This window comes from Lutjanus erythropterus, chromosome 13 (assembly GCF_056507025.1).
Source record: "Lutjanus erythropterus isolate fLutEry1 chromosome 13, fLutEry1.hap2, whole genome shotgun sequence".
NCBI classification, from domain to species: domain Eukaryota; kingdom Metazoa; phylum Chordata; class Actinopteri; order Lutjaniformes; family Lutjanidae; genus Lutjanus; species Lutjanus erythropterus.
In genome coordinates, this window is record NC_139329.1 from 20,949,569 (window position 1) to 21,021,657 (window position 72,089).

General features: G+C 38.7%; 1 protein-coding gene across 2 annotated transcripts; it reads left to right on the top strand.

Annotated features, from left to right (window-relative positions):
- Positions 1 to 17,693: 17,693 nt before the first annotated feature.
- Positions 17,694 to 50,536, top strand: kitlga (kit ligand a). 2 transcript variants are annotated; one of them, XM_084734011.1, is made up of 10 exons: positions 17,694 to 17,997; positions 42,619 to 42,729; positions 44,039 to 44,095; positions 44,543 to 44,695; positions 45,348 to 45,528; positions 47,092 to 47,145; positions 48,865 to 48,962; positions 49,163 to 49,272; positions 50,105 to 50,169; positions 50,269 to 50,536. In XM_084734011.1, exons 1-9 carry the CDS (start codon positions 17,983 to 17,985, stop codon positions 50,133 to 50,135), a joined length of 810 nt encoding a protein of 269 aa, XP_084590137.1. In that variant the 5' UTR covers positions 17,694 to 17,982; the 3' UTR covers positions 50,136 to 50,169; positions 50,269 to 50,536. The 2 variants fall into 2 exon arrangements, with proteins under 2 accessions (XP_084590137.1, XP_084590138.1); XM_084734012.1 differs by lacking the exon at positions 47,092 to 47,145.
- The last annotated feature ends 21,553 nt before the right edge of the window (positions 50,537 to 72,089 follow it).

The window sequence follows — 72,089 nt, forward strand, 5'->3', positions numbered from 1 at the left end:
TCCAGCACAGACTATAGGCTGTTTTTGTTTCAAATAATACTGTACATGTAGAAAAGTGATTACATTTTTTGAATTGTTGTCACTGTAAAGGATTTAATATTTTTTTCTTTTTTTCATAATAATAATTTTAAAAAATTGTCTCTCTCGCCTCTCTTTCCACTTTTGGAAGCCAGATTTATCTTAAATATAAGATATAACAATGCACTGCAAACCAAACTATGCTCCTCACTCACGATTCACTGCTAACAAACACTGTGCGTTGGCATAGTTGGCACGGTGTTGGCATATACAGCCAAAATAGGAAAATAAAAAGAAACCATTAGTTTTGTACATTATAAATAATAAACTAATTTATGATGGTGGGTTACTAATATAATATTGAAGATTAGATTCAATATCACCCCTCCTAGAGGTGAGAAAGTCACTGAGCATAACAAAGGGCAGCTGAAGTATGACAGATTCTGGAAAACACACTCCAGGGACCAAGACAGGAATAATAATAATTCAATAATACTGGCTTTACCAATAGATAGTATTTTTCATTCACCTGTCCACATCAGCTTTTCCAAAACCATTCCATGTATTCAAAACCCTCAGAAGTGCTTCTCTAACCTCCCTCGAGGTAGGGAGGTCAAACCAGTTTTGATTTCAGCCCTGAGCCAGAACTATTTAACAGCCACTTTGTCACACAATCTAGTAATGTAGTTAATTGATTCAAGCATCAAACTGGTTCATCGGGCTGCTTCCAGTAATGAGTCATTTTCATCCTGCCAAACCGAACCTGAGAAAGTCACTGCAGTCTGACTGGCTGTAGAGCTCAGTGGCTGTGAAGATTATTTTTATGGGTTTGAACAAGTGGTGTAGCACAACAAAACACTTCTGCATCATTATGTTCTAAAAGTTGTTGTAAGTACAAATAATTTAAGTGTTTAATGGTTTTGTTCGCCACTGTTACTGTGCCAACAGTCTGAGTGGTTACAGATGTGTGTTCAGCCAAAGTACGCAAGTGTAATGGCAGTAGATAGGTAATTGCCACACAATCTGTACTGTATTGTAGAGTCCTGCACTGGGGCAGATACCTGCAAAATGTTGCAAAACTGGTCAAACAAACAAACAAACACACAAACAAATATTTATCTAAATGTGCATGCATGACATGGGTAATGAAAACGGGCAGAAGTCGACGCTAAAGCATCGATTCTGATGCCTCCGCCTGCAACAGTTTCATACAACTGTGACTTTTTGTGTTCCCTACACCTGACTGAAACCACTGATTCATTATAAATCCTATTTGCAAGTGTCCCAGGAGTTTGAGAATTATGGCTCTATTGATACAGTATACAGTTAATGAGAAAAGATTGTTAGAGTTATTAAAAGAAGAGTTATTACTTTTATTACCTAATAGTATCCAACATAGTTATTCAAAAATATACCAAAGTCAAATATAAAAAAGCTTTAAAATTGACCAAGTTATTGGCATAAGTGTGTTTTTAGAGACAGGTCTGTCAGGCAGCCATTTTGCGGCCATCTCGAAAGCGTTGGTCTCCAAAATTTAATCAGTTCATGTACTTATTATAGAATCTTAGCACACAAGATTTGGTGCAAATCTGTTATCGCGCAAACAAAAATCTGTGACGGGTGGATGGAAGGACGGACGCACGGACGCACAGACTCACGTACGGCCGGACAACCGGAGAACAGTATGCCTCCAGCGCGGCACCTTCGGTGGGCGGAGGCATAAAAACACATTACAGGCAATCAGAAGCAACATCACTAATCAGACAGTGACATGGGCTAGCTGATAACTAAACTGGACATAAAAGCAAAAGCCAGTAGAGAATACTAAATTGTGGATAATTTATCAATATATCATCCAAGGCCAAGTCGAATGTTTGGGAAAATTTGGAGTTTGTAAAAAGTGCCAAAAAGTATTAGCTTTTTATAGCTATAAGGAGGAAACACATTGATAGCTGCAGGAGCGCAGGTGCTGCGCCGATTGACATCACCAGGCCAGCACATGCGTATGGAAAAGATGTATATGTGTGTTTAATAACAAATTTGATTCGGGAGTTCAGTTCTGGGTGGGTCCAGATTTGACTTGGAGATGATTGCAGGTAACAGGTTGGTTCTTTTACTCTGCTTTGCGGGTGCAGGACTTTGGTATGTTGTCTCAGGCACATTAGCACCAAACTAGTCTATCTGGCCACTTAGAGTAATAAGCCATTTTCAATTTGGGGAGTTGGACATGTACCAAAGTGCTCCAGCTAACCCTCTGGGGGACAATTATAGGTTTAACACACACACTGATGCTGCAGCTGCCCTGAAGGTAGTGCAGTTTATTTTTGAACAGTTAATCCTGCTGCTTGTCTAGTGTTGGCCACACTGGCAGCTCTCCTTCCTGTTGACAAGAGAAAGTATGTCATAATCTTGCATAATTATAGACAGTTTGGCATCAATCTTTCTTTTTTAGCTTTACTTTCACATGTTCTGTATAATATTGTCAGTAATGCATAAAATGTTTACAATCAAATGTCCCACTTGAAGACGAATGAATTCATCTGTAGGCAGAACTTTAACCACTGCTGGTGACTGTGTCTTAACAGACTCAAACAATTATGCAAACAATTGCTGCTAAATCAAATGCTAAGTCACCATGTAATGGGTTTGGATAATACTTTCAATGTACACAAACCACAAGCAAACCAGGTATACAGCAAATATCCACTCAATCTACTTGGCTATATAAACATGCAGGTGTATTAAGATCACAAAAATAATAGGATCAGTTTGCAGTCTAAGTCCTACTTGGCTAACCCTTCTAACAGAATCTGTGGCTGCTTACAATATAGCCCTGTCTGGCCGGTGTGTCTCTTCTTGGCACACATCCTGAGTCTGAGAAGAAAATACTAGGGCTTTGGGTGAACCTCAAACAGGAACATCTTAGGTCACAGCAAAATTAGTAGTGCTGGTGTCCCTGTAAATGAGGTGTAATGATACCCCAAAGGCAGTCTGGGGTGGCGTGTGAAGGCCTTCGCAAATCATATTCCATATCTCATGCTAAAATGTTGAACATTAAAATGAAGGAAGGAAACTTTATGTAGAGGCTTTGTTTGCCTGAAGCAGCATTGTCTATACTGTGTGTATCATATAGCCAACTGCTGTTGAGGATTAGATGAATCCTAATTGGGACTTAGAGTTTGTGAAACCTTTCCTGTGACACAGCTAGAGGGCTGCACTTCATGAGTTGGACTTTACCTGGGATTAAAATGTGCACATTTTTCACATGAAAGAGTATATAAAACACACACACAACTCATGAAGGCAGAACTCCACTGTGAAATTAAGGTTGGTCATGAAACTGGTTGTAAAACTACAAAACAAGATAGACCACATGTTGACATATGAGACAGACGGTGTTGGCAGATATCATCCTGCTAAAGTTACCACAGAAAAGTCAGTGCAGTCTGACTGGCAGCAGTTTTGTAGTTGTCGTGAACAAGCGCTTCACCAAGTCGGTGGCACATCAAAACATGAAGCACTTCAGCATCATTATGTTCCTAAAATTGGTTGGGAGGGCAAATAATTATGTATTTGTTTACTACTGTTACTGTGTCAACATACTGAGTGATTACAGATGGGTATTAAGTAAAAGTATTTCAGTTTAATGGCTCATTTGTATGTGGACACTATATACATACTGAGTTTACAAAAATATAAATATCTGTACTATGTAATGTAACTCAATACAGCTGTCACGGCAACTCTTCTATGGAGTCATAGGAGTGCCACAAAAAGAATAAAATATGTAAAAGAATAAGAAAGTAAATGTGGAAATATTTTATTAAATGATTATTTAAAGGAGAAGTGTGTGATTTCCAGTGGCATCTAATGTTCAAACCTTAGATTGCAACTAAGAGGATTTACCCTGACACCGCCCCTCTCTCACCAAGAGTACGGTGGCCGTCAGTGGACAAAATGGTGAGCGAAAGCTATCTCACAACAAACTACAATTATGTGTGTAGGATGAATTACCTGTCCAGCAGAAAACAGGCAACCTCGGTGTCACTGTGAAAATGTTTGTCCTCCATCAGCGATTTCCATCGTGTAAACGCTATGCCGATGTTGATTCATGTTTTTGCCGTTTCCTGTCATGCTTGCGTTTACTTTCTTCGCGTCTCCGCTTCTTGGATGACGGGGATTCACTGTCCGCTGCTTTTTGTTCTGGTACAGTGTATGTATGATCCTCCATTTGTCAAAACTGTGCCAGTCAAGGTTCACAACGCTAAATGGTCTGCCAGCAATCACCCACGTCTATCCTCCCCGTCTACTTCCGTGTTTACGCTGTGGCGTCTACGTAAGGTTGCCATGGGTTTCCCAAGACTCACTGTTAGTGCAGTTTGTCTGCTCTGCGCTGCTGTAGACGGTGCAGGATGATGATCTCCGTAAGGCGACCCGACCGTATGTAACTATAAATGGCTATTTCTAAAGTAACTGGAACATATAGATTATGAGTTTACGTTGATTGATAATAATAAATAACATACTTATATATAATATATCTAATTTATGTACATAAATTCCTGTAATTATTACACATTGGTCCTTTAAAGATAAGACTGTATTCAGTTTGGTCTACCTAACATACTGAATGTCCAGGTTTTTGAGACCCCCTGTGGTGCAGACCAAACAACTGGACTGTTCCACTTGAAAAAGTGGACAAATTTTACAAAGTTATTTATTTATTGTTCTGTACCATAGTTTATTATACCACAACAGTTAACATGGTCAAAATATGTGAAACTGGACTTGTCCTGGTATATATAATATTGGAGCTTTTTATGATATAATGACTGCCAAACTTGAAATGTTCAAGCTCTATCCTTTCCTGTCTGTCCTCTGCCAGATAAACTGTTAAGCAATCCAAGCCTTAGGGTGCACTCAGACCAGATTTTGCCTGGCAAAATTCACTTGTGTTGCAGGAGATAGCAGAACATGCCAACAACATTATTTATTTAAGTAGTAAGTTTTACAGCTATTAACCTCTGTCACTGTTCTGGCAGTCAGCGCACCAAGTAGCACTCTCCTTCTCCGCTGATTGGATCATTTCGCTGTGCAGTTATACAGGGATATAAATGATCTGTGTTTCCTCAATCAGTTGGACTTCTTGCCTTGTTTGACCTTTTGGTTTTGATTTTCTGTTCTGACTTCCACCATCTGGGTAAACTGCTTTGATCCACATTTTAGACCTTCTACTGTAGATTTTGTACTGACAGATTTAATGTTTAATAGTTTCCCCACAGCCATCACAAATAATGGTATTATTCAACACTGCCTCTCCTGGCCAGTTGTGACAGAAGCCACACTGACAATGGCTACAACTCATAATAAATTAAATATAATTTCTGTCAAACACAAAACTCTTATGCTAACCATGCTAAACATATTCCAACAAATTATGCATTTTATCACTGACTGTCAGGATACTTCGGTAATACATGCAGTATACACTTTACAAGCTGACATGCTGGCAGGCTGGGGACTCGGGAATGCATTCAGTGATCCAACGGGGATGCTCACTTAGCATCCAAAGAATCTTGCTTAATCCTACAGATGTGTCTTGTCAGGAACTGGCTATGATCTTACACATTAATATTGTCTGTCTAGGGCTCTTACTGTGGGGATGAGGAAGTGAGAGAGGTGACAGGGTCATGTTCCGGATGCAGGGACAGACTTAATGCACTACAAAACATGAGACAGAGATAAGAAGACACCACTCTGGATGTTGAACAGAGCAGGAATTTCACAGGGGTTGTGACGGTCATGGCTGCCGTGCCCTGTCAGTATGGCTGCCCCACAACGGCTTGCGCCGTCCCGGCTGATTTTGCCATTTCCTCCTGTGGTTCTTTCCTGTCAATATCTGTTTTAGACGTCAGTGTCTATTGTTGAGATTCTAAATTCTTACTGAGCAACATCAAGCTGCACACATATTCAGTGCTGGGTTAGATTTTAAAGCCTAGTAATTGCTGGAAACCTGGGCTATTTATGATGATAGTTGACACAAATCTAACATCAGCCAACCAGGAGACTTTGGCTAGAGAATTCTTTGTTTTTTAACTGTGGATTTGCATTCACATATGAGTAGCATTAATTTCTGAGGACAAACAACCATTGCTCTAATGCACAACATGCAAGGCAGCCATATTGCGAATGCCTAGTTAAAAGAAAGTATATTTCTGGTCTTACAGCCTTTACTTACCAACTGTGACAAGAATACACCTCATGTAATTGTCACAGTTTGCATTCTGCCCTCCCTGCTCTTTTCCACTCTACTCACCTCTGCCTCACTCCACCTGATCACTCCACTCACCTGGCTCCACAGCTGCAGCTCATCAGTCAGTCAGCCCAGTATATAAGCCTCTCAAGTTCACTCACTCTTTGCCAGATTGTTCCCTGCCCACATGCAAGACTTTCTAGCGTTCATTACCTGCCTGATCTCCTGTTACTGACTCTGCCTGCATTGTTTGTCTCCTGGTAAACGCACCAGCCTTCTGTGCCTGACCACGAGTTCTGCCTCATTGTCTCTGGTTTCTGTATGCCTGTGGCTGCGCTGCATTTCCTCGCTATGACACTTCAGCATGAGTGCCTCCATCTGCTTACCTGTTGTCTGCTGCTGCTCAGAGACTGTTTGGGAGATGCCACATGCGTTCTTGTGTGTGCGTTCTCCTATCTGTTGGCTCCTTGACCCTTTGCCTGGCTTCGACTCATGTCCTGTGCGTCCCTCATTGGCTTGTCTGCCGGGTCTGTCAACTCACCTGGTTCCGACTCCTCCACCTGGCTTCGACCTCACCCTCTGTCCTGCTTCCGGGTTTGGCTCGACTCACTTCCCAAGCTTAGTGACTGTGTGCGGGCTTCAGGCTCGAAGAACAAACCGTTGCCTGTTTTGTTGAAATTCCTGTTTATTCACTCCTGCAATAAAGGTCATTACCAAATGTCTGTGTGTGCTGCTAGTGGGTCTACACATACCATTACACAATTGATTGCGCTGTGGCAAAAAGATATAATCAACATCAAGTGATGATGACCTGTTTCTCCTTTTAGTTAACAAAAAGACATGGATACAGACGACGTTGAGGAAAGAATTTGATCTGGACCACTTGATTTGGATCAGATTTATCCTGATGTGCCAATGCTGCAAAGCTGTGACTGAGTGAATTTCTAACAAGAGATGGACAGCTGAGGTGAACAAGTCTGATAAATTAGCAAACAACTAAGATGAGAAGCCATGGTCAGACTGGCCATTGGGAGCACCGGTGAGAAAGCTGTGCCATTGGCAAATACTATGCACCTGACCACATCCTTCTATATCAGTTCAGCTGGTGAGTCGAGGTTTTGCAATCGGAGCTGTAAAGATAGAAGGCAATAGGGATAAGATAAGCAAGACTTTGGTTTGGGTGACTTTTGTTGAAACACCTTTAACTTTTCATACAGTCGATGCAGTCATCGATGGCACTCTTTCACTGTAAGAACAAAAAAATTGAGAAAACCCAAAGTTTCAATACAACTTCAATAGATTTTTGAGATTGAGCCAAATAAACTCTTGGGTTTAAAATTAGTCATACCAACTAATTTTTTGTTGAGACAATTTACTTTGCTTTTTTAGATAAACTTGAATCTTTGAGTTTTAGAAACTCCCCCAGTAAACTCACTGAAGTTAATGTGAAGAATGGTTAATAATTTAAATTTTCAGTTGCAACCATTTCATTTTCAGGCACCTAAATAATGAACAGTGTGAACTTTATCTGAATGACAGTTTTAGGGGGATTTCTGAAAATACATAGGTTCAATTTTATCTAAAGAAGAAGCGTAAATTATCTCAACAAAATATTCTAGGTCAGCAAAACTCTTTTCCAAACTTAAAAGTTTGAGTATGATTTAAAAAAAAAACTGAAAAAAATCTAATGACAGCACTTGCCTTGAAAGAGTTTTTTTTTGTTTGTTTTTTTACAGTGTTGTGAACCAACCAATCACTGCCTGGACTGGGTGGGACATTAACAAAAAGGTCGAAGTAAACTTTCAAAATGACTTGGTACTTAAGATTAACACATTAGAAAGAATCGAATAAAAAAAATCTTCCTCAACCTTGAAGTTACTTATTAATCTCATTACGTCTCGTTTTATTTGATGACCTTGCTGCTTCGGCATTTTGCCCTAAAAGAATTGACAACACCAAACACTGAGTAGCCTTACATGATGAAATTTCCTGCCATATAAAGTTTAAATTTCTAAAACATACAGTCTTCTGAACAGCTGTGATCTGTTATCAATCAATACTTCAATTTGTGGATATAATCGAAGGTGCTGAAAACTGGTCAGACTACTTTTAAATCTTCTTTTTTGAAACACTTTGGGATTTTTTTTTCATCTTTTTCAGTGTCAAACCTTTTAAAATACAAATCAGCATGCTTCAAAAAATTGAAAGTCAATGATCTATGCTACTATCCAGCAGCAGCATTATATATTGCAACCAAACATAAAACTTTAAGGGGTGTCACTTGAAAGAGATTTACTGTAATGCAAGTGTAGTCAGTGTTAAGGGCCAACTGAAGCATGCTATTAAAGCTGACATTTTAAATGTTGTTTTTTCAAGCATTCAATATGAAGGAATGTGCACACCTCGAGGGCCCATATATTACTGACAACTGTAGACATTAACATTGCCTCAATAGTATATTTGATGACAGACTGATGAAGGCAATGGTGAAGAAAAGAAATGAAGTGTACAGTACATACAGTACTTTTACAATAGCATTATTAAAGTGTGATGAATCAGTATTTTCAACATCATCAACATCTTTGTTGGGACACTGTGGCCTGGTGGTCTAAAAAAAAATTTGGTTGTTGCTTATCATCCTATCTTTCCCCACAATTGCTGTTTACCTCTTAACTACATACTTTCAAAACCAAAATTGCCTAAAGCCATTTTCAAAACAAGAAACCATTGAATCATACAGCTGCTAGTATAAGAAACTTTTTGCCGTTTTGAGCTCATTGTTTTAGTTTTAACAGCATATTTATGGTATGTTTCAGTTTTTACACTCATCATCCTCATATCCATCTATTGTCAAGGTGACGCTTTATGTCCTACCAATGGTTACACCAGAGAAATCTGTCATTTATTTTATTTATATTAAGGTAACAGTGTATTTCCTACCAGCTGCCTGTTGTTATAATTTCTGGGGAAACACAGAATACGTCAGGTATGCCAGTGGGAGAGGAAGGAAGTTGGCAAAAGTGACTAAACGTGATGTGAATGAATTTTAATACAATACTGTGTCCAGGAACAGGATTTCTGCAGGATTACTGAGTCATGTCAGATTGACTTTCATCCGCAATGGTTGTTTTTTTGTTTGTTTTTTAACAATGAAAATAACTTCCACAATCCCACACTACTTCAGATGTAATCATACTACGTCTTTTGTTATTGTTTTAATGTGAGAGAGACCCCTAGCAGCAGAACTTACATATTGTGCATTTTTAATTTTACACTACTGTGTCTTCATCAGAGTCAAATTGGACAAATACATGAGGATAACAACATATAGTCAACTTGTTCAAATTGTCATTAGATAATTGGTTGAACAGGGTTTCGAATCTACTGGATAGTAATGAACACAGATGAGCCCTTTAGCCTAAATCAAGAACTGAATTTGTCATGTTTCCTCTAATATGTCACACTTGATGTTTGCTTGTACCTGAACTTTTATCTTTGTAACTTTAAGAAAAATCTGTGTTTTGTTGTTGTCTTTGTTTTTGACATGTCAGCATTTTCACATTAATAAAGGACTGAATTAGTCATGTTTTTACCTGCATTTATTGTAATTTTAGCTTTGTAATTCTAAAGGTTATACATACGCATATGCGGGGGAGTGGCCATCACCTGCCAAGGCAAACAACACACTGTGTCTCCGCCCTCTCATAGTTCAACAAAGTTTAACTTAACTCGAAGAAAGGATGCAAATTTGTGGCCACTACCCCTAATTTGCACATGTGTGTTTTTGTGTTTTTCACATGACATTCGGGTTATGTCACTTGGACGCTGACTATGGCAACTTCCTCCCTTGGATTCATTATCCAGCAGATTTGAAACCCTCTTCAACCAATTACCCAAAGACAGTTTGTACACCTAACCATATGCAGTTTGCCTCATGTCTTTGTCCACTTTTACTCTGATGAAAACTCTTAATGCTGTTTGAAAAGTGAAAGACTGTGGTCTCAGGAGGTGTAATGTTGCTCTGTGTCTGCTAGATGTGTGAGTATGTTACTGTTATAATCCCTGATAATATGTCTGCTGTGTGTTTGCTTGTTTTAGAGTTTGTTCTAGCCCCTTGTGACCAAAAATCAATTAATGCAGCTTTAATGTGGCTACAGTGGCCAGATTATCCAGACATTCCACAGGAGTTTTGAATTGTAAATCCATGTTATCCTGCTTCTTGGAAGACTGGATTCAATTAATTGATAAATTTCTGTGGAGGCGTAGTATTTTACAGACAGATTTGCAAAACAAGCACATTATGTAATTATGTTTCTCAAACAGTGGCTCTCGTACTTGAGAGGTAGGTGGGTTATGTTTCTCAGTGTAGGTGGTGGTCATTCCATGAAGAGCTACATCTTTGATTGTTAATCCTATTATTTCTCTGCAATCAATCCAAGGCTTTATGCAAATTCTTCACCCACACAGAGGCTTTTGAAAGCTGAGCATGAAATACGTGCAGATCATCTGCACTCAAACAATCACCACACGCTCTCTCTCTCTCTCTCTCTCTCTCTCTCTCTCTCTCTCTCTCACACTCACACACACACACACACACACACACACACACACACACACACACACACACACACACCTCATTCTTCTCTGATGAGACCTTTGACAAGTGGGTGTTGACAGGACTTTGCTAGAAGCACTTTCATGTTATAGATTCATTAGACTCAAAATGTGTTTCTCCCTAAAGGCAGTGAGTGCACCTCTGCCAAATGCTTCTATTAGAAATTTTATCATTAGAGGCTCCTTCTCAGGCACAGCAAATACAAAGTGCTTCATAAAGTCTCGACATAATGGCAGAAGAGACTCCCAGCATTATTATTTTAATGTAGGCTTGTGTTTTTTTGGTTATGTACAAAACGGATCATATTAAATGTATCTGTTATATACTAAGTAAATCAATAGTTTGCATGCGTAACACACTGTAGAATGGACTGCTTGTATTTTTTAAAAAAACAATGGTAAAATAGCAGCAATAGCCGCTAGGACTGTGTTAAAAGTGCTGTTGAAAAACAGCCTAAGAATTAGAAGCACAGATGACATTATCTGTATCTGTAATTGCTCAGCCAATAAAACAACCTGTCTCTGTATCTGTAATTGGATAAAATGCTAGAAGTGGGTATGGTTTATATCAGAAGCCATTTTCCTGACAAATGTTTTTTTTTCTAACTTAATATTCATTGGCAATGCAAAATCTGTGCCTACAAAGCAGCAAAATGGTTTAATATTGGCAATTAAATATGTCAACATCCTCATACTGTACTTGGTTGATTAAGGTAGATGTTAGTTTTTTATTTATGCCAAGGTAATTACAGAGATGACGTTTTCCAAATAATAGGAGAAATATCTGTTTCTGTCACATTATTTGTGCTTTCCTGAAAGACGAATTTGGTGTATCCCTACAAAGAACAAAGCAACAATACAGGATTTAAACAGTGAACATCGTATCACTCCAATACTTGTATTCAGAGAGGTTTTAAGGCAGCATTAATGTGGAGAGATCAACATCGTCATCACCATCAATAAGGCAAGGTCCTCAGCTTGGCTCTGGTCTAGAACTTTTGCTATAAGCCACACACTTTTTGGACTGAACCATTCATCTAGTCTTCTTTTGATTTTGAGAATAAGTCAGTTGAAGTTGTTGGTCAGTAAAAGTAAATTCTGGATCATTTTAGGCTATCAAAGAGCAAAACTTTTGCACAATTGTAGATCGACAAGTGCCTGTAAGACCATGGGCCATATCTTACACCCAATGCAAAGCCGTTGTGCCACTGGTGCAAGTGTTTTCGCTATCTTACACCAGCACAAGTGCCATTTTTGCCATGTCTGCAAGATAGCAAATGCACTTGTGCCTAGTCTGTCCGGCTGTGAGCAGGAGGTCTAAACATGAAGGCAAAATGAAGGCATGGTCCGGCACGTTTGCTATCTTGTGCTTGGTGCATTGGAGTAAAAACCACATGCACTGAAGCGCAAAGTCTGTGGTCTTTCAACATGAGATAGCACCTGGTGTGTGTGAAAAAGGTATGTGTGCTTCTGTCAGAGCTGGTTGGATATATCCGTGCACAATTTTGCGCACTTCAAACTTCAGAAACTCTTTGTTTCATAGCAGGACAGAGGAGCAAGGATGGGAGGAGGAGATGAGATTTATGTGGGAGAGGAGAAGAAGGAGGAGCATGGACAGCCATTAACTGCTCCTCCACCTGGTTCAGGTGGGCCAGCGTAGCCGAGAAGCCTCACGGCTAGACTGGATCAGTTTGCCTCCCCTCTCTACCGCACCATCTCTCTCCCCAGCTCCTCAGCCAGCAGAGCTGCATAATAATGATGATGATAATAATTAATTATAAAATATAACACAATTTCAAGGTGCTTAAAACATAATCAGTTACACATCTGCATGACACTTGCGGTTCATTTATTGTATTGGTTTTTTGCAGGCGTTAAAATAAACTATTTCAACATGAAGCTGTCTCCATATATTGGGTGCTCTCGCGCTTTCACTTCTTGAACCAGGAGCTCTGTCTCCTCTGTCTCCAAACCTCAAACCTCAAAATCTTTAATCTGGGGCAGGGCAAAATACCACTCGCGTTCCTGGCACGAGACGGCAAAGGTGGATTTGGACACACTGTGAATAAATTAAATCCATTGGGCCTTGCACTTCCCACTTGCGGTTTAGATCAGCGTACGATAGGGCCCCATATGTCAATAATACAAAACAAAAAGACACACTGTCTTCTTCAGTTGCAATCTAAGATAATACAAGATGATCCTTTAATAATCCCACAATGGGGAAACTATTTTGTTAAGAACAATCTGACATGGGTGAGAAAAACTCTTGTATCCCTTGTAAAGGGATAGTTCACCCAACAATGAGAATTCAGTCATTATCTACTCACCCTCATGCCAACTGAGGGTCCTGTTTGTTCATCCACAAAACACTGCTGGAGTGTCACAGGAAAACAGCGTGAAGTGAATGTTTCTCACTGGTTATAAAATGGTCTCAATTTATTGATTTACTGATGCCTCTTTATGACCTACATTAGCAAAAAAGACCACACAGAAGAATATTGGCTATTTCTATATAGTTATTCTTAATGGACTCTCAGTGAAATCAGATAAACAAGTCTGTGTTTATATTTTCCCAGCAAAAGTTGCAGTGAGTTCATTAGCAAGTTAAAAAGAAGCAGGATGATATTTTAATTTGTAATATTTTATGATATAATTTTATTTTTGATGTTATATTTTGTGGCTATTGTGGTTGAAACACTACTGCTTGAATAAAATTTGGTACATTTTCATCCACTTCTTACCATAAGTGTTTTCTATTTTGCATTAAAGAAAAGTGAAAATCAACAAAGATAAAAAAAAAAAAGAAAAAGAAAAATGTTATGGTGAGGTTAGAAAGGTGAGTTTGTAGATCCAGAATGAAAGGTTTACTGGAAAACATTTTTCTTACGTCCTCCATTTAACTTTCACTGCATTACAAAAGTGTCATGTACTCTGAGTATTGGAAAAAAAGTTGCCATTAAACATAAATTCTTGTTGCAAGCTAGTTGCATAAAAATGTACTTTTTATGAGACAACATAGATAAAACAAAAAGCTGAGTATCTGAGTAATCGTAGAAAAAGAAGACAGACAGAGGCAAAATGTTTACATCATGTTTGCATGGGACCTTTGACATCTGTCACATTTATGTTTTAACTAATGAGGCTTCCCAGACTGCATGTCTGTGGACCTGACTCCAAACCTTTTAAAGCAGTCTGTACACAGCTTATTGGCAGAATAAGACCATTAGCACATGCTGTTTACTTTTACAGTTTGCCACTTAAGATTGTTCAAACTTTTCTAACAGCCTTTATTGCAATATTTCGGTGTATTCTTCTCTGTCAATAGATGTCACCTGTCAGGATGTAAGTCTCATTAAAATCAAAGGATGCTGATGGTGTTATATAATGTGCTCAACAATTAAAAAAGGTTTGAAAAATATTTGACCCTTTGCTTTTGGTGATCGCTTAGCAAGCTTTGTTAGCAACATTTCCATCCAAAAGCACTTAGAACAAGAGCTTGCATGCAGATAAGCTTCAGATATGCGCTGTTTCATTTCAAGTTTTGATGACGATCCAACCAGATCCCATGAAACTGTAAATTGCTTTTGTTCTTTTACTTGTCCCAAAAATGGGGAAAGTACCTTTTGCAACAATGCCAAGTGGAAATATGTTGAAATGAACATGTGACTGTGATTATGTCGCCCAAATATAAATCAGTGGTAAATGTACAAACCCAAATTCGAAAAAGAGAATGCCAGGATTTGCAAAAACTTTTCAGCCTATATTCAATTGAATACAGTACAAAGAAAGATATTTAATGTTCAGACTGATTAACTAAATTGTTTTTTGCAAATATGCACTCATCCTGTATTTGGTGATTGCAACATGTTCCAAAGAAGTTTGGACAGGCGCATGTTTACCACTGTGATACATCATCTTTTCTTTTAACAACACTCAGTAAGCATTTGGCAACTGAGGACACTAATTGTTGAGCATTTGAAAGTAAAATTCTTTCTCATTTTTGCTTGATATACAACTTTAGGTTGTATAATAATCCTTGTTTTTCTGGATCCCTATAAAAACACAGACAGACTCTACAGGTGCTCCAGCTGGCATGTGGCTGATCTGTTAAAGATGGTCTGACAGCTGTGTCCCATCCCGTGCACACTTTGCAGGTCTACAGGTTTTTTTTTTAAGCTTTATAATTATAGTGACAATTCTTTATTCTTTATTACTGAGACAAAACTTTAGAGACACACTCATGCATGCTGCTTTAACATAAATGAAATGTGTTTTATGATTGTGGAGACACATGTGTGAACACCTCAGCCAAGCACAAGACACACATGCTGTTAACTTCAGTATTTACACTTCAGTGCAGATGGAAATTTTCACTTTGCATGGAAGAGTCTTAACTTGTATTTGTACATTTCAGCAACAAACTGTGTTTACCAAAAACAGTTTCCTAAAGTGTTCCAGAGCCCATGTAGTATCCTTTATACAATTATGTGGGTTTTTAATGTGGCTTTTAATGTGGGTTTTTAATGTGGCTTTTAATGCAGTGCCACCTGAGGGGTTAAAGGTCACGGGCATTCTGTGATGGTTTTCAGCCTTGCTCCTCACATGCAGAGATTCCCTGAATCTTTTAATGACATTATGGATTGTAGTGATGGAAGTGATGATTTCCTCTGAATGTGATAATAAAATGGCAAAAATTGTAGATTATTTAAATAATTTCAGCACAGCCACTATCAGGAAGTGTTTCTACACAAGGTAGAAAAATAAAATATATAAATATGTTATATTATTACATTACATTATCCCAACAATAGTCAAACCCAGAAAGATCTGTAATTTGTTCAAGGTAACAGTGCATTTCCTACACCTGTTAGTTGCCATATCAATAAAGACAACAACTCCCATGATCCCCCTACTACTTTCGATGTCATCCACCTATGTCTTTTGTTATTGTTTTAAAGTGAGACAGACATTTAGAAGCAGAATCTACATAGTGTGTGTTTAAAAATGCACTGTTTTCACTCCTTCCACTCAGTAGCTTTGGAATATTTTAACATCCTACAATTTCCATTGACAGTTTGATAAGAAAAATGACGTGTTACATGATACATGTTTGTGTTTGTTGCACAAATACGTGTTTGATCATCTACGATATTGGATATATTTTCTGAAAACATTTGTGTTTACTGGATTTTAATAAGACAGCTTGCTAAAATGCATACAGTACATCTATCATCCTGTATTCAAAAAGCCATTCTTATGAAAGAAACTGGCGTGCTGTACAAACGGATTGATGATTCATTGATTCATTGTAGGCTTTGATGTTTAGTTTCTCACTTTATGTAGTTCTTGGTAATGTACTTAATTTTTTTATAGCTTATTATTAAAAGCCCCAAGGCTCCATGGATGCCGTGACACACATGTTGACTCATTCAGTTACTGAGTCACTTATTCAGCATGTTACACACACACACACACACACACACACACACAAGGGGAGGCCACAGTTTCATAGCTGAAGGGTTTTTTCATGTTAAATCATTTTATGAATTGCTAGATTGTAACAGTTCAAGTGCAAAATGCAAAGTTTCAGTTTCATTCGACTGTTTCCTGCTCAGAGCCTTGGGCAAAAGACATGAAAAAGGTAAATTAAACAGCCCATTTTTTTTTTTTTTGAGGTAAAGATGAGAACACTGCAATATCCAGGGTTAGTTATGCATCTTTATTGTGTGTGTACCGAAATGTGTATACTATACTAATTTTAAAGGGACAGTTCACCCCGAAAACAAAAGTACATATTTTCCTCTTGCCTGTAGTGCTATTTATCCATTGCTGTGGTGTGAGATGCTAAGGTTTGGGATGCTAAGTTTTGCAAAATTGAAAAATTCAACATCATAGTCTCTTTCCAGAAATTATGACTTGGTTGTTGTGAGCAGTTTCATGTAGGGACTACTTTATTTCTAGTAGAAAGATGTAGTTCAGGTGGATTCTACTGCACCACAAGCCGAGTGCCATTTATCTCCACTCTATTCTAGACAAGGACATCTCCACAGCTAATTCCTCCAAAACTCACACTGAAACAGTATAGAAAAATAAATACCAATACAGGCCAGAGGAAAAATACGTATTTTTGATTTTGGGGGGAACTGTCACTTTAAGTTAAAAACAAAACCAGGAAAAGACCAAATTGTGTCTATCTGTGTATTGTTCCATGGAAAGTAACTTTGATCTGTGTATTCTTTTCATGATTTATAGACTAATTGTTCGGTCAGGTGTCATAAAACAGTGAAAAATGTCAATCAAAGCCCAAGTTGGCGTCCTCAGATGTCTTGTTTTACCAACAGCCCAGAGCTATTGAGTTTACTGTCATAAAGGAGGCAAGAACACACAAAATATTTACATTTAAGGAGCTAAGGAGCTGAAAAAGTCAACTATCAAAACTGGCAATTAGTTTAATAATAGATTTATTATCGACTAATTATGACAACTCTATTGTTTATGATAAAAGAATATAAACCGCAGCCTCAAACTTTAACTTTGGGTATTACTGGGTTAAAACTTATTTTGAATAGCGAGTTTATTGCCTATACTAAATGTTTTTACAAGTCATTTAACTGTTAAATGTCTTGTGAAAGGACTATTGAGCACGCAGCACTGTGAACGTCTCTTCTTGTGTGATGTGTTTATATTGGCAGTGGCGGTGTTGAAGTGAGGCTCTTCATACTACGGCTCGTCAGAGGGCGGCTCTTTGACTCCTCTTTACGCATCATTATAAAGGCTTAACTCCCTCCCTCTGCGCGCTGTCCCGCTCCGCTGCGAGCCCTCAGTGTCTGGATCTGTGTGTTGTAGATAGATGGGCTAGATGCCACACGCCGTTAGCCAACAGGTTGCAAAGGTTCAAAGTTTGATTTTACTTAATTTTTTGCCGTTGTTCCTCTTCCTCTTCTTGTTTTTGGGGCTTTTTTTCTCCTCTGCTTGGATACTGTTGACTTAGGCATTGGATATGTGCACACAGGATGATGACAACCCCTTTCCTCCCCGTAGAAGTAAAATAAAATAGGCTTTCACACACACTGGATTTACTCCTGTCGTTCCATATGAAGAAGTCAAAAGTAAGTGGTTGATTTTGTTTGTGTTTTTTTACTTGAAAAAATGGAGTTTGCCTTGCGGCGTGACGCAGGACAGCAGGACACGCTATTTCTGCTGCTCGCTGGTAGTCAAACTTAACCAGAAGCCTTTAAGACTGCACACATTCATAAACAAATTCTTTTGAATGTAGTTTTTATAAAGACACACAGACTGGTTTGTAATAATTAACTGGCTCCAAGCTGTCCGGTGGCGTTTCCTTCACCGCGGAGTGGCTTATTCCCGAGCTTCTTGTGCTGGCAAGGTGTTAAACTTGCTTCCTATCCTCCGCAACGCAGCGTTTTCTAAATAATGCTCCATACCTGTGCAGAGTTTACACAGCCTGTCCCACATACACGTCCTCCTTATTTCGTTGGAAGAGCAGAGCTCCTGAAGCCTCCCCGATCAATAAGTTATATTGACGGCGCCTGTCTGGCACTTCACTGCGTCCACTTCTGAGAACAGATCGCACCTTGCGTAACTGCCACTTATTAAATAATTTATTTTAACTCAGTCTGTTTGTTCAATTTATTGTATTTGTAATCGTTTATTCAGTACAGGAAGGTAGACTTACTTTACACCTTTTTTACCTGCAGAACAGGGTTGATTTCTTTATGCAGACGTGCGTGAAGCCGAAGATGTAACTCACAGTTTCTTTCAGTGAGGACATGATTTCTAAATCGAGAAGAAGTTGCTTTTCTGAACATTTTCGGAGCGTGCAATTTGATTTTTATATATATATATATATATATATATATATATATAGTCTGATACGTACGTCATAAATTATCCACCTTTCTAAGCTGACATTAACCTTAAATGTGTCGATTAACCTGGTGTAAGTCAGGTTTGATGTGATGTCAGGGTGTCAGTCCGCTTTTCTAAATATATGTCTGTTTCTAATAATGGTTCTTGGCCCGAAACTGGCATTGATCCATCTAAGGAATTGAACTGTCTTTTCATTCACCGGCTGTCAGTTCAGGCAGCCCTTCAGGTTGTCCATCCGTCCGCTTCGCAGCGAGAGCAGCCGCTCTCCGTCTGTACGAGCGCTGCAGGGCCAGCTTAGCTCTCTGACTGCGAGCCCTGACACCATAATCTATGGCCTCTGACGTTCCTTTAAAGCCACTCGGTATTCAAAAGATTAAAAAAAAAAAAAAATCACACATTTCTACATTCCAACATCAGCTGTCATTTTAATCAGTGACTTCCTGTGCAAGGTAAGATCCTCTATCTATACCAGCAGGTGATCCCCTCAAGTCAACCAATTACTACTAAAAAGAAACACATTTTTCACTGTCTTTTAAGAAATGAGTGTGAGCTATGCAAAATGTAGGCAGGTTTAACCTGCATTACATCCTCCAGGCTGTTTGACAGAACTCTGCACACACCGGGTTTGTGACTAATCTCTGCTTCACTCTGCAGCTTGGCAGATAAATGTTCCCCAAAATCTCTGTATAGGTTAAAAAAAATAAAATAAACAAAAATGAAACATATTAATATTGATATAAGAGGGTGTGTGTGTGTGCAAGAGGGAATACAAGTCTTTGAAGTTTCCTGGAGGAAGGGTGGGCATCTCTACATCCTTGCTGCCATTAATCATATTCTGAGCAGAGTTTCCTTTATGCTTTTTTAATGAAGTTTTACAGTAAGTTGTGCCGCTGTGTGCCTGGCTTCATTAACAGACACCTTTCATCTTTTATTTACTGTCCTTGCCACGGCTCCTGGTGCTTCTCGCTGTCACGTAATCGCGTGTTGGAAATATGTAGATGATGTGTGCCAATTTCTATGTTAGTTGGCTGGAATTTGTTGTAAAATGCAAAAAAGACAATTTCAAGCTTTCCTCAAGGATGAACCAGTCTATTTATTCCTCTCATATGTCCACAGGGGCTTTGAAGGTAAAAATAGTTCATTTGTAGTGAATACATTACGGTACTGTCTTTGGTTTATGTAATACTGTAAGTTATAACCATGTAGAGCTGCAGCAAATGAATCAATTATCAATTTAATCACAGACTATTTTGATAATTGATTATTTGGTCTGAATAATTTTGGAAAGGTGGAATCTTTTTTCTGAACTAACTGCACCAGAAAGACAGTTTATTGTTGAGTCTCATTTCCAGGATGTCAAATAGTGATGTTTTAGATTGGCAAAGTATCCCAAACACGCAAAATAAGGAAAGGAAGTAAGGAAATAAGAATAAGGAAATACAGGCAGAGGACACAATCTCTGCAGATACAGACATCACACACACTTCTAGTGGGTCATATAAGGGACGATATAGAGGGATAATCTTTGAATTGATACATTGTTGTTATATTTCTTTAGCTAAATAAGAAAAAAAAAGTCAAAATTCTCTGATTCCAGCTTTTAAAATGTGAATATTTTTTTAGATTTTTTTAAATTCCTTTATGACAGTAGCTGAATATCTCTGGACTATGGAGAAACTTTGACGTTTGACAACATCATTTTAGCTTTGACTGATGTTTTTTACAGTTTTCTAACATTCTATGGATCAAATTAATAATCGATTTATTGAGAAAATAATAATTGGTTTGAGCAATTTACCCATGAATGAAATAAGTTGGATGCACTTTAATTCTTCGTTCTTTGACAAGATCTGGCACATGAGGTGTACACATGAGAGAAAGAGGGAAAGCGTGTCTAGACCTTCACACCCTCACAGTGCATTTGACACCAGAGGGAAGTGCTAGTTCTCTGATGCCTACACCGTGTTGCAGTTGCCCAAGTCTTTGAAGGTTTAGAGAGAACTCTTATGTCCTCCCTGAGCAGAGTCACAGATTAAGTGAGAGCAATTTTGCATTATTTACTGCTGATCTCTGTGATGATATACGGCTTGACTAGCTGAGGTATTTGTCCAGGTTACACATTTCCATCCAGGTGGAGCATTTAAGCACCGGGATGATTTAGACGCACACAGACTAATGGTCCAGCCGGTGGAGCTGAGCTCTAACACAGGCTGTAAATCCACAGGCCAACTGCTCACATAATGTAGGCCCAATTCGCCTCTGCTTTATTGTCATGGCCTCTGACCTGCAGAGGACCGGTGTGCAACATCAGAGCCCCCTGAGTAAACTAGATCATTGTTTTTGATTGATTGTCCATGAAATATTCATTATTTCAGATTGTGAAAGATGAAGGTGGGCGCAGAGCAGAAGGGGAGGCATGAAAAGAAAAGACAGGCCGCTCTGCATCAATAGATTTATGTCACGTATGTGTTCTGGGAGGCGTACAAAAAGTAGGCGTTGTGGCGAGGACGGCGCTGATGCATCAGATGTGTACACTCACAGCTGAATGGATCGATTGAGACACGTTTGATTCTAACAAGCATGTGTAGTTAAGACCGCTAAACAAGTGTGAGGTTAATGACTTGTTTTAATAGTTTCATAATGAGCTCATGTTAACAGCAGGAAAGGAAACACAAAACACGTAATTAGAGCTACCATGTTGCATGGTGTAAGATCACTCAGAGTAGAGTGAGGATACTGTTGAATCAAGCAACGACTTCCTTTAAGTGGATCTTCTCATTTGAAATCCACATTAAAACATTATTGAATCCATGTGGCATACCTATGGATAATCATTTCTGTCGCATTTGTAAACCACAGCTCCCAGCGGTGATTTATGACACCTTATCAGTGCCGAGAGGGGTGCTCTTCTCTCACTGCTGACATATACATCAGCAGCGGCTCGCATCATAGACGAATGCTCGTTTTTCAAAGCTGCATATCAATAGAGCCTATGACTCATGTTTTAATCACAGCTCATGCCTGGCTTCACAAGTTATTCACTTTGTGTTAAATGAGATCTGTCACCAACACGTTATTGTGTGTCAGCTTAACTGCTTGAATCGTAATGTTCCCTTAACCATGTAGAAATTCCAGTTGCCTTTGTTGTTTTAAGATTATTTGGCTGCATAAAATGAAATGACAAATTGATGCCTTGGATATGAAATAAATGTCTATAAAGTGCCAAAAATTGCGAAAGATGCTTATTACAATTTCCGAGATCCCAAAGTGAGTATTAGAATTGCTTCTTTTGTCCAACAGTCCAAAAGTAAAGACACTTCACTTACTGTCATAAATGACACAGAAAAGCAGCAAAATCTCACATTTTAAGGGTCATTGCACCTCAAAGTCAAAAATACATTGTCGAGGTCTGTGGATTGTCTTGAGTGATTTTTAGAAAGAGACACTGGTTTGAAATTTTAAGTACCACAAGCCAAGTCCCGTTTAGTCCCATTATAACTGAAAAAAGACAGACATCTCTAAAGCTGATAACTCTAGGTGGATAAATAGCACTACAGGCCAATGTAAAATTATTTTATGAACTAAGAGCTGTTTGACATTTTTGCTTGAAAAATGGCTGAAATTATTTATCAGACATCAAAATAACTGGCAACTAATTTTCTTTTCTTTCTTTCTTTTGAGATTTGTTGCTATATGTTATTGTGTGTCAGCTCAACTGTTTGAATTTTATTCTTCCCTAAATGTTCCAAATATAATAATGCATAAAATGAAACAAATAGATATCTTAGATAACTTTAGGGACACTGGGAAATTCTGATGAGCAGTCTTCACAATTTTTTGACATTTTATAGGCCAAATGATTAATCATTTAATCTTGAAAACAATTAGAGCACAAAGTGACATCGTCAAATTGTTTCTTTTGTCCAACCAGCAGTCCAAAGCCCAAAGACCCTTCGCCTACTATCATACATGACAAAAGACATGCAGCAAATCCTCACATTTCAGAGGATGGAACCAGCATTTTTTGTTTTTTTTACAGTTTTTCTTGAAAAATGACTGAAATAATTAATTGATTAATTGACCAAAATTGTTGATCAATCGGCTAATTGTTGCTCTAGATATCATACCACACGCTTTTCTCTGTAAATCACCAGTCCCTTAATTTAGACTTCCAGTTAAAGTCCTGTGAGTCGCTCTTTCGCCAGAATCATCAGTTCCGCTGTTTCTCTTTGATAATCAACCCACCAGAGGTTGTGTGGGGTTGCAGCAGTTCAGTCACATTGATTTCCAGGGTCACATGTTATTGGTAAAACTAAATTCATTTGATTTGGTTGTGCAACTTCCTTTCATGCATTCTGGGAGTGGACAAAATTAAGTAAGCAATTTGGAATATTTTAGAGGTTGAAATCCAGAAGAATTAGATCTCTAACAAACACTAGAATCCTGCCTCTAACAGCAGATATTCTCATCAAAATGACCAAAAATTCTAATTACAGGTCTTGTCTCTAATGAAAACAGGAGAACAGCCAACAGTTCAGCATCATAGTGGAAAAGCTAATTAGGAGCCACCCTTCCCTTTGCACACAAAGCTGGTGTTTGATCTTAGATTCAGGACTCTTGCCTCGTTTGCTCCGTTCAGGTCCTAACAGGACAAACTCACTACCCTTAAGAAACTGAGACTTTTTTGTTTGGAGAACACAAACCTCCAAAACCACAGTGGTACAGCATTTTATGACACTGATAAGGAAATTATTATATACGTCTAAATACTTTGCACTTTTCAAAAATAATTTTTCGAAGTCAGTGAGATACTGAAGAAAGACCATTTGTCAGGGAGGTTCACAGGGTAATCAATAGTTTTGTTTCTCAGATCCACGTTTACAAATCATAGAAAACACGCTCTACCAAACTCATGTTTTTCCAAGGTGTTAAGCAGAAAGTTCCTTAATTAGCTCTAAATATTTGTGCAATCATAGGTTTTCAAGAAGAGAGGATCCATAAAAGCAACAAAGGAAACTTGGTTTGAGTCAGATGATTTTCTTCTGTTTGATGAGTTATTTCTGCAACAGCAGACTTTCAGTTTGCAGATCCTGTCCAAGTCCTGCCCGCAGTCATTGGACTGCGTGTACCGTCTAACCCTGCCTTAAATGGGGTGTAACTTTGGGTGAAAAAGTCATTTGCAGGAATCGTGCTACCTGCAGATTGGCCTGTTTGTATATCGTGGTGCTTAGCTGCGTTTCATTTCTGTAACGTTTGGAATATAAGACCACAAAGAAGTTATCATTTGAAATGTGTCAGATGAGTTCACATGAGTGTTAATCTTTGTATGAGTGTTAGGTTTCACGGTGTAGCCATAAAGTCGGACAGGAGATACCAAACACACTTGAGGAAATCTGAGAATTTGAAAAACAATATTTATAGATCCAAAAATAACCATTTACCGCTACACACTGATCTGGTTTCACAGTTAGGCCGTCTCAACCTGATGTGCGAGTTCAAAATGAATGGTTGGATCGGTTCACAGGTTCACTAGACCTGGGTTCAGGCTTGCACAGTGAATAGGTGTCATGCTAACATTATGGGGGAAATCACTGCCACATGGCACATTGTTTGGGCGAAGTGTGAACCAGTGATATATTTATCAGAGACAAATACCAGCACGTTGCACACCAAGTTCTCATTTTCTCTCCTGTGAACTCTCAACACCGTGTCTCCAATCACACCCTAATTGTTACTTAGCAGGCAATTTCTAGACAATTTCTAACACTGTATTTGAGTCTAAAATGAATTTATGTTCTATGGCCTTGCATGATTAATGAGAAAATCCATAACTTTTCATGTCGATGTCCAGACACTGTTGATGGTAAATGTAGTCAATTAAAGCAGTAAATTGATCAATACATGCAACATTGGCTGAGAAAACGGAGGTCTTCTGTTGCAAAATCTGTAGTTCTTCCTACATCCAGTGATGTCACTGTGATGTGAAGTAAAATGGATCCATTTATCAAGATAATATTATCTTAATCGTGTTGCTAATTTATGTTAGTTTGTCAATGGGAATTCCCATTATGTGTTAGCATTGAGCTAAGGGACTAAGCACCATCATTCAGGAAAAGTAAAAGACAAGAATACTTAAGCAAATCAACTCTTCCACCCATAGCATTTATCATCAACACTGATTGGACATCTACAAGAAAAGTGTAGAATTTAAATCTCAATCAATTCTCACAACCCTTTAAAATGATCTGTTTCTGTATGTAGTAAAGACTAAACAAGCTAGAGATTTGATACTGAAACTGAAACTGGTGTAAAAGCGTGACAAACACCGAACAGTTGTCAAGAAAAAAAAGTCAACTGGTTGGTCCAGCTTGTCCATTGTAATCCTGTTTTTCTGTTTTATTTCACTGTAAATTTGGGTTTTGGTTTTGGGTTTCAATTCCTCATATAAAATAATGAACAATTATTATTTGCTGCTGCCCTAGCCAACACTTATTCTGACTTGAAATGTTGATTCTTCTCCATGTCCGCCACGGCTGCTCTGGATACAAACACAGCTTTGAAAGCAAGGCTTTACTGCAGATTTTCTAACTCACATTTGATTTGTAGCCCCCAAAGCCAGGTCCAATTTATTGCACTTGATTGATCTACACGTGCCATTTCTTTCTTTTATTGTCAGTGTATTTTCAGTGTGAATAAAAAGCAAGTGCTTCTCTTAAGGGGAATTTGATTGACTCACTGAGAGTGCAGAGACCGCAGCCACTAATGTCAGAAACCTGGCAACCACTTCAGCAGGTGCATCAAGTCTTCACTTAAATATTCTCCTCTGCTGTATTCTCTTATGGCATGAAGCAGAATATGACCATGTTGTATGCAGTGGTTCTGCTTTGCCGGAAGAGACACAAATGCATAATGTGAAGCAGTTCTGGACCCACAGTGCTGCTATATAATAATTTGTAATAATCTGAGTCCTCGTTGTCTCGTATGATCATGCTTGAGAATATTTTGAAAGCTTGAAGCCACATTTAGAGTTGCTTGTCAGTTTGGTTTTGTGCTCATTTCTCAGCTGCGGGTTGGGAAAATTCTTCTGCACTCTTGCAAAACTTTTTAAAAATCCACTGGATAATTTATGGCCTGTGACTCTGTTTTGTTGACATCTGAAGGATACAAGGTTTTGCAGAAAAGCCACAAGTATTTTCCGGGAGCTATAACCTTCACACCCTTTGTGTTGAAAGTTACTCGAAATGTTGAATTAAACTTTTCCACTGTCAGTCATTTGGCCATGCAAGGCAGCAGTAGATTCTGTGCTTGGATAATGTTACATTAGAGGCTGAGACCTGACAGATCTGAATTTAATATGCCCATCGAGGTTTACTTTGATTGTAGGGACTGTTTATATGGTTTTTCATCAGTTGTATAAAAGTGGTATTTTCAGTTGATTTGGCCTCACATCAGCAGCAGCCTGCTGTCAAATAAATGAAGACATATCTTCTGCTGGAGTCGATGACATCTGAAGAAAACTGTGATGTGATTTTTGGAATTCTCCCATCCAAAGAAACATAAAATTTAATTAGTATTATGTGTTGTGGTTGTGCTAAACTTGTGTATTCACGCCTCAGGTGCACGTGTGATTGGCATGTTGCCATCAACTCAAATATTAAACAGAAGCTTGAGGTCCCTGACACACGTGAGACCTCTGGATATTTTTACAAGGGCGAAGTCATCTCAAGCAATGAGCTATGCCAGTGTACATCTGACTCAGAACAGTTGCTGCTGGAGGGCACTTAGATGGGTTTGATTTGTCTCATGTTCGTAGAAATCTTCATGCCCAATAGTACATCTGCTTGTTTGGAAATGGCCGTTTCCACATGATCAGTTCTTCCTCGAGCTAGGATGAGAGGCCAGGAAGGAAAATTAATACAGAAACTGAGTGACTCATCTCCACTGTGCAAGAAACAATATAGAAGTCTATGTGGGTTTTGTCGTAACTGCATCGCTTTAAGCTTGAGATGTTGTGCAGTCAGCTAAAACTGTTCCTTGTTTCCTGTTACTTATGGGCTGTTGAAAGTAATTTTTGTCAGTTTCAGCATGACTGGTCTTATAGATTTGACAGGTTATTTCCTTAATATTGTCTGTTCATTTTCTGTGTTTCTGGAGTTTTACTTTGATGCTAACTTAAAAACCGAAATAACTGGTTATGAAACAGTCTCAATTCATTACTAATGCCTCTAAGTGTCCTCCATAAGTTAACGAGACCATCCGTGGCTATTTCTGTACAGTTGTTCTTTCTGCCTGCAGCCGGGTCGGATTCTCTGTGAACTCAGATTAAGCAAGCCTGCCAACAAAGTTATAATGAGTAGTATGTTAGACAGTTAAAAGGAAGCACAAGGAGATTTTCTTTAAGTTTTGGACATTATATTTTATGGTTATATTGTGGAAACACTGCCACTTTTGTCTACAGAGGCCTCCGAAATCAAGGAGGCCCACTGTAGGTCTACTGTAGTATTTAAGAAAGATGGAAGGAAAAAAAAACTAGCGTTAACATACTAAGGGAAATTAACATTGTGATAGTGGCAGTGTTATCTACTTACAGTCATGTATTTCCTCTGTGGAAATGAACACTCATGTGAATGTGAATGTGAAGGGATGTTCATTTAAATTGTCTTGAATTTGGATGTATCATCCAAGCCATATTTGATATGTGTCAAATTTTTCATGATATTTAGCATGACTTTTAAATAATAAATTTATTATCAACTGCTCTCATTCCAAGGCCAAGTTACTACTAATAAATATGCAGCATCTGGTTATACTTCAAAATAAAGCAGTTTGGTTTGGTTTCAGAAATCGTGGTTTGACCATTGGTTTGACACTCTCTAAATCTATGCGATGTGAAACCATCATTGGAAAAGTTGTGATTTTAATCAAAAACTGTCTGATCACAGATTCAGTAAAGAAGAGTTTGATGCCAGCTCTCACAACTGATAGATTTTAACACTATGGACATTATTTCAACTGTTCTAAAATGGTTCACCCAGCTGAATCTGAACTATATTTTTTGGTGTCTGTTGCACACTGAATTGTACAAATGTAAATATTTTTAGTCAGACAACTCACGTTTTGGAATGCTTATTCAGCAGCCCCTGTTGGGGCTTACAGGTGGATGCTGGGGTGGAGGTGGGGTAAAAAGAGCAGGCTGCAACACTGTGCGGGGCAGCAATGCTTGCAGCCAGAGGTGGAAATGGGAGGTTTAGCAGTTTAAATAGACCGCTAGATTGGAAGAGGGCGTTTGGTAGGTACTATCTAGAGTGAGGTATGTCACGTGCGATTGGCGATGCAGCTTGAGTTGTCTGCCTGAACTAGCTCACAGGCGTCGCCACATTTTGTAACTAAATCCTGCACTCTTCTTCCTACTATCTTTCAAGTTCGTGGCACATTCTTTCCCTTCCACTTGTACCCCATTTACAGTTGCAATGATTACAAAAAAAAAAAAAGAAAAGCAGAATCACGTTGCTGATCAGCAGTACTATTGTTTACGCCTTGTGCAATCAGAGCAAACACAGCATAATAGATTAATTGGATTTGAATAACTGGTCCACAGTGACATCAGGGTGACAGACATTACTGACCACAGTCATACATATTCAGGGACGAATCACAAGATCAGAGTTTTTTGTTTGTTTGTTTTTCTTTGAGACTTTGAGACTTCAAGTAGCTAATAATGATGCTATCAGAAATGAATTGAGAGGTCCAGATGGTGTAATGTGAGGGACATGTTTATGGCTGCAGGAGTCAATACATGTTTTAAGAGATAAATTTATTTAAAGGTCTAGTGTGTAAGATTTAGGGCTCTATTGGCATACTAGGAAAAGAAAATAATATTCAAATTTATGTTTTCATTAGTGTATAATCACCTGAAAATAAGCATCATGCTTTCCTTAAAATGTCCACAGGGGGTGTGGGTCAATGGCCATGTTTCTATTGGGGCTGGGACAATACGCTTTTCTACCAATTTGTATGTATTGCGATTCTTAAGTATTGCGATTTATCGCCATTTTGGTTTGCTTTTGTAACACTAGACCATGTTGAATTATTTAGCATATTTCCAAAAAATTGAGCTTGCTGTAGCTGGTGTGTGATGTCAGCAGTTATTAGTTCAATTCTGCAGAGCAGAGGAAACATGCCCTTAAAGTATGAGCACGCATGTCAGTTCCCCTCAGCACATCAATGGGAATTCCCATTATATGTTAGCATTAAGCTAATAGACCAAGCACTAGTTATTTACATATTTTCAAAAAATGATTCAGCAATCACAAAAATATGTTCAGTAGTATATAATACTAATTCCATAATACATCTATGACTCCCTGTTGAACTGCCATTTTTCAAAACGGACAAACCAAACAGTGGCTGTAGAGAGGGTCTTTAACATTTTTCACATGGTTTCACCTACAAGTTTGGAAAGGGAGGGTGAGGCGAGCAGTATTGAGTTGGTTGCAATCTACAACCCCACTGCTAGATGCTACTAAAAACTGGCCCTTGAAATATCTTTATACCATAATATTTTATTGTCCCTTTGTATATTGTTTATTCTATGTCCTATCATTCATCTGGACTGTGAACTGGAATAAAATTTAAATTGACTTTAAATTACAGCCCAGTAACTGCTTTAGAAGACGAGGTAGAAATTTAGCCAAGCTGTGGGTGACAACTTGTGAAGATAAAAGCCTGGCGGGTCATCCATAAGTGAATCTGATAAAAAGCATAGTTGCACAACTCAGCTTTCTTCCTTGTTGTCCAGGCCAAATTCCCCTCCTGCAGTTAGTGCATATTAACCAGATCTGTCTGCACAGTTATTTGTTGACACAGTGAGTTATGTGACTATATAAAGAGACTGTACAGGGAACATAAAATAGCGCTCTTCCTTTCCAAGGAAAACATCGGAGAACATGCAGTCATCAAGTGTATTTTATCATCATCCTCCCCCTTTCAAATTTGCTCTCAGTAGCGAGATCAGATTTCCTGCTGGACACCAACAGGACAACTTGATTGCAATCAAAGTCTCAGTAGTTCAAATCAACACGTCCTCTACAGAGGCAGCAATAAATCTGGATAAATTATGGCTGGGTTCATGAGTTTTTTACAAATGAAAGATGACAGTTTGGATGGTGAAAAGGGGATTGCCTGCCCACTGAAGTAACATGACAAGGGCTGTAATTCTTCAATCACACATTTGGACACTGGGCAAGTCTTAAGACAGTAATCTGATAAAGCCACTCAAACAACAAATGTCAAGAGAAATTCTTCTCTGAAACATGGCCTAACAACATTTCACTGAGCCAAAAGACACTTACTTTACTGGTCCAAGTATGAAATGGGAATCTCGTGTATTTTCCCCCAAATAGCAAAAATACCTCTGGCTTCAGTTTCCTCTATGTCTCTCCCATAGCTACATTTTTTTAGTTTTCACCATTAATACCTCTAATCATCTCCAGATTATGGACACTTTTGTCAGATTTGTTTAAAAGACCTCAACATTTGGTCCACATTCATTTTTGACACCCATTTTTAAGCACAAAGGGTGCTCACTCTGAGTTCCTCATGTCTAATGAGGCCCTGTCTCATTAGACATTGAGAAAGGCTGGTTTGTTCCTTGTTTTTCTTGACAGTACGTGCTCGGTCACTCACGCAACAAACTAAATTGTTTTCAGGTTGTATCTGTTGTCCAGAGAACCTGTATTTAGGTTTTAACTGTAGCTGTGTGGCAACTTGTTATTGTGACCACCGGTGCCATTAAGTGGTTTAATTTATCTCAGCCCACAGGGTCTCTGCCTGTCTGGCCATGTGTTGGTAATAGGATACATTTCTTCACACCTGCATTGCTTAACTCAGACAGAGGCACCAGTAGATTCACATCGCTTCCAAAAAGTATAATCTTTAGTATGCATTTCTCATTCCTTAATGCCTCACATTTGGTTTATTTCTCTGTCATTTGTTCATTTTTCACTCAACTCCCCTCAAGCATGTAGCCGTTTGCAAGTAGGGATGCACCGAGGCAATCTGCTGCATCAGGACTGGCTGGTTACTGACCTTATTAAGCATACAGTTTCTTCATCAGTGTCATTACAGAATTCTTTGCTGCTAGTTTAAATTACATTTATTCAGATTCAGCAGGCCACCAACACAGTTTTTAGCACCAAACAATCCCTATGACTGTATTCAAAACTTTTGAAGGGTACAATTAAACAAGGAGGTATGGACAAACATTTGCGAAGACCTGGAGAATTTGGTTTTACTCTGCACGCTCTGCTCTACCTGGAAAAAAAAGAAGACACTGATAGAAAATCTGTGCAGTATTGGACAATGTAAAAATGATAAGTATTGCTTTGTTAAGTGCTTGATTCTGATTGGTCACATATGACAGTTTAAGATCCAAACCATTGCTACGTAGGACAGACTGTTGCTATGGAAACAGCTCTGACTGCAATTACTGTCGTCGTTTTTTGCAATAATGACCCCCTCACTGTATGTCATCCCTTACATAACCATCAAAAGGAATATTAGGAATATTAGCTCGGATCTGACCGTTACCTTCAGGTGTACTTCTCTACTTCAACCTGTTGGTCTGTAAGCAACACCAGGGCTGCCATCCCGACGTGGTGAATGGACAACGTGCTAAAAAATTAGCTGCACTGGCTCGCTAACAGTGTTCATGTAGTTATCAATGCAGAGAAGCAGCTGGCAATACAAAATAATTGAATAAAAAAGTTTCCCATCTCTGGATGTAACGTAATGTAGTATTTTTCCTGTATGCCTCTACATTGTGTAACGTTGGACAGCCAATCACCAGCATTATTAGATCTTGGTACAAGCATGCTACACGCTTATTGGCTCACTGACACTGATGACATTTACTCCTTAGGTGTTAAAATTTGGTTTGGGAGTTTGGTACTCAGCCCCAAGTATAATGTAGCTGTTTGACCACATTAAGTGGATTGGGTATCCAGATCCACACGAAATACAGTTTCTTCAGTGTCAGTATAAAGTTACATTCAGAACCGCGCCTGGCTGTTGACTTAATTCGTAACAGCTGTTTTCAGGGTTATTCAACTGAGAAAAAGAGGAGTATCATTATCATTACTTAACACTTAGACGGTTTTGTATTGTAAGAGAAAAATTACCTTTTTTTTTTTGCATCACTGTTTTCTAGTAGCGGTCAAGTTAAACAGCAGTAAATATCCCCTAAAACCCAAGAATCAGCTAGATAGTGGTTGTTGTTTCAAGCCACACATTGCTGCTAATGTTGACAGACACTTCTTTTGTAAACAATAATTACCACATTCATTTGGAGATAATACTAATGTGGAACAGTCATTTCCACCAAGAGGTGCCTCTTAAGCCACTGCACAACCAATTTGATAATATATTTGTCTGTGTGCTCTCTATTACCTTGAAGTGTATTTTGTTAGTGGCAGCAGCTCAGCAGCTGTAAGTGAACCTCAGCAGACAGCAGGAGCAGCAGACTGAACGTTCTCAGATGCTAATTTGATTTACACATGAAGTAAGTGAGCTGTAGTCGCTTGAAAATATGGTGCATTTCAAGTTTTTGTGTCAAGGCTTTGTTATTTTAGCTTCTTTGATCATCTGGAAATACATTTAACAAGTCATAACAATTTGCATAATCACAGTAATGGATTTGGTGATAAGAACAGTCTTGTTCCAGGTCATGTTTGACTCATTTCAAGCTCAGCACAAAAGCCTTATAAGACAGTTAAAGAGCTATTCTAGTTAGTCTTATCTTTGGGGATTATTTGGCTTTTGTTTCCTGAGTCCTGAGGTGTTTTTTCTTTGCAGTTTATTAATTTAGTTGTTAAATATTGACATGTGAATGTGACTCCTTCCTCATGGCCTGTTCATTCTTCACAGTGTGGTGGCGTGGAGGAAGAACGATTGTTTGTTGTTGAACATTCAACAAACGATAAAATACAATAGTAAAATATACAATATACATATTATATGCATATATATATGTAAATATATATATATATATATATATATATATATATATATATATATATATATATATATAAATTAGCTAATAAGTAATCAGCATGAAGCAGTAAAAAAAACTTTGTAGCATGTGCGAAGTACTGACTGATCTAAAACTGAATATAAAAACATCTGAAATAAATATTCATCATCAACATTTCAGTGATCAGAGGACATTGATCGTGACTGGGGACAGAGTGGTAATGCTAAACACTGGTTCTCACTTACATTACACAAAGCAAGTAAGTTATTGTGGGATATTACTTTGTTTTGGGAAAAAAACACAAAAGCAAGGCAAAAAGCCACCAACAAAATCAGATCAAGGAGCCAAAAACAAACTATGAATGAAGCATTAATTCAAAACCCATGGTCAACTTTACCCATGATCAACTCGAGAACATCTGGACAAAAGCAGCAGCCTGGTATTTTCCGTGCCTTTATCATCTGCCCTGTTTTAATCCACATTATGAAACATGGGAACTCGTATCACATGGCAAAAATACAAAACAATGATCTAGACAAAAGATTAGGATAAAATATCCATCTCTCGAACGAAACAGGCTGCATGTTGCTATGGCGGACTAATGTCATGCAAGGTCCTGTGTTCCGCTTTTATGAGATTATGTGGTTAAGAGGGCCACGAGGCCGGCGGTCTGGAGAGCCTGTTCAGCTAATGATACCATGGGTTCAAAGTGGTGGTGGAAAATGAGACGAGGGTAATCATCCCCGGCATCAACAGGATGAGGGAGAGCAGGCTCACAGGCCTTGAGAGCCGTAATGCACCTGACAGTGATGGACAAGAGGGCTTTAGCTTGGAGGGTTGCACCTGACCGTTCGACTCTTTTGGTTTAATAACAGCTGGTTCTGCTGCCGTTAGAATAAAAGTGGTTTATTTGCCTTATTATATAAACGGGGACCATTTTCAGCATGGGAAATAATTTCATTCCCTGTCAGTGCCGCTGCAACTTCAGCCTCATAAGGTCACTCAGAGAGTGTCAGTGAAACATCCAAATGAGTAAGCTGAAGTCATGTTGCTTTTCTCTCTGAAGTCTTGTTGTTTATTGATATGTTTGGCCCGGGCTGTGTTTTGGGAGTCCATTAGCATTTGTGGAACTTGTAGAAACAAGATCTGTTTGTTTTTGCTCGGGTATTGTTTAACCAAGATGTTTTCCCATTTATTTCCTCATTGAAATAATACAGCTCACGATAAGATGAAAAGTATTGCTCAATTGTGCGTCTTGTTGGCAGCATAGTGTGAAGATGGTTAAATATAAAGAAATACATTTAATACTTTTAGTCTTTTAATAACACGCTGCATTTTGTATGGGTGATAAACTATAGTCATATAGATAAATATGTGTCCACTTTCATGTACTGATTCATGTATTTATATCCACTAAAATACTGATCACACAAATCCCTCACATGCAGTTCAGTCACTTGTCAGTTAGGTAATGATAAAATCATACTTTCTTGCAGTGCTTCCCATATGAATATAGATATAATTGTTATTATTGTACTCTCAGGTGAAGTCGTCCAGCTTCTTGAATTTACTGGGATATTTGGGAAAGCCACCACTGAATGGATTCATGATATGCAAAGCCAATAATGTAAAGCTACAGAGTAGGGCTGCACAGTTAATCGAAATATGCAGAAAAGTGCAATATCCTAATCACTGAAATCAGCACTTTTTTGATAAAGGGAAAATGTGTGACAGAACAGCATTATTATGAAGGACTGTAGCGCTGCAGAGATGCCCCGGCCCACAAATCTTGTAAGAAAATTCAGAAAAATCAGATGTAAGAAAACATTTCTGCTCTGTCCGAAGCCATGATGGCTTGATTTGAAGGAGTTTCAGCGTGCTAGGAATGGCATGGTGACAGCTGTTGCTTACTGTGACAAAAGTGAATGCATATGCTTTACCTAACAGCTGCCTCTTTATTGTTTCCTGCTAAATAGATAATAACTAAGATGCTAACCTTAACCTTAGCCTGTAATTACCTTGTAACTACAGCTCCTTCACAGTAAAACCTTTCAGTGGAGTTCCCAGTTGTTGGTTAGTATGAAGGTATGCTCAGACAGGACTCAAAGTACATCTTTGTCCCTTGTTATTCACATCCCATTTCTGTACTCCTTGTTAATTTGCCACAAACAGCCAGTGCACCAGTGGGACCGATGTTAGCTGTAGCTAGCTAACCCCGTGACAAATATGTGCATGGAGTGTGTGTGTGTGTGTGTGTGTTTGTGTGGCACTTCTGAGCTTGCAGAGATTACACAATTTACCAGCAAGTTTGTCAGACCATCTTCACTCATTTTCCCTCCTCTAGAAGTTCATGAGGGGGAGTCACAGGCTGAACAGCCTCTTTAGTCCTTGCTGCCCTCAGCATACTTCACATTCATGTGTGTCTTTCCATTGACTTTGTATGCAGCCACACTGCCTCTAGTAGAGTCCCTTGTGGACAAAAGTGTTAATTTTTCCACAGTAAGAACCATTAAATATAATGTCAAAAAAATCTCTATAAATAACTGTTTCATAACCAGTCAAAACTCCTTGTAGTAGCTTTAAACAGCATTCAGTGAAGAGCATTCACTGAATCAATCAGTTGAGCTGCAGATGACAGGATGGTGGATCAGGAGCATGGAAACATTATGTTTTAAATGGCAGAAGTTTTACAAAGTTCAACTTGAGCAGTCGGGACAGATCAATGTGAGTACCAGCCAAAGATTTGCAACAAGATGCTGAATCTGCAGAAGTTTTTGTGTGAAATCCTTGCTGGCAGGTCTGCCCTGAACTTCCTGTGAGTAAAAGCCAGTGAGAAGATAAATAAAATAAATGCAAATTAAATCCACTTTCATATAACCTGGAGGACCGATCAGTGTTGTAGCAAAGAAACAGTTACAATTACATTTTTTGTTCCTGTTTGTGCCTTGAATTACGCATATGTTTGTCAATTACAAAGACAAATTTAAAAGACAAGAAGTTGCAGTTTGTGGTTCATTTTAGTTGAGCTGATTTTTGTGGGAAACCACTCAGTGAGCTGCATCTCTCGTTTTCAAGCGTTTCATTATTCAGTATTGTGTGATTGAAAACTAGGAGGCCCTAGGAGAATGCAAACTCGGCCTAATGCTGCAAGTCAAGACTGGAAGTAAAAATCTAAATGCAGAAATGTCAGATCTGCTCCACCATCAAAATTTTAGGCCCATCTGGCCACCAAATTATTTGCAAATCTGTTCACAGATGTTTCAGAAAGCCACTTAACAACTTGTCATCACCAGTGAGATTCGAGTCTCCAACTTGCTGTCAGAACTTGCAGCTCCTCTAACATTAGTAACTTTCAGCTGGCTTGTTTCATGGGCTATGAATGTGTCTTATAGGCTGTGAATGTGCCTCATAAAGACCCAGGGAATGACCGCTGATATTGCTGTCATCACTCACAACATCACATCCTGCTGGGTGCACTGCTGTGTTTACTTGGCCGCTTTTGCTCTCACAAAAAAGCCACAGGGATGACCATGAGTGTTAAAGAATAATAGCAAATTTCGGGGAATGGGAGCTGTGAGCTCTGGAAGGTTGTCTCTGCTTTCAGCATGAGGTGTGCAGATGTGTTTAGAATACTTTACCCCTACACTTCCTTTATTCTGCATGCTGACCTCACATACCCCAAAGAAGAAAACATCCTTGATTTTCTGTAAATGTTTGCATTTAGTTTTATTGAACATTTTTCTTTAAATTGGCAAAGAAGACAAATGACTCAGGATGTGGAACCAAAATGTGTAATGTCATAGCATGCACCCATTGTAAGTGGATCTAGTTTGGGAGTGGCAGGGCTCAACATAAACCAGGCTTTCTTAGTGACAGCTCTTGCTTGTTGGTTTGAACTGTGTGTCAACATGACAGGAGCCTTTCTGCACAAGATTCTGTTCAAAGCAAATTGGCTTTTTTTGCTGATTTGATTTTGATTTGGTTTGCCAGCCCATCTACAGAGAATATCATTTCATTTGCTGTCTGATATCTGTCTGACATGAAGGCATTAGTGGCCACCACCTACTGATTCATTCATTAAACAAACACTGAAGGGATAAAACAGGCTAGTGTTGGTGAAAGTGTTGAGTGAGATTCCCATTCATTGAGACAGTGAAAGTGTATGAAGCTATGCCATAAATGTAAACAGTCAGTCCTGGTGCTTTGTTACAACTTGAAGCTAACTTTAAGAAGCTGTACCACACCATTTTGACCCGCTGAATTGAGATCACATAGAGAAACCACACGAATTTTGTCTGTAAGGCTTCCATGCATCTATAACAAGCTTCCTGATGTAATTTATTTTTATATGGCACAGTTCCTGCCAAAGCAGTGAAGAGGCAGCCAGGCTACCATGTGTTAGCTCAGACCTTACAAACAGGTCAATATGCCAGTTTTTCATTCAGTCAGGTCAGGTCTGGAACAGATACAGACCGAAGTTGATAGAAAAAGTGGTTGTGGGGTGTTACGATTACCAAGGAACTAAGTTCACTAGTCACTAAGTCACTAAGTTGTGATATCCGGAGATTGTTTATGACTTTGGTCTTTTGCCATGTTAAAATAGCATTTTAGCTCAAATTGCCCATGTTTGGGTAATGTTTGAAATTTAAGGAGTCTCAGTTTGATTCTTCTTATTGATTTTGGTTCTTTAAAATTCTCTATTCAACTTCATTGAGAGCCATCCTGCATTCTTCACAGCAGACTTTGGTGTAACACTGTTTACTACGGGTAATGTTACCAGTGGCAACACTGAGCCAGGCTAGTCTGACCCACCAGTTGTTGACTGTGGGTATAAGCCTGCCATTGGACAATTTTCAGTTGGCATTGGTGCATCCACAATCTGCATTTTTAAAGTCCCTTGCAAACAACAACCTCCTGGATAGCAAAGTACATGGAAAATTAGTGCCTCAGATGCTAATGGTACAAACGTAAATGAGCTGGCAAGCTTACCTTTTCTTTTGCAGTGATGGAGTCATTTAAATGCCAGGACTCGCTTCCATGGAAATGTCCCATCAAAACAAGTTCCTTTTTTGTATGGCACCATTGCTGCATCCTAGACTGAGCACCACTCAAGATGATTGTGATTGGTTTAAAAAAGCACAAACAAGCCAGGGTGTCCCTTATAACAGAAAGAGACAGACCTTTTTCCAGCACTGAGTGCTGTGGAACTAGGTCTGGGTATGTAAGACTAGAGCAAAGCTAACTTTAGCTAGATAACTGTTGGTTTCTCTTCTGGTTTCTTGAATATTTTGGGGTCCACTTATGCCATTTTACTCTAACTATAGAGTAGCATCCCATCCTTTTAAAGGGTTTTGTAGGATTGTATTTGCTAAATTGAGGTGAGGAGATTGAAACAATTTGTGCTAATCACCTGCCAGTCAAGAAACTCAGCAACAACTGACTAGGTTCAGTAAGACAAATGCATTAAGATAAAGGAAGACATGCATGCATTCAACTCACATGTCTATATGCAGACAGAGATAGCCAGGTTGATATGGTAAGTGTTCGCAGTACACGGTTTAAGTTGAAACTAGTGGGAGTGAAATTTGTGTAAGAATCAATTAGCATTCCTTTGCAGTTGATTCTTATTTAGAACCAGTTCTTGATGCCTAATCCTAAATTTATCCCACGTTTTGGAAAAGAAACTTATAGTTGGTTTTCCAATATGTGCGCAATTTCTTTTAAAAACAGAAAATATTGTCAATTCTCAAATTATTCAACTTGTGACACATCCACTTGCAAAATCCCAGACCTTATGTATTGTAGGGGCATCTGTGATTTAATTCACTGTTCACCGAGGTTTAGGCATAACTGATGAGTTACACATTTGTGTACACATTTGTCTTCTGTTGATCTCTCCTAAAACATTGCTTGCTTATCATCTCTGCCGGTCATCTAAAGACAGTTAGTTTTGGTGAATGGTAGAAGCAAGGCTACATTGAATTACATCCCATCTGCCCTTTACATGGTGCTTTTCCTTCAGCCTTTCCTGCTGTTGATGGATCATTGTTCCATTCTCTTCCTGTTGTGGCTCTGTTTGACAAATATATAGTAACAGGAGGAACGTGGGTGGCGGACTCTGCCTTGAGGATTTGAAAATGTAAGATCTAAATCACCAAATTGGCAGAAGATGGCAAAAGTATGAATGTGAGCAATTGTGAATGACAAACAACAATTTGCTTGCAAACGAGCAAGGTTGGGTCATCAAATCCTTACTTAAATAAACTAAAGAACAAAATCCTGTTGTACCGGTTGAGGTGCCTGAAGATTTAGACACAGCTAAGCTCACTAGGATCTTTTCATCCCTCTCTCACTGAGGCCCATTTGTGAAACACTCTAAAGCTTTATTCACCAAATAGAAGGTTCACTTTCAAGGTTGGTGAATTGTTTTGGGTTGGGCTCTGACTGGCTCTAATCTCTATTAAGAGGAGAGTTGTGGGTCCATTGCATAATATGGTCAGGCTGGCACAGAGAGGAGGTAGGAGGTCAGCCAAATAAATAGCAACTGCTAATGTATGGTGAGCCAGTGCAGTTGCATTGGGCAGTTAAATGCATAAAGGGAGTGACTGGTCACAGGCCTGCAACCATGGGAAACAACTGCTCAGGTTGTTCTGTATTTCCTAAAGGCATTTAAAGGTGCATTGTGGAATTTTCTTATATGGCGCACTGCCACATGCGTCGGCACATTGCCATCACCAACAGTGAATCTGCACAATTGTGTGAAACTAACAGGGCTGTTTCAATACAGATACCAGTATTGGAAATGCTTGCTATACAACCTAAAATGCTGAATCAGATATTGGAGGTTTGCAAATCTACACACTGATCTGATATCATGCAATTTATTATCCCTAAATGGGGACCTTGCTGCGTCCTTTACACCATTTTTAAACAGCTCTATAAATATCAATTCTATATCGTTATTCTGATTGAAATCCAGTAGTTCCAAGTTTGATAGTCACTTGTGACTGCATAGACTTTAATTTAACTATGTCAACTGAAATGCACTGCTCTTATCAAAAATCATTTACTTATTGATCACTTTAAGACCTGGCAACTCGCACCATTACATAAATAGTGTCATGTTGCTATTTTCAAACTGATTCCAACCTTACTAATACTTTAGTTTGATGGGTTTCAGACAAATCACTACATCCTTTATTGACTCAGTTGGTGATTAAGCAAAATGTATCAGATTACTACACTGCACATGCAGATCTTGGCATCCAGATTATGATTATATCTTTTTTTAAATGAAATCTGACTGCCAGTTGACAGTTGCATCTCAGCTTCATCCATTGTCAACATAATGTGATGATGTATGAGTTTTAGATCACTTACCTGAATGTCACAATAACATCAATTGTTTCAACATGGCCTTCAGTTATCTATGGTCTCACTTTCAGCCAAGTCAGCGTAGAGCCAGCTGCATGACAACACCTGGAGACAGCTCATTGATGTCCTGAAAAATACTGGTGTGATCACTTAAAACAGGAGGAAAGCTACTAGTTTGTCTGTTTCAGGGAGCTTCTGTCATCTGCATGAAAGGAGCTTCTAAATAATATTGACAACTTTCATTTTTATGGCGCCTTTCAAGTGACCCAAAGAAACTTTACACATGTTGACGCAGACAGAACAAGCATAAGAATAAAGATAATAGTAGCAGTATTTGCCAGTATTTGTCTATCAGAATAAACCAAGACCATACGCTTTGGTGACTAAGTAGCTTTTCAGGAGAGTTTTGAAAGATGCAGCATTGCCAGACTCAGAAGTTAGCCTTGTTGCTTAAAATATGTGGAAACTATTAGAAGGTTTAAAAAGAAACAAAACAAAACCAAAAAAAAAAAAAACTCTATCACCAAACCAATCCAAAGTCCTTAAGGCGACCTTTTATATTGGAGTGTGACATGGTGGACTAACTACTGAGGAGAAGCATAGTTTCCGGTAAGAGAAATAAATATAAGGAGCATAGGTTTCTTAACAGCCGCTCTTGCCGCCATTCAAGCAGCTACCTTTTGTTTAGAAATTCCTTTCAGTAGGCAGTGACATCTCTGGTATTGCAAGATTACAGCATTGCTGGAAATACTTCCAAAGGGTGGGGGCTGCCTCACTGAAGGTTCTGTCCCCAAAAGACCTCAGGCTGGTGTGGGGGGTGGTGAGGACTCCAGGATAGGCTATAGGGGCGGAAGAGGTCTGATAGTTATCTTGGGGCAAGGATATCAGAGATTGGTGGAGTAGGATGACTTTGTAGGGTGTGGGACTTGACTGGGAGATAGTGAAAGTGAATGCAGGCAGATGTGATCTGCTGCCAAAGTTGGAGCGGGTGAGCAGACATTTTGACGTGTCATAGCAGGGAAAACACAGGTGTAAATAATGAAATAAATGATGGCTGAATACCATTCAGATGCTCCATTTTCTTTGTCATGCATGCAGGCTGATTGTCACACTGGCACAGCTTACTGGGACACTTGAATGGAATGCCGCCATTGTTAATGTTATTCGTAACACTTTGCCTTTCCTGCTATGACAAGTCCAAATGTGTACTGTGAACAAGCTCTATTGTCTCTTAACTGCTACTTTCAAAACAATTGGTTGACTTCAACATTACAGGAGTATAAGGTTTCTGTCTTGGAACAGTAGCATTTTACTTTGGCATTAATACAGTTCAAGAGAGCACAAACGTGCTGAAAGACCAACATATTCAATTACCTCCAGCCCAGAAAAATTTCACTTATCAGCATTGGTGCCAGTCAGCAAATTGTTGCATTTTGTTTGATGCATATGTTTCTCATACTATCGGAGACTGTCTTACGTCCTTTGATTGGTTTCTTTTGGTCCAGTCAGACTTTCTGCACAGACTTGAGACTGTAGATGTGTCACATGCTCCTTGGATGGTCACGTTCCCAAGTTCATTCACAAGCTTGCAAGTTATAATATGGAAAAAAACATAGACACTGTGCTGCACCATTACATTCCCTTAAACCACTAAAATATTGCTATGCCTGACTTGTTATCAGGGTTAATGCAAATAAATAACTTTTCTAACTAATATTAATAATATTAATAACTAATACTAAGTGTGGACAGCAATATGCAATACGTGAATTAATAAGAAGTTATCAACCAAACATTTACTTTCATCATGTTTCTGCATATAAGACGTCAACAGACAACAACTTAGCAAGTTGTGTACCAAAATTTTTACTGTCTTTCTGAGTTGCTGTTCCAACTTTAGGAAGCGTTCGTGTAAATTTTCCCAGTTGGGAATTCATTTTTCTGATTAATCTGACACCACATGAATGCAGGATCTATTTGTAAATTTAGGACAAACATGAACTAGATCCAAGGCTCCATCCAAAATCAAGATAATACTGATAATTCACTTGCCTACTCTTTACTATACTGAAACAATGAGCCAGTCAGTTTTTTTATTGCCAGCTACACCTCTACATGTCTGTAAAATCACTGTAATTACAGCCTCTCGTTATTTACTGCCGACTTGCATAAAAGGCTGCTTTGTGCCTGTGGTGTCAGTCCATAGTCGTAGTCACACTGGTGTCGTTGTAGCTCAAAGAGTTCAACAGACCAGTTTGGCCAGTTGCAGCATCAAACATAAAATCTGTTTCTGTATTGTGATTCAGTGTTTTGTGACTGCTGGTTGCAATGAGCTAATGGACAATGATGATGATGATATACTTTTTGTTATTATTTATTATAAGTAGAAGATGTGACTAATTGTCAAAACATGTTTTTGCCTCTTTTTGACTTGCAGATTTGGATACGCATTTGTGTCCATTTACTGCTGTTCATCACGCTTGGGGTACATTCAAGTAAATTTGACGTCAACCCAGTGACAGATGACATCTCTAGACTCTCTATTTTGGTAAGGACAACACTCGAGTTTAACTTTATTTCAGAAAGTCTTCACCTAAAGTCAGTGTTCATGTTGGACTGTCTCTTTACTATACAACAAGTTATTCAAGGATAATATCTTAAAATACAATTCATTTCACAGATTAAAACATTCAGCTACACCAGGGGTCTGCAACCTGAGGCTCCAGAGCCACATCCGGCTCTTTAGCTCCTCTCCAGTGGCTCCCTGTGACTTTGGAAAAAAAAATATATGGAAATTAATAACATTATATTTTTTTAAATATTTTTCATTTTCATTGTTGTAGATCTATGAAAAAAGTTGAGACATACTACAACAACATACTACATACATAGTACATCAGTTTGGAGCCCAAGTCAAATTCTTCAGTTTTGAAAAAGTTTTACCCACTACTGGTCTTTTGTTGAGATAATTTACTTTTCTTCTATATTATAATATAATATTTGAATATTAGAAACCCCTAAAAGTTGTGTTTAAAAAATTACAGCGTAAACTATTTAATTTTAAGGCAACAAAATATAACAAATCAGGTTCACTGTTAACTCTGACCAAATTTTGAAACAATTGTTTTTGACTTTCTCTAACTTTAACTTTTACTATAAATTTATCTAAGGAAGAATAGTAAATTATCTCAACTAAAAGTCAGCAGAAAGTTTGTAAATGTTTGAGTTGTGGCTCGTTTTCTTGAGTCTCCATAAGCTATGGCTGCCAAAAAAAAGTCTTCAGGGAAAAGACAGCATTTAATAGTTGCGGCTCCAGACAGGTTTTTTCCCCCAATTTTTTGGCCCAAAATGGCTCTTTTGATCGTAAAGGTTGCAGACCCCTGAGCTACACTGAATATAATATGTGCAATGAATACTGTATATTTAAACTACAATGTACAACATTACATATGTGCTTGCTTCCCAGGGGTTTGCACAGTGCAAACATAAAAGCAATAACATACAGCACTCATACAGCTGTTTTACATCATATTCATTCAAAGCAGGTCATAATTATTGCTGCTGCTACTAAACAAAATGTGTATTTGGAAGGATACATAATGTTGTAATTCATATTACTTTAAGTAGCCTGGTGCCACCTGCTGTATTAGCAAAGGCCAAGAATAGTATAATGAGAGAGAATAGTGAACTTTGCTTTGCATTTGACTCGCCAAGTAAAAGTGTTTTCCCCATATTGACAAAGAAGAACTTTTTGTGCGTATGCTACACAAATTTTTTATTTGCTGAATTGTTTCTTTTTAGGATTTTAATTGAAAATCCTACAATTTAATGCTTTTGTCCTTTTTTTCTTTTTACAGAGACAAAATATTCCTAAAGATTACAAAATTCCTGTACATTACATTCCAAGAGAAGAGGTAAGATTTAGTGCTATATATAGTATAGTGGGGAATAATAAAGCCTTAAGTTCATCCTTTTGTTGGCTTTTAACTAGCATTTCTTAAATCTGATTTATGATACTCATAATTCCAGTTTTTAATTTTCGAATCAATACTTGCAACAGGAAGAAACCCATGACTTTTGTTCCCATTTCCTCAGCTGCACCTTCATGCCAGACCTGAAGGTGCAGCTTCTGAAAGTAGCTGACCTTATAGCTGTTGTACACTGTAACTATTGTCTCATCTGCCATCTCAACTTTGAAAGAAACATCTGACTGCCAGGATTATAAGACTTTGGCGGATTTGCACTCTTTTGACAGCTCTCTCCTTGACATTAAGTTAAATCTGATTAGCATACTGTGCTTAATTGTCATACAGTACTTGCTGTTGCTCATGTTGTGCCATATCTCTGCTCTGTTCTTCTAGGGTGGGATGTGTTGGGTAAAATTAAATGTCTTCTACTTGGAGGCGAGTTTACAAGATTTATCGCTTAAGTTTGGAAACATTTCATCCAACAGAAAAGATATTAGCATATTCATTCAAATGCTCCAAGAACTACGGCTCAACTTGGAGTCTCTGGTGAGTTCATATTGTTTTGTATCTGTATTGCTGCATTATAAACCTACTGAATGTGTCCAATGATACACTTACCACTGTTAGGGAACACATAACTATTTGAACTGTGTCTTCGTTTGCTCAAAACATAGGGCATGAAATCTGAAATAACGTGTTCATTGCTGCCTCTAAATCAATGTTTAAAGTTTTGGAAGCTTTAAAATTTTACAGCCTTCATTTAAATATTTAAAGCTGAAATCCATAAATTGTCCTTATATTTTAACACAAATATCTGCACAGAAAAGGTGTGTTTCAGTTAGCTTTGCACTGAATCAGCCAGTAGAAATGTCCTTCAGGAGGCTAGAAGGCTTACACCTGTAACTGTACTACAATTTGAGTAAAGAATGCACACACTTTTGACACCTCTGAGCTTCAGGGACTCATGTTATTGATGCAACCATGTGGTGAGAACAACTTGCACTAATGTGTAAAATATTAATAACAATGGCTTGACCAACAAAGACTAACCTTTGCTACAATGCACAAAGGGCTAGTATGTTTTATCGCAAAATACAGCCCACCAGCTGTCTGCAAATTTCATTATTAACTCATCATCTTTCGTTTCTTGGCACTTAAAGGAAAGTGAATCCTTTTTTTTTTTTTTTTTTCTTTGCAGGAGCCGATCATGTACGATTTTCAGTGCCACTACAGGGAAGACAGGTGGCAGACAGCGCGATACTTTGACTTTGTCAAAGACTTCCTTATAGCTGCACAGAATAGAGAAGATTCAGATGACTGTGATCCTCCTCCCTGTCCCACCACACCACACACAGTAACAACGCAACCATTTATAGAAGGTGAATATTTTTTATATGTGGTATTTATATGTGGCCTGTTTTTTGCGCTTGTTAACAAAGTTGGTATTTTGCCAACTTAGCATGTTGGTGTCACTCAATTGACAATCAATAAAGTACAGTAGGTTAGTGTATGTCAGTATGTACTTGGTATGATATCAGTGATTATCATTTTCATTGTGCAAGTAACAAGAAATTTCCCTCAAAAATATCTGGACATAAATTAGTCCAGTTTCTTGTCAGGCAGATGAACAGTGAATCTTGATTGTTGATAGTAAAAAAATAAAAATCTCTCAACTCAGTCTCCTAAGTCAAGCCAATGAAATCAAGCCTGACAGATTTACTTGATCAGTTGATTAGTTTAATGAGTCATGAGTCTTGAGTCATCAACCCAAATCAATTAGTTGTTTATGGGTCAATTTTACCGCATTCCCCAATTTCCCTCAGTCAAAACCTAATAAATGCCTTTGACAGACTTTTAAAAATATAATTGGTGTCGTCTGATGTTCTGTAAAACAAGAATATTAGACTATATTAGTTCAATTCTTGAGTGTTTACAGGACAAAATTAACTTAATCATGATCATCTAGACATCCAGGAACTGAAACTAAGTAGTACTAAATATTCTTTCCAAGCTTTGTCTGAGGGGAGGCCCACAGCCTGAGACTTTGAAAACCCCTCATCCACATACCAGAAAATTGCCCCTGGTGAGACACATGGCTCTTGAGTTGTCCAGAAGTCATTTTCAGTGCTTTGAACCACCATCAAATTTGTCTGCACTACAACCATACTGAGGTGACAGATGTGGGATCTCAGATGTGGATATCCTCAAACCCCAATAAATGATGGTACCACCAGATAAGTGAGAAAATATGTGTTAATGTGATTTGGTTAACCGACTCTTCATGAACTTGAAGTGTTTCATTATAGAAAATGTTAGCACTTGGCAATTTAGGTCACACGTCCCACACACATTTTCTGAGTTGGCCTACAGAGTCAAACCAGCAACATTCCAGTCACAAGCTCAGTTGTGCTTATAAAAACCCCTGCCACCCTCTTTGGACTATTGTGAACAGGCTCTATTTAGGACAGATCTCTTGTGGCTTTTTGAGAAGCTTTTAATCCAGGAACCATTATTTCTTCACAAGAACTTTGCGAGATAAAAACTCAAAACGGTCTCAGTGCTTAGACGGCCCATTGAGACACGGCTGAGTCACAGGACTGAGGGAAGATGTCCCCAGGCAGCACATGTGAAAAGGAAGAAAAGGGCCGAAACCTGATTGTATACGTGTTGATTACAGAGCAATCTTCCAATCTTCCCAAGCGCTTGGCTTTTCTTTGCCAGAGTGGTCGGATCAGATCTTTTATGTGTCTGTTGGGGGGGTGGCAAAAAAAAAAGACAGCGTTGAGTTGACTTTTTAGCACCTGACAATGAAATGTTTTCATCATACAGCACTAACACTCCACCCTTTTCCCCCTTTTTCATCCTTTCTCTCATTTTTTTGCTTGTCTCCTCTCGTAACTTCGAACTCACTAACGCATCTCTTCTTGCCCCTCCCCCCCCAGAATCACCCACGGCCAGCAGTAAAGGCGCACAGTGTACAACAGGCTGTAAATCACGTAAGTTTGCAATTCTCAGGATTTCTGAGAAAACAAGTGTCAGTCCTGTGATTGGGTTGTAAAAACCAGTCCAGCTGGTGTGTCAAAGTGGCAGCTTTTGATGGCTACAGTATTTTGCCACATTCTAGAGCAAGTCACTCCATTTCCCAGTAGCTGCTGTTGTTTCTTGATTAATGATGTTCTGCTGGGCGAATTCCTCATCACGTCCTGTGTCTCATGTCTTATCTTGTGTGCTACAAAAAGGCTTTTATGTGCCTGCCTTGTTGAGACCCTCACAGAGTGCTACATTTTCAAAAGTTAGTCTGTTTCTGATTAATTGTTTGGAAGTCCTAGTGATGTGGTCTAAACACCCCTATACATTGGACTGTGATGATTTTTTTGACTGTGGTCAAAAGGTAACATGTATCTTAATTTTATTATTTTATTGGACTTTATTGAAGGATACTGTTACAAGTGTAGAGTAGCTTCTTTATGGACTAGGGCAGTGTGTAGAATCAGACTGACAGTGCTGGTGCTTCCTAGCGGAGCAGAAACTTAAATTTAGCAGTAAACTGTCAATGTGGCAGTAAATGTACCGTACAGGTTATAGTATGTCAGTTTATAAACTTCAGTTAATAAACTTCTCAACACCAGAAAAGTGTGGTTTGTTCTTCCCCAACTGCTGGAAAAATGACAGCAGCTAGCTCCAAAGTAAACTAAGCAGGAAAGGCTAACATTAAGCTAATGCTAACGCTAGTGTTCCTTGAAGAAGCTTTGTCATCCAGCTCTAGCCTGCAGCATCTTTTCATTGATGTGGTAAAATAATTCAATAATTATATGATGACTTGGATTGAGTGTCGGCCAATCAGAGGCTGTGTTCCTGCACTGATGGTTAAAACTATAAACCAGCACTTAAATGACAGTTACTTACACAAACCACTGAACAAACGCCGACAAAAGTAAGATACAGTAAGATAAAATAAGAAACTCAAAAATGACTCAGTCCAACACTAAGCTTATGTGCTTAAGGTGGAAAGTTTTCTGTGCTCAAGTTTAAGAAGTGTACATACCAGTGTGATTTTGTGACATCACAACTACAGCAGCTTGGAAGCCAGTCATGTTCCAATACGAGATTTATACAAGTGTGATGTAGAGGCTTGAAACCTCGAGAGCACAGACAAAGAAAATGGACTTTAAAGTAACATAGCAGACATCTTGCATCCAGCTGTTGACATACTAAAGTGAAAAATATTTGCTTGTTCTTAATTTCTGAAATTTTTAATGAAAGAGGAGAGGTAGATGTGCTGTTTAAACTTTTTAACAGGAGATATGAACTTTTTTGTAGAAAAAAATATCCTACACAAAAACTATTATTAAAAGTAGAAATGTTTTTCTATGTTCTAAGACATATCTGGAGGGGATCTTTAAGGTTAATCTATAATACCTTGTATTACAAGTGAGTGGTTTCCTTTGATGTTTATAATAAACAGTCGAAGGCAGCTTATCATTTTATCATTTCTTTGCCACACCTGAAAGGCATCAGCTAATTGTGCATCATGAAAAGCACAGCAACACTTGATTACACTCAGAAAAAGTTAATAATTATTTAAATAGACAAAGGAACCATGAAGGCGCTACTAAAACGAGATGAGAAGTCTTTTGAAGCATAATTTGTTGCTAAAATGAGTGGGAGAAAAGGGAGAAAGTGATGTTTCATTTTGTTCTACTTCTGCTCTCCAGGTCATGAACCGATCACTGTGACTGAGGTGGTGGAGCGAAGCCTTCTCTCCTTACTCTTCATTCCACTCCTAGCCCTGGTATTCTTGCTTGTGTGGAAGGTGAGCTGACTGTTGATCCCTGACACTTAGCTGTTTAACTCCCTGCAGAGATATGGCCTCTTTTATTGTCAGCAGATAGGCTACCACTTTGTTCCATGGAATTTATGACAGTCGGCAGCAGCCTTTCAACTTTCTGTAGATGCTGTGCAGACTTAGTTGATCTGAGTTGTCATTAAATGTGATTTCTTTGCCCAAAACAGGTCCGATCACGGAGGAACGAGGAGGATCTTCAACAGAATCCTGGAGAAGGTGGACTCTTCACAGGAACAGAAGGGACTGCACCTCCACTAGATGCTGATATATCAGAAAAGTGAGCTGTTTTTCTCTCTTTAATGTGCATTTCAACAAAAAAAAATCCCCTTTATGTAACTCAGCCTATTCGCAAGTGCCTGTGCAAAGCTGATCCATAGCAAATGTCTACAGACAGTGGTGAGGCAAAACTTCCTTTAAACAAGCAGAAACCTCCAGACTCCAGACTCCCAAGTATTATAGCTCAAAAAGGAGGACCACTTTGGAAACACAGATATTCAATGTAGACTTCCGTTTTAGTTACTGTCTTTTTAAGAGACCAGGTTAATTCCAAATTCTGTAGCTGCACATAATGCAAATGTTACATTGTGATGTCACCAAGTAACAGAGCAAAGACTGGATTACAAACAAGGCATTACAGGTTACAGCTCAGGAGGAGTATTTCTGCAGGAGGGAGTTAACTCCCATTGGCATGGGCTTTGGTCTTTATGACTTAAGGGAAAAAACCCAAAGCATAAAATGGCCAGTTTAAGTAGGGTCCACAGCTAATTTTAGCCCCAGCAGGTTAATGTAGCCCTGGAAGTATATAAGAAGTATATGCTTAGAAAGTAATTTAGAAGCTATTTCTCTAGATTTCTCAGTACTCGCTGGAATAGAGCTGAATTTTTGATCCATCCATTTTGTCATTCTCAGAACTTCTATTTTATATGAATTCATAAGCAAAACAATGAAGCATAGAGATGCCACTGGCTTTTGAAAGCCTCTGACCCTGAGGCGTTAAACCTCAGCGACAAGCTTGTTAACTGTCTGCACATTAGCCAGTCTTTGCTGATAATGAGCTCTAGAGGAAGTCAAATTAAGCGTCTAATATTTTTCTGTCTGTCCAATTGCAGAAACATGTTGAACGTCATTGAAACAGTGTAATGCTTCTACCCTTCGATGTTCTTCAGTGTAATTGGTGAGATTTTGCACATCACATTGAATTAGAGTGACGAAAACAAAGTCTGTTGCCTTGACATTGAGCTCTAAATCCTCTCCCCACACTTGTCTCTCACAGGGCTCTACTCTTTTCTCCTGTTGGTGTCCAAAGGTGATGAAAGACAAAACGTGAAACGCCGAATTCCCTAATGAGATCTCAGAGGTAAAAGGCCTGTTTTTGACTGCTCTCCAGATTCACGATGGCGGATTCACAATTTGCCATGAATCCTCTGGTCCAACCACACCTGCTACCGTCATGGATAAGCTTGCCTTTCTTGTAAGACTGCATTAACCCCATGCTTTTGAAAAAGACTGTGAGATTTTAGCAGAGAAAAAAACAAAACATACCCCCCCCACACACACACACACACACACACTCCCCACTGGATTCTCTGGCTCCCGTGAATCATCCGTCAGAACCTGTGGCATCATGAACTCTTTTGGGGAAAATGTTGCTTCTCCCTCAGCTCATTGCTTCAGTCTGCCTGTGCTTTTTGGGCCCGCCGGTTCATCTTCAAACAATCAGAGAGTGACTGATGCTGGTTATCTCCTGTATGAACTGAGGCATGAATTACTACCTCTGGTGACCCTCATGTTATCCACATCCACAACAGCTCTGCAGTTTCCTCTTAGTCTGGGGTTTTTCCAAAGAATATAATGTTAAACATTGTAGTACCAAGATGTAGTCACATTGTCTGGTTTAGGCATGTACCCACAGGAGTGTATGATGTATTTATTTATTGGTGGTGGCACTGAGCTGCTGCCGTTGATACAACTGAAATGTTTCAAGCGATCATTTAAGAGCACCTCTATAAATGGGTCACATTTAAAAAACAATCTGTATACTAACACATTGTAAACCCAAGAAAACATTCCTGAACAAGTTACATGTCCACATATGTTGTTGTATTTGGTAGGTAATGTAGGTTGTGTGAATGGATTACATGGAAAAAACACATATATACAAAATATGCTGCTTTGACTAACTTACATTTAGACCATTGAAATCTGCAATGACATTCTGCTAACGAGTATCAGGGATGACTTCTATGGATCCAGGATTTTTTTTTTTGTTTGTTTTTTAAAAAGGTTAATTCAGAACCTGCAGTAGGTGTGAGACACTTGTTAGACAACAATGGGCTTCCCATAGTAAGTGTTAGCTCAACAATGCCTTTATTTTTTACTTATCTCATCTTTATGCTTGCAAGGCAAATACTGTTACAGGAGAGATTTTTGACGGCCATTCCTCTGTGAAAGGAAACTAAAATTTATAGGTAACAGTTCATAATAAGGGTACAAATCATTTGCTTAAGTAATTCTTAACTAATGTATGATTTATGATGATTGGAAATTTAAGGATAAATCTGTAATATATTTAGTGTAATAAATCATAAAATGAATGTGATATGTCATCAGTGATCAAAGGAACATTTTAAGATGAAATACTCACTTCTCTGACATCAGCGCTGTAGCTGCAGTGGCCCACTTTTCATGTCTGTTTCATGTCATTTAGAGTTGAAACTAATGCAGAATGTTTGCAAAATGAGTAAGTGTCTGTTTATGAGTCATAAGAAATCATAACCATAATCTTTTATAAGGAGTAGATGTTTATAACTCTTATATTGAGTAATATTTTAAAGTAGGCTGGCAGGCAGATAAGGAGCCAGCCACTTAACTGAGAGTGAAAAGTGGGCTTTTGTTTTCAGGATAACAGGCTTAACTTTACAGTGACAGGCAAATGACAGTTGTCGCTTGTCATTATCAGTTTACGATGTTGCGTGTCCTCTGTTCCTGCAGAGCTCCTGCGGAGCTCCTGTGGTTTGCAGAACCTCCCCAAGTCCGGAGAGCAGGGGATGGAGGGAAACAACTCACTTCAACCAGACTGTATTAAAAAGATCTCAGCCTATATAACATATAGTCCATGGCTCCAACTTACTACTGGGACTGCAGTACTTCTTCTAATTTGACTGCGTCAAAGATTAATTAATGTAGAAAGTAACTGTGAATTAACATTCCTTAACTCATGATCTATTTAATGTGAAATAATCACATATAATCATAGTGACTTGATAATTTGTTAGTGGTGAGCAACAGGATTTAATGATACGTCCTGCATTAATTTATGCTTTAAATCATCATACATTAATTAAGCATTATTTAAGCATATGATTTGTACCTTCATTGTAAAGTGTTGGCACTTAATAAAAGAAAGAAACAAACAGTTTGTAAACAGAAAAGAAACAATAAGATTGAATATACAAATGCTGTACGATATCAAATTTTAAATCAAACTTATTAAATCTTGACTGTTTACTGAACAACCAAATATAGTCACATATCAAACCCATTAGCTTAGACTGTTTACTCACATGGTGTAATCTGTTCTTACTGACTTTGCCTTTGTCCAGTATCAGTGTTGTACTTGCATAATAAAACCCATTATAGACAACCTGACAAAGCTAGTTAGTGCATTTATCAAGAGTCAAATGCTAATGAAGTGTTGAAGGATGATACCACTGAAATTTACAGACATGCACCGTAGTTGTTTTCACAAACCACAAAGCTCGCCACATGGGAATGCCATGCACACCTAATTATTAATTTTGCCTTAAAGTTGCGCCATAATACACTGTCAAAGGAAGTGCACTGTCATCTCCTTCACATACTGAACTCTCACACAATGGTGTAACTTTCAAAAAGTCTTTTTTTTTTTTTTTTTTTTTAAGAAGCGTGATGAGTTTTAGAGTTGTCTCTCTCTTCTATACAAAGATCCATATAATCATTTACAGGTAGTCAGATGCAAACAATTTCAGAGAGCTCTGTCAATTGCAGAAGCCCTCAGGCTCATTCCGATGTTGGATCAATGTGCCCCTCCCTGGCTCCGTTCCATTATGCACTCAAAGATCTGATAAGTAAGGAGCTGGAGGTGATGCCTGTCTCAGTGATCACAGATCTTATCAGAGCCGTGAGGAGAAAAGGGTTTGAAAACATCTCAACTCGGGGTTGACTCCCACGAAGCCTTGCCCAAACACAATGTAAAGTAGATAAATAACAGACCATAGGTGTTAATACCATTATCCAGAGTATTAATGAGTATTAATCAATAAAAAGGTAGGAGTGTGAACAGGGCACACTGGCTGTGACCTTTCCCATCAGGCCGGCCTGCTGCGGATAGACAATAACAAAGTGGCAGGACACAAACATCCATTTCTGTATCTAGTTTGAGTATTTCTATCATGTTTGTGGTCTTACATTGTACCATGTCCATGCTTGGTTTTGTGCCTTGTTTGACTAGTGTGATCAACTCCGTGTGTAAATGTCAAAAGCCTGTCTATATTTCTGTGTGGTAGCAGAAAGTGGAGAGATCATTACAGGGCAGATTAGAATAATCTCACCACAGTAACCCAATAGATATGATCCCCAATCTCTCACTGTTTTTTTAATGAACTCAATACCAGTTTAGTCAGCTTGACCTGTGCCCAGTTATGATTCAGACAGTCTTTTGGAAAAGCAGTGGTGCAGTAAGTGAAAACTCTATCGGCAGTTCAATAAAAACTGTCGTGGTTGTGACATTTCTGTCCACGTGTTTCATTTTAGCCTTTAGGAAACACTACAACCGGTAACTCTGCTTGTTTCATGTGTATTTGGGACTATATGTTGGGAATTTTTCTTATAGGAGATGAGAGTATATTGTGCGAAATTGAATCTGTGTTTGACAAAAAAAAAGTATACCACATTGGTGTTCATATAGTTCAGAGCAACAGTACCTTTCAGCATCAATAGCTGGAATTCTTTGGTGTGGTATTGTTTGTTGTGTTGAACTTAAAGATAATGTTATTCATTCAAAAATGCATTTTTGAAGAACACTCCAGATTATTATCACTATTAATGGCAACATATTACCTGTGCTGAGTCTGTGTTAGAAAAAGTATACCACATTGGTGTTCATAATATAGTCCACAGTAACAGTACTTGTAGTTGGAATATCTGAAATTATACTGGTGTGGTAAAGTACTGTCATTTTAAAGCTTTTGGCCAATTATTTCTATTCAAATATGCATTTTTGAACAATATTGGAACATATTATCTATGACAGTTTAGACCTGAGACTATCTCTTCAATCATCTTTAGGTTTCGCTTCTCTACATGAAAACTATTACGTGCAGTGCCCAGTATTCTGACAGACACAGGCTAGTCTAACCACAAACAAACTAACAAGCAAGGCATACTATGTTAAAAGTTGCTTTTTATACATAGTCTATGAATATCATGAGCTGCAACAGGTCTAAGCTGTGAACAAAAAAAAGAAAAATAAAATAACATGGTCTCCCATTTTCCTGTCTTTGCGAGAGCCTCAAACAGTCTGTATGTCTAATGCATGGAAGCCAGACACTGAGCAATTTTATGCATTAGTCGAGAGAATGACTGCCCTTAAATACTGTTCCTATGTGGGTTGTGGTGTGGTCTGAGAGTGAGCAGAGCTGCATCCTGAACAGTGCTTTCGGGCTCGAGTGATCCAATCCATCCCACTTCAGTGGGTGAATCAAATGGCTCTAGGCAGGAAATAAGTCTGGGTGCCAAAAAGCAAATGTAATTGTTGCCCAGTTGGTATTCTGGGTGAAACCTCTACTGTATTCTGTATTTTTGTATAAATGTAAAGAAACATATATGAGATATGAATAAAGTACACGTATCCAACTGTTCCTTTTTTGTTTCTTTTTTGTTTCGTTTGTTGTTGTTGTTGTTCGGGAATTTTAATCAAACTTCTGTGTGTCTCTGTTCAAAATGAGCCTACAGCAGCATGGAATGAGACTCGGAGGCACACTTGCTTTGCAAATATTTGCTTCTGGTGAAGTGTAGTAGCTAAGTTGCGGATGTCGGGTGACTGCAATTATTCACATGCCTCTGGGAAAGAGAGTTACAAGTTTCAAACTGCATTCGCCGGTGGAATACAAAACCAGTTTACACACTGTCTGATTTTAAAAGTAAGAGAACTGTTTTGTATTTTAAAAACTGCCTGTTAACAATCATGTTTGATATGTTTGCCATATGTTAGTACAGATCAAATTAATTTGTTAATGCCTGGCATTTTAAAATTACATTATTAGAGCTACTACAAGAAATGTTCATATTAGGCTTAAGCAGTATCCACTTTTGTGGATACCCTCCCGACATTTTAACACCCTCCCAACATTTTACCGGGGTATACGATTTTGTGACGGTATTTGTGTAAAACTTGTGTAAAACTTCTCAGCTGTACTTAATACTCTCACAACATAGGTGGAACTGATTATCATAGCTGCACTATTTCCACAGATGGGAAACACACACAGGAGCTCCACTTCAGTCCTGAGACGATGCAGCCTCTATTCACTGACAAACTCAAACCTTTACTGTCAATTTACAAAGCCGTCTCTGTACATCTGCCCCTCGCCCTCTGTAATGTTCGCTGAAAAGTTACACACACTTGCCTTCATCATCAGGACTAAATCTAAAATAATGCAAAACAGGGGCAGAGGCATTTTTCTTCTTTTTAACTAGTCAGTCAGGAACCGTTATCCCCAAAATGCCAGGATTCTTCTGCTCATGAAAGCTATGTTTGTCTGTTCGACTATGATGCCACACTGAGACTGACTCCTCATGGCATAAGCTGCACATCCCCACCCGTTAAAAAAAGACGAGTGTCTGAATTTATGATGGTATTGAATTATACCAAAATACTTTTATACCAACCAAATTTGGTTCATATTTTGTTAACTTAGGGGGCTCCTGGGGACAAAAATTGTAGTGTTTCCACATTAAAATGGTAAAAAATAAAATTATCTAAAGAAAAATCTCTCCTTCTTTTTAATTCCTGTAACTTTGCCTGGGGAAATGTAAACACAGGCTCATTTCATCTGATTTCAAGGAGAATCTGACCCGGCGGCAGGAAGAATAACTTTACAGAAATAGCTAATCTTCTCGCGGATGGTCCCGTTAGCTTATGTAGGTCATATGGAGGCATCAGTAATAAATTGAGCGTGTTTCATAACCAGTGAAAAACTCCTTGTGGTAGCTTTAAAGACATTTAAGGCTTCTGAATATCTTTTTTTCTCCCCAAAATCACGTAATGAGAAAAGCCTGTGCTTTCAGCAATTTGCTTTTTAAGGTCTTTTGTCCGCTCGACTGCTTTTTTAAGGTAGATTCATTTTCTTAAGTTGTCAAATTTAAGTCATTAAATCATGCTGAACTCCAAGGATAACTTGGGGAAAAAGGCTGCCTAGAATAATGTATGTGTCAGATTGGCGATGATGTTAATAAAGAAAAAATGTTCTCTCTTAAAAAACAGTAAATCACATCTCTTGCTTTGAAGGTTTCAGTGCTCCTATAATCAAAAAATGCCTCATGACCATATTTTAATAAAGACATATCAGGTGGAAGTACCTGGCCTTCAGGCTCCTGTCTGTGGCCACTTCACAACGGTGCTAATATCTCATGGTTTAGCATGACCTTGAGCATTTTATTGCTTTCCAGCAACATTTGGCACATAAGCAGGCATAAACATAAACTTTAATTAGTTTTGATGAATAGATTTTTATTTTCTGTCAAGACAGAATGAATTACACATTCAAAATGGATACAGTGCTGAGATGTTTTGCTCTTTGATCGTCTTTGATAGCAAGGTGTGGTCTACTTTCAACATGATCAATCTGTTATGTTAGTTCTTTCTTATATATCTATTTATCTTAATAGATAGAGAATCTTTCCGTAGAATTGTTTCCTTATAAGGGGTCAAACAGATGCAACTAGAATTAAAACTCAGATATTTTGTCCTATCACTACACATTGAAAGAATTATGAGAAAAACTGAATTATGACGATCCATATTTCGTGAAACAATTTCAAAATGAACTGATTACATTATGAATCCCTCCACAATGAATTTCACAAGCCAGTGCACAATTATATTTTGTTATGGTCTGGCAACCACATTATCTTGTATACTTCCATTAGGCCTGATTGCACAGGCAACAGGCTGACTGTGCAATAACTGGTCTTCACTTCCAATTTTCAAACTTGAAAAACAACTAAATCCTTCTAAACTATCCCCGAACTCCATTTCATGAGCTTGTTAGCTGGTAAAGGCTTGAGTACATCAACCATTCTGCTTACTTCCGAAGTCAGTTTACTCAGATCTCAATAAGAGTTAATCATGTCTGTTCTTGCCAAAGTATAGATTTCCAGACTAACAGGTCTCACTTGCCTCTTGGTTCTCGACAGCTCTGTATTACAATAGTGTTTATTCTCAGTCACTAATCTATCTTGATCATCTCCACACGCACCTCATTTTTGGAAAATCCAGGTAGTGATGGGATTAAAAAAAAACATATGTCAGCCATTTTTTTTTTTCTAGCACAGCAGCAAGAACGTTGATTGGTCAGTATTTATGTGTTAATGCTAAGTGCTTCCTAAGTGCAGCACTGTGGTACGTTTTAATGGGCTGGTATTTCAAGGACTGTTCAAAGACGTGGTCATTGGTTATCTGACTGATAGAAAAGTAACTGTGTCCATTTCTCTTCTACATCATTGACCAAGTGTGGTGTACCACAAGGCTCAATTATTGAGCCCATGTATTTTATGAAATAAGCCTACAATTTGAATTTTAAAGATACAAAGAAGATTGTACATGTCAGTTGTTTGTTATTTCTTCCCTGCCATTAAAGACCCCTAAATAGATAGACAGTATGCCAAGGACCCCCTCATGCCTGTACCTCAGATCAGAGAGAACAGGTTTCCAACATTAATGGGTGATGTGTGGGTGTTGGAAAGCAGTGGATTCTGCACACTGCAAGCTTAATTAAAGACACAGCTGCATTTCGGTCCATCAGATATTACTCCTTCATTTTAAGGACCTGTGTGGAAGATTTACAGAAATTACAGGAAAAAGCTTATAACATATTAATATAATATACATAAGCATGTTTGTTACCTTAGAATGAGCAATTTATATCTACGGAGGGTGCAGCCATGTTGCACTGCCATGCTTCTAACAGTAGCCCAGAACAGATAAACCAAACGCTGGCTCCAGACGCAACCTTTCGTGACCACCATAGTTCCCCTGACATGCTGAGAGGAGGAGGCTGAGACAAGATGTTTGTATAATGCAAGCTCACCGTTAGATGCCCCTAAATCCTACGCACTGGTCCTTTAAGGCCATGACTTTTCATGTCATTGTAGCATTTTTAAAACTATGTTGAAATACAGTGCTGAAGATTTTTCTTTAGAGATAAAATCTGCCAAAGCACATTTTTTGTACCACAACTAGGAATGCTGATGTCAGAATTTTAAATTTTTACACATAGTGGCATTACTACATTGTACAGGCGTCTATCACTTCTCAATATTCAGACTTCAGTACTCATATGTTTGTTTTACTTGGCCAGTGTTTTGGGATTTCCATAAAACCGGTTTATCAGTTTTGTGGATGTAAAGGACATGCATCAAACTGACCAATGTTATGATTTCGTCTTTGCTATCAGGAAACAACAGGAAGGCCGAGAAAAATCTATTGTTCACAGACATGTTTGGATGAATGTGCAATTGTGTCACTGTGAATAGGCATACGAAAGCATGACTTTAAGTGAGACTTGACATACTGTAAACAAGTCGACTGACCTCAGCCAGTAGCATGTATGGGGATGACTTGTGGCTCAGCTGTTTCCCAGGGTCACACTGGTCTCCTTCATCATGCTCACAGAACAAATGACTGGTTCAGAGGGCACTCCCATGACCATGAGTGATTTGATTGCCCTTTTAGTAATTATGTCCTGGCAGCTATCGCAGCTCCAAGACTTCAGTCGCTTGAACATAGGCCTGAGGGTTTTCCCCTAGTGCTGTAAGAGGAAGCTGATTACAGATTCTGATTGTGGTCACAATTGCAATGAAACAGAACAAGGAAGCATAGCTAGAAAAAAAACATCTTCAGCCTTGAGTGATAACATCTCCAGTTGATAATAACACCAGAATATGTAAGAGAAAATTTATGAAAGAAACATGCAAGTCATGAGATAGTAGCCCTGGCAACAGGGGTGTCAACTGTTGTATAAACTCAAATCCAGGCATGTTCAGCAGGATCCCTCCCTCACAAATTATGAGTTAGCACAGTCAATAGGACCCCAGGGTTTGATTGTATGGGCATATCTTATCCACGTCTCATTGCTGACTGAGGGCATCACTCCAGTGCAGGAAATGACCTAAGTCCTCAGACAGCACCCCGTGGAAGTCCTCCCACTTTCATAAACATGGCCTTGAGGACTCTCTCCCAATATGACTTTCATAATCTCTCTGGTTTCCACCTCACAGCCAGGAGCTTCCGCTTTCCTGGCCTTCTCTTCAGACAACTCCCAGCTGCACAAACTGATGAAGGAAGAGCATTTAGCAACCAGAACTATTTTTGTTTTTGTGACTGTAAGCCAGCTGAACTTGAACCGCAGTGTACTGGCTCTGTGTGTGATTGCACTTGATGGATCAGTCCCTTATGTATCCATGAATGTGACTTGGACGTGTTCAAAAAGGAGGTTGTTTTTAATCTTTGAAAAATTTGTTTATAGTTTTGCTTTGTCTCATGCAAAGACAAATGTGCCTTAATGTTTCTCTCCACCAGTTCTGGTGTAGATAACAGTTCTGAAAAATTATTAAGTGCGAACTAATCTATCTGACAAACAGCAGTTCAAGTGGAGCCACTTTGTAAAAGGATTTAACTGTCTCAGTCCTATCCAGAAATAACAACGGGTGCAACTGCAGAGTGGTAGCAACAGCTTGAAAGCATTCACTGCCAACATTACTAGACAATGGAGAGTAAACACATTGAGACGTCACATTGTTCAGTCAATGACTCAAATTAAGTTTTTCAACAATGTTCATGGATAAAACAGAAATTTTTGATGAAAAAAATAATTTGGATCAGTGTCTATTGATATTCATAATTTGCTGAATCCCCTCAACAGCCAAAAGTTATCTGGCTAACTACAAACAAAACAACTTAACCGAGTCTCTCAGGTTAAAGGTGCAGTGTGTAGGAAATGGCCAGAATTTCTAATTTAAAGCTCCTAAAAGGAACATTCATATTTTGTCCCTGCGGACAAAAGACTTGTTTCAACTGATTTTACAGTGAATCCAATCCAGTGGAAGAAAGAATAACTATACAGAAATAGTCGATCTTCTCACTTATGGTCTCGTTAACTTATGTAGGTTATATAAAGGCTTCAATAATAAATAGAGACAGTTTCATAGCGGGTTAAAAACTGCCTTAAAAAGAGCTTCATTCTTTTGTGCCAACAGAAATTATCGTGTACAAACGTTTAACCAACACTTCCAAGCTCAGACATGTATTAACATGAACTAATCAAACAAGTTTTAGTTTACAGCTTCAACGTGACCACTTCTCGAGAACATATTTTGTTTACTTAATGCTTTTGTAAGACATAAAATTGAATTGGAACCGGACCAAGTTTCCTATCAGAAGTACGTCATGTAACATCTGTCCAAATCAGGGTTATTTAACATAATTTGAGCTTAAGATGTTTTAAATTTATTGAAATAGATGTCTGCACACCTGAATGTGTGACAGCTGTGTCGGAGTAACATGCAACTCAAAGAGAAACTCCTGCACACTGTCTCACCTGATGCTGATATGTTTATTAAATATCGACATTTCGGTCTAAATGACTTTCATCAGGTAATGTTTGGATGCTGCCAGTATATCTGATGAAGGTTGTTTAGGCTAAAACATTGATATTTAATAAATATATATATGCCTTATATGCCCACATCTTACAGAGATTTGCTTCACAGCATCTCAGATCAAGCTGTCGCACTTGACAGGTTGGACCAGTTGGCAGGACGCAACACGCAAGACTCCTGCAGGATGAAGGGAGGAGAGTTTTTACATCTATGCTACAATACAGCACACAGAAATATTCTCTTAAACTGTCTCATATTTTCCTTTAATTTCCTTTTAAGATAATAAAACAAAAGAAATCAATTCCAGATGCAACAAACGTTCTTAACCACCCAAATTTGCTCTTGCCCAAGGGTGCTGGATGATGAAACCCAGAGGTGGATTTAGGGGGTGGCTACTATATATATGTATATATATATATATATATATATATATATATATATATATATATATATATATGGCTGTATTTTGAAAATACAGCACCCCTTGTGGTTTTCCAAGCCCCTCCCCTTCACTGAGTGACCAGCCCTGTACCTGAAGTCTCACAAAAACTAACCTCTCAAGATTTCGGAGAGGGTTCTGCAAGGCTGTCGAAGTAGTTTTTTGCACAAATGTAAGCTGCTAAAACAAAGTATAGATTTTTGAGCAGTGTTGCACAAATGTTTTACGTTTGTTATGGATATATATATATATATATATATATATATATGTATAGTAGCCACCCCCTAAATCCACCTCTGGGTTTCATCATCCAGCATACTTGGGCAAGAGCAAATTTGGGTGGTTAAGAACGTTTGTTGTATGTATATATATATGTGTATATATATATATATATATATATATTTTTTTTTTTTTTTTTTTTTTTTTTTCTCAAAAGCCCCGCATCTTTTACATTTTGAAAATGACATTGTTCAAGTTATTTCTCTCAGTCTCCCTCTCTCTGACTGCACTGCATGTGTGTCAATGTGCAGTACTGGAGTCTAACAGAGAGGCAGTAATATGCCGCCAGTGAGCACGTAGCCTTCGTATCCTGCCCTGAAGAAGAAGTATTTAATTCTCATGGACATTCACAAGTTTTAAACAAGTGGCACCGTCCACAGAAAACTGTACATCAACAGCAGCAGGAGCCACCAGTAAACCACAGACAGGAGTTATTTCAGGTGAAACACTTAATATAACACATAATCAGAGCCGGTCAGCCCCATATGCACACTATGCAAGTTGCGTAGGGCCCTGTGAGGTACGCAAGGGCTCCAACTCCCCCTCGTGTCAAAGCATGTGTCACCTTTAATGAGAAGACGAAGCAGACCTAAACACAAAATAACATCCCGAGAGTTAACAGAGTTAACAGTAATCAGGTAAACTTGTGTTTCCTCCTCTCCAAGTTTGATATCATTCAATCACAGTAACGTTGCTGCTTACAGACACATCCAGGGCTGCTCTGTAAATTTGTGTCTGACATAAGGAGTCAAAAGATGAAATAAAACTCTTTTTCATGTTTGATCAGCGCCAGTGTGCAACAGCATTTATAATCTGTAGCACAGAGAAGATAACCGTATTGTGCGTGAACATGCATTCATATGTGTGTGCACATTTTCCTGCAGCAGCCAGTCTGTCTGTCTGTCTGTCTGTCCAGACAATATATGGACATGATGTTACTCCTCTGAGGTGACCAGGAGTGTAAAAAGTATTCAGATCCTTTACTGAAGCAAAAGCACTAATATCACACTGTAAAAATACTTTACCACAAGAAAAAGTCCTGCATTTACAAAACCTTTCTGAAGTAAAAGTATGGAAATATTATCAGATAAATATACTTAAAGTAAAAGCAGTCATGTTGCAGTAAAATGTTCCCTGTCAGTGTCATTGTGTCTGATGTTCCTGGATTAATGTTATTGCATTAATGTTACTGCTGTTCACTGCTGTAGATGTTTAAGGTTGAACTCATTTTAGCTACTTTAGGCCACTGTGGCTAGTTTAATCTACAGCAATGCATCATGGTCTATAAGACCATTTAATGTCTAGCATCACTGTCCTGTGACAGCCACGTATCTCTAAAAAGTCAGAAAACAGCCTTTTTTCAGCTTTGTTGATTCATATTTCTTTTTTTTAAAACTCCCTTTCCCTCAGAGAAAAGTTAAAATAAGAAAATACTGGTGAATACCAGAAATCAGTGGGTACTAACAAAATGAGAACAAACTGGATACAAACAAAAATACAAACAAAAATAAGAGAAAATTTGTAAGAAATGGTTTTGTGCATGAAGCCCAATGTTCACTAGACGTTAAATCTCTAATGTGAAGATGTCAAGAATATTATCATTACTATCTTGTTGCTGCTGTTTGCATTAAACCTGACATTAAGTTAAGAAATGCACTACAGAATTGTGTATATGCATATATGTGTATATATATAAATAACTGTATATGTTATTTTATTTTTTATTTTGTTTTATATGTTATCCTATTCTTTTCTGAATTGAATAATCTGTTTATATATTTATGTCTGTGTGTGGCATAAAGGAACAATAACCCTCATTTTGTTGTACAACTTTGTGTAATGATAATAAATGACCTGGATACTTTGATCAATGAGTCGAATGTGTATAATTGCTGTCATGTATTTGATTGTCATGAATTTGATTCTCTCAGCCACTGCATGTGTCAGCATGTGTCATACTTCAACGACCTCTGTTTGTACACATTTTTCTCACATTTTGTGTCTTTGTGAATCCCGCTTGTAAGAACGGTATGTGGCTGTGAGATTTTTGGGTGTATCAAGGTGTGACTGTGCACGAGTGGGAGGGCAGGCAACAGTGGAGTCATTACAGGCACTGACATGGCGTCATGACGGTAAGGTTGTGAAAGCTCCATGCTCTCCAGTGTTGGTGCATACATTAAAAACAACCCCCCCATCTCCCCCATTATCCACTCTCAAATGTGTAACAAAGCTCTTGAGCGTCATAAACTTTCTTTTTTTGTGCGTGTCCCCTCCCACTCTGTCTGTGAGTGTGTGTGTGGGAATCAGCACAGGACCCTAGTCACAGGTCAGGGGCTCTAAGGTTACTAATAGCCCACACCAATAGACTTGTGATCCACGTCTTGCCCTTTATGGCGCTCTTCCCTGCGGCCAGAGGAGAATGCCTTCCCCCCCAGGTGGGGAGTGCGAGCCTGGCCAGCCCCGTCCCGAGAGGACGTAACAGGAGGCTTATCGGAGCGCCAGGCTGTGCTGTAATACTCCTGTGAAAGGTCTTTCAGGCCGCCTCCCAATATTGATTTTTCTGGGCAGGAGGGAAATGGAGAAGGCCCCCCTCAGAAGCACTGGAGCTAGGGAGGAGGAGGAGACAGGTAGAGATAGAAGGTTAGGAGAAGGAAGGTAAGGGGGGAGCAGCAAGACAAAAGATAAGTTTACCCATCCATTGGCCATACAGGGTTAATCCTTTATTCATTTCTGTTTATGTAAATAAAGCACTTGCATAACTCATCCACCACAGACTACTTTCTGCTAATAGACTATTTAGAAGATGCAGACTGAAAAGTGTTATTAGTTTTATGATTTACAACCTCTTCACTAGACTATTATTAAAAACAAGTACATCGAGTTAGTGCTGCTTCTTCTGAATTCCTGTGGCAACACCATTTTAAGATGGTTAGTATACACCTTTTTTATCCTGAGGTTGAATTTTATTGGTGCAATAAATAAACTGGAATACTTCCTAACCACACCATCTACTTTATTTCACGCATACATAGCCTATGGTAAATATTTACAATGAATAATATAGTGAAATGACAGAGTGGTTGCAGCAGTTCTTTGTTCTTTCTTTCTTTGACAATACTTTTTATACAAGACAGAAAAAAGGATATGCTTAACAGAAATATGGGCCAACCCACAGCCAATAAACCAGACAAGTTGGAAGCACAGACAGTATATTAAACAGGTTGAAATCCTATTTAATATACAATCTGGTTGAAGCGAGTTGTCAATTGCATGTTTCTTTAATGTTACCTTAATTTCTGATTTGTCATATTATGCTAATTTTATGATTTATTGCAATATGACTAAATTTAATACAGATTTCTCCTTTAAACTTAACCATCAGTTGAGAGTGTGTAGACTTTGCTGGACATCAGCAACTGTGGCATCGCTGTCATAGTTGCAGTGTTATACCACACTGAATTTTTCTTGGTTCCCCAAGACTCTACCAAGTCAGACATTATCCTCAGATGACCTGACTGAGAGTGAGAAGTCCACAAACAGGAAAATAACAAATAGGTGTGGTAAGGTGTGTTTACTTCATGTTTTATTTTTGTGATAGTTATCTGTGCCATTCTAAAACATAGTTCAGTTGCACAAAAGAGGTCTGTCATCAAGTCTGCAGCTGCACTCAGTAATGAAAGCAAAACATCCATATCTATATACACAATCTCCATACAAGGAAGTAGGGAATTGCATTTAAAAGTAATTAGTGTGGATCAGTTTTGGTGCTGACATTCAAGTTAAAGATAAATTTTAAACAGGAATTTACTGGTGATTACTGGATGACTGGATTTATATTAAGAAATGCACTTGACAACTTCGGATTGTGTGTCATAGGTTAGAGTTTGCATATCATTGTGCGTATGCAATAATTGTGGCCTGCCATGGGACTGCAAATAAAATGAGCTCTCATGTCTCTCTTTCTATTTATACAGGGCAAACTGTTGCATAACAGTTGCCATACAAACATCGGTGAAGGTGCAAAAGTAAATAAATAAAGGTGCCTGCTTTTAATTTATGGTATATCTCTTTGTCATCACCTGCAATAGCTGCATGCATGAACACATCTTGGAGTGCATGTGGCCAAGCAAGTTGGAGAAAAAAAAACATACAGTACAGAAGGAGGAGAAAAAGACAGAAAACCAGAAGAGGTAGAGAGGAGACTGAGCTCGCGAAAGGAGGAAATCAGAAGTGCAGCTAAGTGCTGTAATATTACAGATACCCATGGCTGGTGTTTAACCAAAAACATAATAGACGTGATTCTATGTATAAAAGGATAGTTAATCATGCAATTTAGGAAAGCAGGAGATGTGTATGCATGGATATAATCTGGAACATAAAGACCAGCATGATCTTTTCTATCATTTGGAAGGGGATTATAAGTCACTCCCACATATTCAGTAGGACCACGTGTTATGACTTGGACCCCCTGATTCATTCGCTGATAATGATATGGTTGCAAGCTCCAAAACGGATCTGGAGATTGAGATTATTTGGTCACACATACTGATCCCAAGGTCAAGAATGCACTTCCATGCCTTTTTTGCCAAGTGCCAAGGTCACTGTGACCTCATGTTGGTTCTCGTGGACACGATATCCCAAGAACACTTGGAGGTAATGTTTAGCTCTCTGTCAGTGGTCTGTGAAGACAGCATGTTTCTCACTTGAAATTATTCACTGGAATCACACATGTATCATGATAACTTATATTTTGCTAAATAATACACTTAATACCTTTTATTAAATTCCCCCAAAGTTACAGGATGAAGTGTTGAATTCCATATTAAATTCCTTCAAAGTCTTCACTACTACTTTTTTCAGCTTGGGACTATGTATGTAGAGGCCATGTTCATTGTTGGCAAAACTTAACAACTCTCCACTGGTTGCATCGGGCAGTTGTGGTCACACTGCAGTAGGTGCTTCATCATCCATGAAAATGTCTAAAAACACTAGACACATTACACATTTTGTTGAGCTGTGTACTTACCTTATCCCAGATGTTCAGACAGAGAGAAATTCATAATTTATTCGAGGTAATGGTGCTTTTCTGGCTAGCCACTGCTAGCTAGTTGCTAGTTGTTGTAACTTGAGGGAAAGTAATCATCAGCTGTGGTGAGTTTTTAACAATAAAGACAACAACTCCATGATCCCATTACAATTAGTGATGTCATCAAACTAAATCTTTTGTTATTGTTTTAATGTGAGAGGGATCCTTAGTGGCAGAATTTACATGTTATGTGTTTAATTTCAAAGTGAAAATGCTGTAAAAGCAGCAAATTCAAACATGTAGCCAAAACAAGATTAGGATGAGAAATATAAGCAGAGTGAATGAAATGGCTTGGCAGAGAGAGTGGGAGCCTGAACAAACTAATGTAGAGACAGACAGACAAGACAGACAGTGATAGAGGGAGATGGCTCACCTCTGTGGGAGGAGGTGATCAAGGGGAGGAGGGGGGAGGCGTGCGGATGAATTGTTCAGACAAGGGGGCCTTGAGAGCTCTTGTTCAGTGTCACCTCAGTGCAGAGCGAGAGTGCGCGACGAATCCACCCCCGTCATCTGATCTAAGGTCACCCCTCCACAGTGTGACTCAGTGGCTCCTGAATGCTGCTTTCAGGCCTGTTCGGCTTTACTTGAGGATGAATCACTTAACTTCAGCCCTTTATTTCTGGAGAGGATCCCGTTTCTATGCAGCCGCATTTCCGCTCTGAAGGGAACATTGGTCAGCGTCTCGCCCCCACACAAGGGCTGCCGTAGGTTTGATCAGACCATCTGGTGAGCTGTTATTTTAATCAGAGTCAGATGAGCGAATCACACAGGAGCTTCCATAACGTTGTGCAATATGCTTTGTGCTGGCTTTATTCTTGTGTTTGCCCCTTGTGTATGGATTACAGAGACATACAGTATATCCATGCGCTCACACTTTGTTTCCAAGCATCTTTAGCCTTGTTCAGTAAGAAGTCACCTAAAAGCCATAGTCTAGTCTGTATCCATCAAAAGTCTTGCACAACACTGAATGAACAAATGAAAGAAGGCCTGTTTGTGCGCTAATAGATCTTTTAAGAGTTATTAAATAGTTCTTCCAAAATCAAATGTCTCCCGAGAGGCACTTCATTTGCAAATGCATCAACAAAAGGAGTTGGATGGGTGTTGCCATATTATCTAGACTTGAATAACGCACCGCTTCCCTATTCAGTCTCCCTATTGACTCATTTCAAAGGGGAAACATGATAATACTGAAAGCTAGCTGACAAAAAATGCAAACAAAAGCTATTTTAGTATTATGACATGAAAGACACCTGTTCTTTCTCATACGTAGCACAAAAAATATGTAATGAATACCATAGATAAGGCATCATCTGGCAGATTGACTAGGATCTAGCTAGATAATACTAGCTTTATGCTAAGCAATCTCAAAAACCCATCGGCTACCATCTAATGAGCTTTTTGGGGCAAAAGACACTGATTCGGGGCTTCCAGTGTAGCCAGCGGATATCTGGATTAGGGATGTTCCTGGCAACTAATTTCCCTGTCGATTAAACGCAAATTTTACTTAAGACTTGTCGACTAGTCTAAACACTCAGAAAGCACCTAAAATTGAGCAGAATTTATTAATATATAATGTTAAACTGTACGTTTTAAGAGCCATTTGAAGCCGTTAATCACAGGCTACAATCGCCAAATTGTCCTTTAAATGCCGCTGACATGCACGCTTCTTTGCACTGTGCAATACAAACCTTACACATTAACAAACAAACATGACAACAACTCACTAAATGCTTCACCTTTTCAGACTGAAGAAGATCACAGTATCGGCAGGTGAACGACCCAGAGCTGATGTTAGCTGTCAGCCTGACAGACAGTGTGGCTAACGTTAGCAGTGCTAGTAGCAGCGGCTGCTCTGCGTGCAGGTCAATGTTCGTGTCTGTGCTTAATGTGCACATATGTTGCCCTAGTCGAGTGATTATATACCACTTTATTCTGTGGCGGGCGGCTGCATAACATCTTAGATGCAACAGTTAACTGGCATTGTGGGGGGCATTGTAGTGCGGGGGGCAGGAGCCTATCCCAGCTGACATTGGGTGAGAGGAAGGGTACACCTTGGACAAGTCACCAGTTCATCGCACAGCTAACACATAGAGACAGACAACTACTCACACTCACTACGGGGAATTTAGAGTCACCAATTAACCTAGAATACATGTCTTTGGACTGTGGGAGGAAGCTGGAGAACCTGGAGAGAACCCATGCAGACACGAGGAGAACATGGAAACTCTGCACAGCCAGCCAGCCAGCTGGGGGATTTGAACTCAGGACCTTCTTGCTGTGAGGCAGCAGTGCTCACCACTGCACCACTGTGCCACCCCGTGAGGAGTATCAATAACTCCTAATAGTGATTTTAGGTACAATGATAAATAAAAATTCGACAGTTGTCACTAAAATAATAAAGCTACACTATCTACATACTGGGGCTGGACCTGAATATTGGATTATTTTTATATGTTTGTTGGTATTCATTTTTAAGTTTTTGGGATTCAGATATTTGTTTTTTGTTTGTTATGTTTGTTAAATTTAGGTTATTAATGATACACAGGTAAGGGATTTTGACTGTCAGTGCCCACTCTGGTAGCTAATCGATACCACCAAACCCAGAAAAACACGTAATTAGGAGTGACCCAAACCCGCAAACCACCAAATTATGAATTATTGTAGCAGAGCACCACCAAATTATGAATTATTGTAGCAGAGCACCACTCTGCTCTCCAAAGGGCTGATCCTGTTGCTGAGAGCAGCTGCTGTCATAGTGGTCTCTGTTTGTGTGTTTATGTGTGTGCCAAAGAGAAAGACAACCATAACTTAACAGTGAATTCTAAAAAAATAGTAGCCTTCATCTGTAAATTGCTACTGTCTCTTTTTAGCCCAGTGTTTGGCTGCACTGTAAAAAGAATGAAGTCAACAGTTCCAGATTTAACCTATTTTGGCACACTTTGAGCACCAACCAGCAGAGCTGTTGCTGGAATGCACAGCTCTGCTCTAGCCAGAATGTGTGTGTGTGTGTGTGTGTGTGTGTGTGTGTGTGTGTGTGTGTGTGTGTGTGTGTGTGTGTGTGTGTGTGTGTGTGTGTGTGTGTATGTGTGTGTGTTCGTATTATGCTTGTTGACTAAATTTTATTCTAAGCTCAAAATATTCTGTGGTTCACACTTGAATGGTTACAAGTTTTCTTGGGATGCAGAGTTGGAGCAGGACAAGCTATTTCAGGCAGCCCGGGTTCCAGAAATAAAAGTGCCATTCATTTTTTCCCAGAGAAAATGTTACATGACTCAGAGTTGGAGCAGTTCTGTGGTATGGCCAGGCATGCAACTCTCCCAGTTAAATCATCAGTACAAAAGATTTAAAGTTAGAAAATATCTGAGTCTGATAAAAAGACAAACACTTCAAGCTTGAATTTATCTACAATGACAATTATCTTGATGGGGAAACTGACAATCTGCAGCTTGAAGTCAAGTTACTTTGTGATTCTGTTTTGGATTAATTCAAATATTAGGTTGTGTAGCAACACTGGCTGAGGCTTATGGGTACAGTAGTTTCTGCCTTAATCATGAACAAAGCTGAGACGTGTTGAAACAATAGAAGTCTGTATAAAATATGTGCATTTTAGGCACAAGATATGCAAACATGACATCTTTACCACACGAGTTTGCTTTTTCAGTCAGCTGTAGTGAAAATCCTACTGGTAAAATGTTGTTGGAGTTTTTTGGGAAAAAAAAACCTTTGTGGCTTTGTGGATCAGACCAACTGAAATGACGGACATATTGTCAATAAATGTTCTCTTTTCTTCTTTTCTTCACGTAGGAGGACACTTTGGTGACTTGCAATCATTCCTTGGACACTAACCCTGCCTACATGCCAAACCCCAACCTCAACAAGACTCTTGGGATCTCAGCATAGGCCACAGCGTCACAACATTTCTGGGTGGATTCCAGCTTGGAACCATTTTCCCTCTCTCCCAAACCTATCTGTAGATTAGAAGTATAAGAATATTGACATTGGATGATTCTGGAAAAAATCCTGAATTACATTCAGTGAAAACATTTTTTCATATCAATTGACAATGTTTTTAAAATTGGCAACTATGGTGTGGTTGAGGTTAGGGAAAGCTTTTGGTTTTGGTAAATAAACTATAGTTAGGTTGTAGTTAGGGTTTTGATAATACAATAAAACAATCCATTTACATCATTTTGTTAAGGATATAGCCATATTGTGGTTAAAAAGTGGTTTGTGGTTTGACACAAATGATTCATTTTAAAGCGATTTCATGGATTTCAAAATTATTTTATTACTCCTCCAGAGTCTATGATCAGAACTGCATCCATAGCAATCGTCTGGTATACAGAAATAATAGACCTTAGAATGCTGTAATTGACCAATCAGAATAGAGTATTTAACAAAGCCATGACATTTTTTAAATAATATAAATTATATCAAAATCTTGTTTAACATACCCATAACAAGCTGTCAGTGTTGACCTGGATACCCGTCCGCCACAAGGCTGCTCTGTTCCTGAAATTTAGATCTAACTCACAAAAGTAGAGATATTTGTAAAAAGGAGAAGACCTGTCAAGCAGACCAACAGCCCAGCTGATAAAAGCTCAGCTGGAAGTATGCAACTATGAAGCAGCATACATAAAATACTGATTCACTGCCACATGTAAGAATGGCTATGAATGCCTAAAATGTGTTCCCTGCTTCCCTTTCTTAAACAAAAGCACCCAACAGAGGCTGGAAAAACATTTGACTTTGGGGTTTTAAAGACATCTAACAAAAGGGGTCCTTTGCCATAAAATCCTATTTGGAGGGGCTTGGCATGGAAAAGTGTGGGACCCCCTGCCTTATAAAACCCATTTGCCACTGCGGCCATAAAAATGTAAAAATATACTTAATAGAGCAGCAGAAAATGAAAAAGAATGGCAACTGCAGGCTTCTTACCATGGCCACAGTTAAGTATTCATGATTATCCAGTTGTACAGGAAAATTTATGCCAGAATAGCTTTAATAAAAATACATGAATGCTTGTCCAGTGTTGGTCAAAAAGCACATGATGACCCACTGGAGCACTGGAACAAAGCTCTATGGAAACATTAATCAAAAGCGGCGACTGGAGAAAATCCATGACTGCATTCCACAGAAACTCATATGAGGGGTTGAACAAGGTGGTTGTAGAATCCCGGTGACTGTCGTCAAATTGAACAATGTTCTGCTCCATCACATCTTGAATAGTTTCCCACTGTGTGACAAATCATGAATTCCGTCACTGTATCCCTGGGTCAGTGTCAAGCTACTGAACACAGGCCGAAAAACACTCTCCTTTTCTGCTCTGTTTGTACGGACATCGGCAGGTGCAGCATTTTAATGATGTTATTGC

Bases quoted from the DNA above. Each gene is read 5' to 3' on its own strand.
- kitlga (XM_084734011.1), top strand. The intron at 44,096-44,542 runs GTAAGATTTAGT...CTGTTCTTCTAG, and splicing joins ATTACATTCCAAGAGAAGAG to GGTGGGATGTGTTGGGTAAA. The intron at 47,146-48,864 runs GTAAGTTTGCAA...TCTGCTCTCCAG, and splicing joins TACAACAGGCTGTAAATCAC to GTCATGAACCGATCACTGTG.